The sequence below is a fragment of the Phodopus roborovskii genome, unplaced genomic scaffold (assembly GCF_943737965.1).
Source record: "Phodopus roborovskii unplaced genomic scaffold, PHOROB, whole genome shotgun sequence".
In the NCBI taxonomy this organism is placed as follows: domain Eukaryota; kingdom Metazoa; phylum Chordata; class Mammalia; order Rodentia; family Cricetidae; genus Phodopus; species Phodopus roborovskii.
Window position 1 is genome coordinate 1,056,833 of NW_026125059.1, and position 69,282 is coordinate 1,126,114.

At 51.0% G+C, this 69,282-nt stretch overlaps 3 protein-coding genes across 5 annotated transcripts; 2 read left to right on the plus strand and 1 right to left on the minus strand.

The window, feature by feature from the left end:
* The first annotated feature begins 650 nt into the window (after positions 1–650).
* On the plus strand, positions 651–18,508 carry Nkain4 (sodium/potassium transporting ATPase interacting 4). 2 transcript variants are annotated; one of them, XM_051184704.1, is made up of 7 exons: positions 651–829; positions 8,056–8,193; positions 8,464–8,544; positions 9,378–9,575; positions 16,252–16,312; positions 17,363–17,447; positions 18,361–18,504. In XM_051184704.1, exons 1-7 carry the CDS (start codon positions 776–778, stop codon positions 18,368–18,370), a joined length of 627 nt encoding a protein of 208 aa, XP_051040661.1. In that variant the 5' UTR covers positions 651–775; the 3' UTR covers positions 18,371–18,504. The 2 variants fall into 2 exon arrangements, with proteins under 2 accessions (XP_051040661.1, XP_051040668.1); XM_051184711.1 differs by lacking the exon at positions 17,363–17,447 and having other exon boundaries at positions 18,361–18,508.
* Positions 18,509–19,910: 1,402 nt separating this feature from the next.
* On the minus strand, positions 19,911–23,921 carry Birc7 (baculoviral IAP repeat containing 7). Its single transcript, XM_051184721.1, has 6 exons — positions 23,503–23,921; positions 22,096–22,195; positions 21,657–21,735; positions 21,530–21,575; positions 20,268–20,339; positions 19,911–20,104 (listed from the first exon to the last, which is right to left on the minus strand). The coding sequence occupies exons 1-6, from the start codon at positions 23,867–23,869 to the stop codon at positions 19,911–19,913; spliced, it is 858 nt and encodes a 285-aa protein (XP_051040678.1). The 5' UTR covers positions 23,870–23,921.
* An 8,098-nt stretch (positions 23,922–32,019) lies between these two features.
* Positions 32,020–48,548, plus strand: Ythdf1 (YTH N6-methyladenosine RNA binding protein F1). Of its 2 annotated transcripts, none has more exons than XM_051184733.1 (5): positions 32,020–32,200; positions 32,575–32,599; positions 33,710–33,789; positions 40,425–41,945; positions 47,259–48,548. In XM_051184733.1, the coding sequence occupies exons 1-5, from the start codon at positions 32,174–32,176 to the stop codon at positions 47,283–47,285; spliced, it is 1,680 nt and encodes a 559-aa protein (XP_051040690.1). In that variant the 5' UTR covers positions 32,020–32,173; the 3' UTR covers positions 47,286–48,548. The 2 variants fall into 2 exon arrangements, with proteins under 2 accessions (XP_051040690.1, XP_051040695.1); XM_051184738.1 differs by lacking the exon at positions 32,020–32,200 and adding an exon at positions 39,202–39,299 and having other exon boundaries at positions 32,569–32,599.
* The last annotated feature ends 20,734 nt before the right edge of the window (positions 48,549–69,282 follow it).

Genomic DNA, 69,282 nt, shown 5'->3' on the forward strand with positions numbered 1-69,282 from the left:
TGAGCAAACCTGGACTGGATCTTCTAGACAGGTGATGTATGTATTGATGGGCTCACCCATCATTCCTCCTGCTCCCGAGTCCTCACTCTCAGAATAGACATAGAGCTCTGGACCAGGTCAGGACTTCTGGAAGCTGAGGAGTCTTGGAGACTTCCACACCGAAAACGCCTCGTGGATGGGATGAGCCTGAATTCCCACAAGAAAGGAGTTTTGTGGCAACACTGCAGAGGTGTCTGTCCCACCAGAGGATCCGGAGCAGGGACAGGAGCCAGGCCGAAAGCTATTGGAGGCAGACAAGGTTGCTAGTTCTTCTTTTAAGAGCTGCGCAGGACAGACTTCTTGGCAGGTCCAGTTAGTCCTGTAGCCACCGCGCAGTCCCTCCCTGCTCTTTACTGCCAGAAAGCCTGTCATCGCCCCTTTAAGAAGGGATCCCGCGCCCCTTCTCAGAGCGGCCTGAAGCCCCTAAGGACTGCAAGTATAGGGGTGTGTAAATGTGGAGACAGACCCGGCGCAGCTGTTACCCTGAGAAGGGAGGGGATAAGGGAGGGCGGGGTCTAAAGAGCGGGTGAGCAGGGGCGGGATCTAAAAGGGGGGGCGCGGACAGGGCTGGGGTCTGCTAGGCTTTCCCAAGGCTAGCTGGGTCGGAATCTGCAAGCTGGAAAGAGGCGGTGTCCTCAAGGCAAGGAGGGCGGGGCGCGGTGGACAGAAGCATTCGCAGGCGGCGGGCTTCGGCCCACTCTGGCAAGCAAAGACGCCCGCGGGAGGCGTGAATACCATGGGCTCTTGCTCCGGCCGCTGCACGCTTCTTGCGCTCTGTACTCTGCAGCTGGTGAGTCCTAGTGTCCTTCGTGGCTTTCCGGACCCTCACCAACCTCGGGAGGCTCCTGAGATGACGGCTTGGACCCAGCTGCTGCGGCTGATTTACCCGGCGGATAGGCATGCAAGGGGAGCTGCCACCGTGTGGGATCTCGGCTGTGCCCCGCTGCGTTTGCTCTGGAAGCAGTGTCCGGGCTGACGGGGACAGGTGCTGGGGAGCTCCTGGGGACCCGGGCTGATAGGAACAAAAGCCTTCGGGCGGGGCTGCCTCCGGAGCAGCGCTCAGGTCCAAAATGCGCGGCCCGTGGTCCCCTTGATGCGCACATGTTCCGAAGGCGCCTATGGTCAAGTGTGCGCATGTTACCGCCATGGCACCAGTGACGGAGTTCGCGGCAAAGTTCAATGCCTGAGTGTAGACATTAAAATCGGGTGTGCCGGAGAGTGTGATCGCCAGGCACTCCCAGCTTATGCGTGAGCACTAACTACTTGGGGTCTCCCAATCTTCCTGGCCTGTGGAGGCTCTCAGGTCCGGTTGCCCAGGGTTGAGTTGAAGAGCTTTGTCAGAGAACTTGGAGGACACCAAACAACTTTGCAGCTCTCCCTGAGCTTGGAGCCTGGAATTTGGGTTCTGCCGCTACTGGAGGAAGGGGCTAAAACAAAGGTCGCTGGGGAAACCCCTTTGCATAGATGCTAATGAGCCCTGGGGTCTATGGTCTTGAAAAGGAAAATTAGCTTTGTTGTCTCTGGGCTGGGTGTGGGCCTAGGCCCAGCTGGACAGGGTCCCTCCTCCAAGGGCTGAAGCTGGAGGTCCTGAGGAAGAAGAGGTTGTTTGAAAGATGCTTTAAGGCTGTTTGGTGTCTTGTCCTCCCCACAGCATAGGCAGCGTCCAGGGGCTGCCAGGCACACTGTGGGATTGCACGCGGGAGTCCATGGTCCAAGTATTTACTGTTCTGCAGGTTTCTACTGGGCAAATCAGGCTTTAGAGTGCTGCTTCCAGCCTTGGAGCAGTGTTGAGTTGCTGTCTTTCTGTGAGGGGCTCCCTTAGGGGGCTCCTGGGAAGATAGAAGGCAGCCCGGCAGAATGACCAGGTAAAGGACAGGGATGAGCTTGGCTGGCTCTGAAGTTTAGAGTCTGCCCAATATGGGAGTCAAAACACACAACAGCTTCGGGGGGCGGGGGCGGGGGTGGGAGTTGGGGGGTAGGGGATGACTTTGCTTTGTTTGACAGTGTTCTCTGTGGCTGAGAGAAGCAGGTGCTCTTCACACCTCCAATTCAGGGATGTAGTCCCACCCTGGATGCAAGAGTTTGATAAGGTCGGGGCCTGTTCCTGCATGTTTGACTTCTGGTGGATACAGGTGTCGGTCTAGGGCATCCTTTAGAAATTTAGCTGCAAGTAAGAGGAGTGGTATAATTTTGGTGTTTGGGTTGTAGAGCTTCCCTGAACAGGGCTTCTCCAAGACTCAGTCCCAGCCAAGACAAGCCCCCAAGGACTTTGTGAGGCTGTACTGAGCCATGTACCCTTGCTTTGTCCAGCAGGGCCACAGTTGAAATGCCCCAGGGAGCTGTCAAGGGTCTTTTGTCCTACCCTGGCTGGCAGTTGGAGGCGGGCCACCCTCCTCGGCCTCTGGGAAGAACAGGCCCAATGCCACCCACTGCTCTGCACAGAGTCGAGAGCAGAGGAAGCTGGGAGTAGCATAGGGGTCCTGAGGCTTTCCCTTTTTTGACAAGCGTGAGAGTTTTCTTGTTACCAAGTTACTGGACAAAGGACCTAAACAACTCTCCCTAAAGAACAGCGGGAACATTGTCGGCTCTGAGCCAGCGCTATGCTGAGACCGTTCCCAGACCTTCACTGTGATGACAAGATGGGACTCTGGGCCCATGAAGGGGTCTGCAACTAGCTTTGGCAGGGCCACTGGCTCTAAATTACCAATGCAGTGAGGGACTCATAGAGTTTCTGGGCATGCTAGCTCTTGAGATAACCAGGGGCTACTCTTCAGACTGGGGGCCTCTAGCAGACATGTGCAGCTGGAGCCTCACAGGACAGTGCCTTGGGTTTCTTAGTGGATGAAGGGGGCCATCTTCACCTCCCCTTTCTTTTTCTCCCTGGGTGGGATGAAGACCAGTCAGGCCTAATCATTCATGAAGAGGCTGACCTCGTCCCCTGGTGCTGGTCCCCCCCCATAAAAAAAAAAAAAAAAAATAAACTTGTAATTTTGTGTGCAGGCTCAGGCTCCTCCAGGAACCAGGGTTCTGTTGGGATGGGGACATCTGAGCTCTAATGCTTGAGATCCATTCTGGATCATGCGTTTTCATGTTGTATGTAGAAAGGCTGTGCCTTTGGTTACTGCCTCTAACAGATGGATAGAACAAGTACTCACACAGACCACCATGTGACTCCTTAGCACAAGTGCATTGTGGGGGAGGGGAAGTGCTACCACTGGCTGCCTGGGCCCAGGGTAGGAGCTTCAGGTTGCCTGTGAGCATGCAGGCATGGGGACCCTGAGTCCTGCTTAAAGGAGGAATATTCCTGTCACAGATGAGAGAAAGCACCAGGGTCCGAGCTGGTGGATGGAGGCAGGAGGGGTGGAGATGGATGGTCACCTGAGTGAGGGGCTGGTCTCAAAGGCTGGGTGCTATTAGAGCCTCATCCTATGGGTCAAGAGCAGTCTGTGGATGGGTCTCCATCCACAGTCCCAATCCTGAACATTCAAACAGGTCTCTGCTGTCATCTGTTTTATGGAGTTGGGATGGGCAGCCGTTTGGTGCCTCCTTAAGGAGGATTTTCATTGTTAACAGACAGGGTTTGTCATGGCAGATCTGTGTGCTGAGAGCCCTACATGCCTTCCCAACCGTCATGTGAATTCAGCAGTGAGCTAGGGGTGCAGATCAGTGATTGAGGGCTCTCCTAGCATGTGTGAAGTCCTGTGTTTGATTCCAGTACTGGGAACATTCACACACACATACTGCACACCACACACCACACCACACACACACACACACACACACACACACACCACAGAGAGCTTGGAAGACTTGGAAACATCCCATTCCTTCTGTTTCCTGTCCCCACTGACCCTCAGAGACTATCTTCTGAGCGGTGTCACAGATGTGTGCTGCTTTCTGTGGCCTTCCAGGGAGCTGAAGGTAGAAAGGGGATGCACAGTGAGGGACTGCAATCCCCAGGCCATTTCTTACCCATGCAGGTGACCCCTCCATCATTCTGACACAACCTCAAACTGAAGTTTAGATCTGAATGTGTCCTGAACACAGATCCAGAACCCAACAGCTCCTGAGATCTCCGATAGAGGAAGTGGAGAGGGCAGGAATTTCCATGGTGGCAGAGTCAGACACCAGAGACATCCTTTAGGATTGCTGGGGCTGTCTCTTTCCTGGGGCCATTGCAGCTCTGTAGGCTCTCTTGTGGTGCGAGGCACTGGCTAGGCAGTGGACAGAGGGCATATGGGAGGGGTAGCATGACGGCATCTTCAGAAGGTGGTGCTGGTGGGCATCAGCCATTCTGCAAGTTTACTGTGGCCTCCGTGTGTTGCGCTTGGCTGCTGTGCTGGTTTGTATCCCACATCAGGAGCATAGCAGGGAGGGTGAGCAGAGGCTGGGCGTGCATCAGAAAGGAGCTGGCTGGGATCTAAATGGCCAGGGCGGAGAGGAGGATCAACAGAGGAGATGGGGCTCTGCCTGCCAGGCAAACTCTGGTTGGAAGACTTGGGGAAGCAGGCAGCTATGGTCAGGGCCATCCTAGCAGGACGCTGGGCCCACTGGCCCAGGGCAGCTTGTGATAGCCCAGAGAGTGAGAGTTAGTCTTAGATAACAGAGGGAGAAACTGATGAGGGGTTGACCCTGACTGAGACACTAGGTGGATAATATCTCGGGTTCTGGGCATAAGGGTTGCAGAGGCATGAAGTACAGGTACGCTCGCTCCCAACCATGGGCTCTAAGGTCTTATACTCAACCTGACCACTGAGAGCTCTTCTTGCATGGACTCTGGGTGGAGGCGAGGCTTGAACAACTCCTGCCTCCTCAAGAAGGACTTCCAGAGCCTGCTCTCCTCCTGTGGCATGCTGGGTAACTCCCTTCTTGAATACCCCTCCTCACTCCCTGCTCAGGGAACAGGCTGTAACTGACAGTCCGGGTATTGCCTAGCACCCCACCCCCTACCCTGGATCAAGCTCTCTGAGTCCCAATGACCCCACATTCCAGGCCTAGAGCCACCAGGGTGCGTCTGAGATGGAGGAGGGGCAGGTTCTGAAGGAATTTGGCAGATTACAGAAAGAAACTCCCTCAAAAAAAAAAAAAAAAAAAAAAAAAGTTACAAAATCACCCTCATAGGACAGCAAGTCTGGTAATAACAGGGCAAGAAGCACTGTGGACTTCGGTTCTGACTGGACCTGTCTTTTTGTCCTCTTCCTGCCAGCCACTGTGCATACACAAACGAGCACACACACACACACACACACACACACACACACACACATGCGCGCACAAACACACACACACACACACACACACACGGGCATTGCACACAACTGCATGCAGACATAGGCCACTTGACTCTATATTTTGTACAGCTGTATGACCCATATGTGGCCCAACTTGCCTGCCTGCATCCCAGGCGTTCTCTGGTTACTTCTAGGAACAGAGCATCCTTGGAGAAATGGCCTGGACTGGTACCATTGGAATGGACCCTGGGGCACTGTGTCTGCCATATATTGGAAGTCTAGGGAGCTTGAGGAGGTGGGGCCTCATCCCTTCTACCTGACTTCCTTGTTGTTCCTTTGGTGACCATGGGGTGCATACAGGCTCTGATGGCCTTAGGTATCTTGGGAAGGTACAAGCGTCCTAGGTAGTGTGACTTCCTCGTGTCTTTTCACCCTCCACTCAAGGGGAATCAGTTTATGTTTGAAAGGGGGATTTTAGGGTGGTGCTCACCTATTTTTTGGAGGGAACAGAAGCCCCACTTGTTTCTTCTGCCTGCTACGCCAATCCCTCATCTTAATGAGGTTTTAAAGAAGGATGCAGATGGCTTGACGAAGAGGCCAGACTGTGAAGATGCAAGCCAGGCCAGGCCATACTTACCTGGGGTATTAGTTATTTTTCTCGTGGCTGTGACAAAATACTTGATATGAACAACTTGAGGGGATAATGGTTTTATTTTGGTTCACGGCTTCAGAGTTAAGGTCATAGCTGGTAAGTTATGGAACACGAGTGGCTCCCTTTGGTGGCAAGAGCATGTCACCATAGCTGTTCACATGGCTGTGACCAGGGCTGAGCACAGCCTTCAAAGGCCCTGCCTCTGGTGACCTCCCGAAGGTTCCCACTGCCTCCTAAAATGGTATCACCAACTGGGGAGCAAATATTATAACATGAGCCTGTGAGGGACCTCCACATTCATCCCTATCACCTAGGTCACACAGATGGGTTTCTTTACTCTTCCATGTGGATTTCTCTTATGCAGTCTGAGCACTGTTCAGCATTAAGACTGTCTAATGCCTTCCTACGGGGCTCTGATGAGAGCGTAGCTGCTCTTGAGCTGTCCTTCAGCCTCTAAGACTGGCGGCTGCTGCGGTTTCTGCTGTAGACAGTGTGGTGGCTACAGCATCTGACATGCCTATGTGGGGCTGGCACCTATGAGCTCCTGCTGTATATACTTCATAGGCACCACTCTGAGTGAGGGGAATGCCCAACTTATATCCATGGTCAGGAAAGGACTAGCCAGGGTGCGCATTACTCATCCCAGGCAAAGTCCTCAGCGGCTCAGGGAAATCCTGAGACCAGCCATCTTTGTATGACTCAATACCAGCCGCCTGCTTGTTGCTGCCAGGCAGAGCAGACTCCTAACCAACCCTGGAAGGATTCTTGGCATATTCCAGTGAGGATAGTGTCCTGGTTGAGACACCAACTCCCAATTCCTTAGAGATGATGTAGCTCTGGGGAAGATGAATGATTCCTTGTAAAAACAAGCAAAGCTCTTGCAGAGCCCTCCATGCACGCCTTCCATGTGAAAGGCATGTCAATGAAGAGGCAGGAGTCATCAGCTAGATCAACTGTGTCTGCCCATCCTCTTCCTCAGTGTAAACGGCCTGTCAGGACCGACCAGGAGTCAAGAGTTTGTCAGAGCAGCTTTCTGTCTACACTGTGAAAGGCCAGAGATAAGAGCTGATCCTTGAGAATTTACAGCCCATAAGGAACTGCTCTAACCTCTATATGCATCATTAAGAGATTTACTCCTAATTAGGCAGTCACCTCCAGGAGGCTAGCTAGCATCTCGAAGGACTAGCAGTAGGAGGTGGGAACTTGGCTAGCCCAGGCTTCCTCCACCATCATTTGCAATCATGAGACAGACCCACTAAGGGCCAGCAGGTGTGAGTGCTTCTTGACAGGAAGAGAAGACAGTATATGTTAACACTTTGACAGAAGAGGAGCACTGAGTGACCGGAAGGCGCAGCAGTGGATCTGTGAAAGGAGGGGCATTGGGTATGAGCGCTCTGACAGGAGGTAGGGACAACTGGTGTGAGCCTGATGATGAGAGATAGTGCAGAGGGTAGAAACGCTCTGTTCAGCTTACAACTCTCAGGCCATACTCCATCACTGAGGGAAGTCAGAGCAATAATTAAAGCAGCACAGGAACCTGGAGGCCAGAGAAGGCTTGTGGCTCGCTGACTTGCTCACCCTGCTTTTTTTACAGCTCCTAAGCCCACAAGTCCAGGGTGACCGCCCACAGTGAGGTTAATGCATGGGGATATGCCAGCCAGGAGAGCCCTGTAATAGGTAGAGACTGAGGGATGAGGGGAGAATCAGGTGGCCAGGTCTGCTTTGATATGTTAAATAGGCACCTCAGTCTTTTGGCCAGGGTTTGAAACCTAACAAGTTCGAGGATACCCAGGACTATGTAGAGACTCTGCCCCAAAACAAACAAACAAACAACAACAAAAACTCCCAGTGTTTTGGTCTCCAGATGAGGGGGGGGGGGACTGGAGACAAGGGGGCAGTCTGGCTCAAGAGAGGAACACTCCAGTGGTGACATTTGGGCTTGTCAGACTTGATGATTCTGCCGGAAAGGCCACATCATAGGCACACAATCCCTACTCAGGCTTATGGCCAAGAAGGAGGTTCCTACCAGCTGGTACAGATGTTAAACCAGATGTGAGAGTTACTTAGGAGGGGAGCAAGACCTGGAGGGGGCTCCTTGGGGTCCACTGCTCCTCATGGACCCTCTGTCCTTAGGTCACTGCTCTGGAACGGCAGGTGTTTGACTTCCTGGGCTACCAGTGGGCACCCATCCTGGCCAACTTCGTCCACATCGTCGTGGTCATCTTGGGGCTCTTCGGCACCCTTCAGTATCGGTCACGCTACATCGTGGTGGTGAGTCCACTGTGTTTGGCTGCCTCTACACAAGAAGTAGGAGCCCTGCTACTCCCGGTGGCAGCCTGGGCAGAATGTCTTAGGTTGACACCTGCCCAGGGCGGGCTTAGGTAACCCTTTCCAAGCTCAGCTATGGGAAGGCCAGACTCAGGGGGTCCTGGCTTTGCCATGAGTTCAAGGGCTTTCTCCTAAGGCGCTGCAGAAAATCAGATATCTCATCTCTGAAGATGATGGGTTCAACTTCTGCCCTGTTCTTTCTGGCCTCCCTAGTATGCTGTGTGGGCAGCTGTCTGGGTTACCTGGAACGTCTTCATTATCTGCTTCTACCTGGAAGTGGGGGGCCTTTCAAAGGTGAGTAAAGATGGGAAGGGGTTCATCCACTGGTTCTTGGCCAGATCACCATGTGATACTCGATGCCGTTTGTTGCATGATTCCTAATGATGGTGGGAGAGTGATGTGTAGTGCTGACCCCAGCGCCAGGATTGTTTGGGCTGTGATCAGTGCCTCAATAAAGCCTGGGGAGGCTGGTTTGTGGGTGGTAAGGGTTGTTGGTCAGGCTTTGTGGGTACCAGTGGGCCAGAGCTGGGTAACTACACAGGGCAGGTTTCCTGGAAGAGGCCTTAGAACCAGACAATACAAGGGAGGAGTGGGGACTCCGTAGACATCTGGCCAAGGTGTGTAAGTGTGTCCTTGGGGACGGTGAGATTGGGGCACAAGTAGAAACCTTCCTCTTGTGGCCACATGGAGTCTTCTGCCCTTGCCAACTGAATGTATTTCCCGAGGAAGCTCTGGACTGGTGTAGTTTTGTTCTCCTACTCTAGTGGTGTGATGGACTAACCTAGCCCTGACTGGGATTATGCCAGTCACTGACGTGAGGCCCAAGATCCACTGTGGCAGTTTGGCCAGGGACACGAGTAAAGGTTTTGAGGAACCTGCATACCATAATAGTGAGTCCCGAAGGGGCAAGGGACCTTCTGGAGGAAGGGGTCTCAGGGCTGAAGGCCAACAAACTCAGGCTTCCCCATGGATGAACAGTCTGAGGATACTTGTTCCTGCCCCACACATCTAGAGTCCGAGGGAAGGGTAGAGGGAGACTAGCCATCTTCATCCTTCCCTACTCCAGGCTGTGGTTTTAGAAGGTAGCTGCCTCCTGATACAAATGTGTCCTGTTTCTTTGTCCCCAGGACAGTGAGCTCTTAACCTTCAATCTCTCCCGGCATCGCTCCTGGTGGGTAGAGCATGGGCTAGGCTGTCTCCAGGAAGAGGCAGCCGCAGTTGGCCTGGGGGCAATGCACGGCCAGTCCTTGGTGGCAGATGCTGGCTGTGCCATGACGTACAGCTATATGGAAGTCCTGCACAGTGGACTACAGATCCTGCTGGCGGTGAGTGTGGGGATAGACACCCAGGCTGGGGGCTTGTTCTTCCTGGGGCAGTCAGAACCTTTCCGTTACACAGAGACACCATCTTTCCTTGTTGAGCAGGATTGCCTCCATATCCTGCAAGTAGAGTGGGCTTCTACCCTTGAGCTTGTCGTAGTCACTGCTCTATGGCTGTGGTGAGACACCATGGCCAATGCAACTCTTATAAAAGAACGTACTTAAGTGGGAATTTGCTTACAGTTTCAGAGGTTTAGTCCATTATCATCATGGTGGGGGAGCATGGCAGCGTGGAGGAAGGCATGGTGCTGGAGAAGGGGCTGAGGGTGCTACATCCTGATCCACAGAGAGAAAGAGAGAGAGAGAGAGAGAGATGGAGCCTGTCATAGGCTTTTGGAACCCATGCCTCCTCCAGGATCACAACTCCTAATTCTTACAATCCTTTCAAATAGTGCCACTTCCTAGCGACTAAGCATTCAAATATGTGAGCCTGGAGGATGGGGGCATTCTTATTCAGACCACCAAAGAGCATTGTTGTTCTTTTTTGTAAGACAGGCTCAAAACCAGCATCAAACTTCAGCCTCCCATGATGCTGTGGAGTACCAGGCAACCAAGAACAACAGGGAAGGTGCAGGCAGGAGTGACCGAGATGGATGCTCTTATATCTCCCCAGCACAGGGGTAGTACAGGCAAAGGAGAGATGTAAAGACCGCGAGGCTGGCCTCGGTGGGACAACGATAGGGAGATAGAGGCCCCAGACTAGCCAATAAAGATGTCATCGTTTAATCTCAACGGACCTGGTGCATTAAGGTAGCATTTCAGTGCTTTTCCCTGAGTCTCAGGGCCCTTGGGGGATATTTCACAAGTTCTCACCTCCCTGGAGAGAAAGCAGGATAAGGTGCATACTTCCTGGCACACAGTGGGCTGACTGGGCTGGCTGTGAGCCCACAGCTCTGAGAAGTCTGCCACAGAACAGATCCTGTGAGACAGGGAACAGTTTGTGGAGATCTAGCTACTTTCCTAGCACTGTGAGACACCCCTGATCTCCCGGAGTCCTGCTCTGTGAGGAGCAGAACAGTCCTGTGCCCAGGCAGCTCCTGTGTTGGTTGTAGGGCTGACTGCTTCTGGGTAACTTTCTCACCACCCTACTAGGCATGTAGAACAGTTCCTCAGCAGTGAATCGCTAACAAGTGTCAGATGCCCCCATCCTGTCGACGGTCATATTCCCTTGGACTCAGGTGTCCACAAAGAGCCTAGAGGAGATAAAGTCTCGTGAATTCAGAGACGTGGAGACGCCATTATTTTCCATGTTTGTCCAAGAAACTTGATTCAAGAAGAAAGATCAGAGAAGGCCTGATGGCACTCTACAGTTGATGGGAGAGGGTGGGAGGCAGAATTCAGGAGTGCAGAGCCATGGGGTGCCAGGGGATCTGGAGTTCTGAATCCCAAAAACCTTTCCCCAAGACCTCAGCCCATAAAGCTGGCCAGGGAGCTATGGAGAGTGCAGAGGCCCTGCTGGTGCTGAGGCTGGGCTCTCTGCCACTCTGTCTTATTGCTATGGCAACACAGGTGGCCCAGGCTTGAGGCTCCCTGCAGGACACAGGATCTGAGCTTGGCATGGTCTACCAAGCACAGGAAGTTGTAGCATCTCTGGGGATGGGATATATATGGCCCACACGTTTTTCTCTGAGACCCCACAGCTAATACAAAGACTAAATCCAGGCTGGATTCTTCCTTAGCTGTCGATATAAAGGAAGTATTTAGACAAACCCCAACACCGGAACAGCAGATGGCAAGGAGACCGTGCGGTCCTCAGGCTTCCTATTAATAGCATCACCCATCGAGGACAGAGCTAAAGGCACATAAGCCTTTATAAAGAACCCTTTATGTCCACGGTGGACATCGGGGCATACTAACTCCCATCACAGTCTCTAGCCCCCTCTTTGCTCTTAAGGCCTTTTACACTCTGGTCAGGTGGTCCAGGTGAATTGTCTCTTTCCAGAACACTCAGCTTCAGGGATCACTCTGAGTTCAACGTCCCATCTGGGCTCCCTCACTGCTAGTCACTGGGCCTCTTACCATGTCCCAAGTTCTGTTATTCCAGGACACAGTCTGGTATAGTAAAACATCTTGTCCTGGTGCCCTCAGAGCCAGCCTAGATGTGTGTCTGGATTTGGGTCGGCGTGGGGACTGAAGTCTTGGAAAGACCAAGAAGATATTGACTCATGAACTCTGCCTGGATGGTCATGGAGAAAGATGATGCCTTAAGGGCCTTTGCAAGTGCCAGTCAGGACCTCATCCAGTCACACCTCATCTTGCATAGAAAAGTAAGGGGCTGAAGAAGTTACTACAAATGCCTTGAAGCACACTGAAACTAGATCTCTGTGCTAGATTCTATCAGGAAGGATTGTCTGCTACACCACTATGGATGAGGATAGGGCCCCACACATTTGGATGCTTATAGAAGCCAAATCCTGGCTTTATATCTGTATAAAGTCTGTAATAACAACAGAGCAGATAGGAGAAACCAGACATAGTGACACAAGCCCGCCATCCCAGCATGAGAAGCTGAGGGAGGAGGATCACCGGTTCAAGGCCAGCCTGGGTACATAGAGAGACTCTTTCTGAAAAGTAAAGCTGAGCTGGGATGATAGATCAGTTATAAAGTTGCTTACTTTGGCAAGTGTGGGGACCTGAGTTCAGTCCTCCAGAATCCATGAGGAAAAAAAAAAAAGCTGGACACCTAGAGAGATGTCGAGAGATGGTTCAGTGGGTAGGATCACTTGATACACAAACAAGAGAATCTGAGTTCAGATCCCAACACCCTGTCTCAGGCAATAAGGTGGACAGTACCCAAGCAAGACACTTGACATTCTCTTCTGGCCTCCCCGACATGCACTCACAGGTGCACACACCTGAACAGATATGTGTACATACATCATACATGCCCACATAAATAAATATATATATATTTATGTATATATAAAACAATTTTTGAGATAAAATCTGAACATATAGCCTTGGCTGTCCTGAAACTCTGTGTAGGTCAGGGTCAGTTCAAACTCATTGAGATCTGCCTCCCTCTACTTCCCAAGTGATGGGATTAAAGGCGTGACCCACCACACCCAGTTCATTAAATACAGTAAAGTGTTTTAAAACAGAGGAATGGTGCCGTGCACTTGTAACACCAGTGCTTGGGAGGTGAAGATGAGAGGATCTGTGAGGGTCACTAGCCAGCCAGGCTTGCCTGTTTGGTGAGTATCAGGACAGTGGGAGATGTCTTTAAAAAAATGAAATGATACCTAAGGAATGATGTCAAAGGTCGTTCTTTGGCTTCCAAGTGTACATGCACCCTCACACACACGTACCCATACATATATACACATACGCATGCACATTCACCCATGCATACACCATGCAATAGCACGCACATACACTAACATATCATAAATAAGCCAAGAGGGCTTAGAACAGAAACTTGTTCCCTCACAGCTCCAAGATCAGAGTCTAAGGCCAAGGAGGTAGTGGGGCCTGGGAAATCACCAGCATCCTTACCTGTCAGACCACCTTTCCCCCACATGACTTCCCAGACCCCTCTTTCCTCTGTAAGAATACCAGATCTTGGTTTAAAGTCGCTCTACCCTCTCTAACCTCATGCTGATTGTTTGTGGACCCTATTTGAAAATATGAACGAATTCCAAGGCATCAGAGTTGGACTTTGGGGCATGTGTTTGGCACAGGGTTCCAAATACAACTAAACATAACTCCTCTAGTCCATTGCCTGGGCTCTGTCCCCTGAGGACTGATGTGGAGTGGTAAGCTGTAAGGAGTAAGGTTTTTCCTCCCGCTGCCTGGTCTTGTCCCGCCACCGCGCCAGCCCCAAATAACGCACAGAGACTCTGTATTTGATACAATGCTATTGCCCAGGTGCTAGTTTCTTATCGGCTAGCTCTGTCTTAAGTATTAACCCATTTCTATGTATTTCCACGTGGTCTTACCGAAAGCGGAGGAATGGTGGTTCTCTTCTCTCCAGGCTCTCCATCCTGACTCCTCCTATCTACTTCCTCTTTCCTCCTCGTCTCCTAGTCCTGCCTATCTTGCTTTCCTATTGGCCAACAGTGCTTTATTCATTAACCAGTATGAGAAACATATGTACAGAATGACATCTCTCATCAAAGCCTGGTCACATCTCGAGGCTCCCCAACCTTCCCAGTGCACACGATGTTTGGTGGAGGCCAAGTTCACAAGACAATCAGAAACTGATGACAGGAATTGAATTCTACATCTGAGGAAATCCCAGATGTGAGGAAACATGCAGTAGGCAGTGCAGTTAGCTTTGTGGTCCTCACTGCATCTCCACCTCTAACATAGGCATCCTGCTTAAGGTCAGCCTACACAGTGGGGAACTGAAGTTACCTTTATCTTCCACTGTCACTCATGCAGAGGCAAAGGAGGACCCCTGTTGCCCCAAAACATGAGGGAACCCAGGTACGGTCCACAGAAGAGAAAGAAACGATTAGTCAAGGGTCTCTGTCAAGAATTCTTAAATTGCAGACTCTGAGAAGACAACGGCTGGAAACTAGAAAGACAAGTGGAGTTCTCGTTGTAGAGTACAGAGTGGTTTTGGTGGGGCTGGTGCAGGAGGAAGGAAACTTGGCATGCCAGTGGGGAGACAGCCTTCTGCCATACTTTCTCGGGTGGGATGCCAGCTCACAAACCAGGTCTGCTCATGCTTGTCTTCTCCTGGAAAAAAAAAAAAGCACTCTCTGCTGTCCAGTTTGGATAGCATAAGAGAGAAAGTATCAGGCTTAGCTCTTCCCAGACCACTGGTGAGGAAAGGCCAAGGAGAGAGAAAGCTTCCAGAAGAGGCAGAGTGGATGGATGTTCAGGGACGATCTGTGTGAGCAGAGCGGAGATTGGAAGTGGTGGGGAAAGAAGGCAAAGGCAAGAGTGTGCATGTAGGATGCTGTGGACCACCAGGGATGACCTGAGGCAGACTAGATGCCAGATTGGACAGAGCCTCTTCCCCAGGAGAGCCTGTCTATGTTTCAGCACCGTGGCCAGCTCTCCGTGGGCGCCCACCCTGGAGTGTGACCTTCTACCTCAGGCTGTCCTATGGAATCTCAAAAGGCTGTGCGAGAGACTTCTCAGGCCATCTTCAGGGTGAGGAAAATGACTTCCAGGCTCAACTCTAGACTCATTGCTGGAATGCTGGAATCCCCAGGGAGACTGTGGCCTGCACCTTAGCTGGGTAGGATATCACCGGCATTGAGTTAACGCATCCCCAGCTTCAGCCTGGTAAGAGCTGTCTCCTTTGACAGGAGGGTTTGGTGGCCTCTTGGAAAGCTGCTTGGCCAGGTCAGTGCAGAACCACGCCTTAGATGATAAGTGTGTCCCTCAAGGCTGGCTGTTGCTTTGCAGAGTGTACTGCTGCATATCCAGAAAGTCTTGCTTCCTTCCAGTCACACTCACAACCACTGTGACAACTTCCTGTCACCTCTATAGAAGCCTCCGGTGCCCTGAGACACCTCCTCTGTAGTTCTCTAAGATCACACTATAGCTCCTGTTCAGCTGGTACCTTTTGAAATATTTGTGTGCACCAAATTATCCAGGGTCCCAGCAAGACAGAGACAGTTCTCCCAGACCAAGCTGATACCAGGTGGTGGTATGTGGAATGGGTATACGAAATATAGGTGTTATGTTAGGGCCCACAGAGGACAGTGCGCTCTCCTGAGATTCACGACAGCTTCTTGGGTCCCGAAATAATACACAAAGAGTGAGTTGTCAGCATCAGGGCAGGGAGGCAGCTTTGCAGGTAAGTGGCTGGCTGTGGGACCTTATTTTCCTTCTGTCTGATCTGCTGGGTTCTCCACTAGCCAACCTAGTCAAAAACCATCCTGTCTGCAGAGTCAGCCTTGCATGCCAGGAACAGAGGCCAGATGTGGAGGGAGGGCCTGTACCTTGGAACTCTCCTGGAACTGAGTAGAGTGGCTTGCAGGACATTGTATGACGGCATGGAGAGTACAGGCCTGATCATCGGGGTTCAGAGGACACAGTGTTGTAATTTTAAGAAAGCAGCTTGAGAGAGAAAGACACCATGGGACAGAGTTTTATGCAGAGGGGCTTTTTATTAAGGGAAAGGGGATTATAAAAAAGGGGAAGGGGGGTGGGGGAGACCGGCCTCCAGGGACAGCAGGAGGAGAGAAGAGAGGAAGGAGAGAGAGAGAGAGAGAGGGACAAAGGAGAGAGAGAGAGAGAGGAGCAGGCAGAGCGAATGAGAGGTGGGCAGGCCCCTCTCATTCAGCTGAGGGCGTGGCCTGTCGAAACTCCAAAGGCAGGCCAGTACAGATGCCTAAACTCTAACAAGCTGCTTCTCAGGTTTCATGTCCCATGGGAAAGTCCAGCTCTTTGTCTGCATGTCTGGCATTCCAAGCCCTGAAATGGGAAATGGCTAGCATCCTTCAGACTGGGTTGCCCACTGAGTGTGTCAAGGGAAAACTGAGATATCGGGAATGAGGGAGTGTGGGAAGCCATGTAGGTAGTGTCCAGAGGAGCTCCGTTTCCAGAGAAGTCAAGGCTTCTTGCAGGGTTTCCATGACATCCACATGGGGTCATCCACACCATCCTCATGCTGCTGCTGCATGAGATGGCTTGGCATGTCCGGCCTCTTGGTGTCTTTCAGCTCCTGGGTTTCGTCTATGGCTGCTATGTGGTCAGCGTGCTTACGGAAGAAGAGGACAGTTGTAAGTGTACAGCTAATGCGAGTGACATCTCTGAGTGCTGCACTATCTGGGGTGGGACCTGAAGGTGGCTCTCAGTTATGCCCCATACCCATTGGGTCTTCACTTCCTGCCACAGGCCTGACCATAGAGGTGCCAGTCCAAAGATCTGAGAATAGGGGGAGTCTGAATCCTCAGTAGCACGGGCCGCTCTGCCTGCCTGGCACACATGTTGATTGGCATTTAATACTAGGCAGGACCTATTTGGACAGATTATCCCACTCTCTCTGCATGTAGACCCTTTTCAACTTAACTTTGATTTGCAACATAACACAGTAATGCTTCAAAGCTATCCCTTTGGGGACTCCTAGACCTGACATAGTCTCATGGGAAGTTCCTTCAGAGAAAGTGTTGACAGGGAGGGTGGGCAGTCAGTGCTCCTGTGGATAGAACCTTCCCCAGAGTCAGAACTGAAATTCAAAGCCGTCTACCCCTGAGAGTCAGGCCATGAAGTCAGCTGTCGCCATGTTCAAGAGACTTGGGCTTGATTCTGAAGGCTAGTGAGGGGTGGTCCCTGAGCCTGGGATCAAGCCCCTGGTGCTGTCCCATCACTGAGACCTCAGCAAGCTGCTAAGGATGAAGCAGGAGCTCCACCTGCTCTTTGAATTCAGAACTACAGCCAGCCCTGAACTTCGAAAATGTGTTCATTTTGCCCAACAAGCCTAGCAACCACTAGGGGCAGGTGCTTGATGTTAGTCACAGGGATGATTGGGAGAGTCTGGCAGAGTGGGGTGTAGCCCCATCCAGGCTGGAGGGCCCTTGTTGACCTCCCCACCTGACCTCCTTCTGGGAAGGTCCATTTAGCCCACAGATCCAGGAAACTGCACAGTGCCCCAGAGATATCCCAGCAAGGTATGAGATACAACAGGGGGCTGATTTAGGGATGTGCCTGTACCCCTTCACAAGCCCTGGCAATGCCCCTCTTGCTGGGAATCTGCCTCTGGGAATGTTTCCATTCTGCCAATTTTTTTCCGTCATTTGGGTTTTATTTTATTTGGGCTTGATTTCTTTCAGTTGATTTCATTGGTGGATTTGACCCATTCCCCCTGTACCATGTCAATGAAAAGCCGTCCAGCCTCTTGTCCAAGCAGGCATATTTGTAAGTATGGCCCACTGAGCCTGCGCTAGGGTGCTCATGACACAAGGCTCTTCTCCTTGGAGACTTTATCCGGCATCTGTATGTCAACCCATCTGTTCATCTATTGCCCCCTAAGATCATGCTCTAGTTAGATGTCAGGGTGAGGGGCTGTAGACTTCAGCCCCACACAATTAAGCTCAAAGCTCAGCAGGGGTAGGTTCTGTGATAACCAGGACCCAAGTCAGCACTGCAGTCTGGAGTCTCCAGAATGGGAGGGTTACCACCAGGCCACTCCCCAGGGGCTTCGGGGTTTCAGGAAGTGGAGAGGTTGTGGGTGTCTGTGTTTTATATTTGGCAGATCACGTTTCCTTCTCAAGCCACAGCCCTACAGATGCCATGGCTGTGTGGGCTTCCTGGAAGTCCTGAAATTGAGGTCAGAAGGGGGCATCGAGGGGTTTTCTGGGTGAGGCTGCCTTCAGCTGACCTGGTCCTAATGCCTGACCTCAGAGTGTGCCAGACTATCATGGATAATGGATATCAGAAATAGCATGACGTTAGCTCCTAGAATGAATGAAGGAGGAAATACAGGTTTAGGAAGGGGAGGAGCCTCTGCAGGCGGGCTGCTGCAACTCCTAAGACAAGCCTGGGCTCAATAGATCTCCATAAATAGTGGCAGTCCTGGGGAGATTTCTCTTCAGTGGGAAGTCTGAGTGGACAAAAGAAATTCCAGCCCCATAGGAATGGGCCAGGGTCATCAGAGGATAAGATCAGCACCTGCCCTGGGCGTGAAGAAGCCTAGTTCCTGGCATATTTTTGCTATAGCCTGCGCAACTATCCCTTTATTGGTTTTTGCATCTTTTGCATTTGAAATTCCCCAAGGGAAGGGCGCTGCCCTCCTTCTCTCGGGCTTCTCTGATTTCTGCCTTCTCCACAGGCCTGCATAAGTGAGGGAAAGGCTGACCCTGCTCCTACAACCCAGCTTCAGCCACTGGAACAAAGAAGAGACTCCAGGCCCAGCTGCCCTGCCTGCCTCGCATTTTTTCCAAATTCCCCTTGGATACCAGTGAGGGGCGGGGGACACTGCAGGCCGGGGTGGCTGCAACTGTGAGTTTGTAATTTCTTTTCTTTTTTCTTTTTTTCTAAAAAAAAAAAAAAAAAAAAATAGTAAGAAAAGACATGAAAGAATATGGAAACAAAGTGTCCCTGGTCTTCTTGGGCAGCTGGCAGTAAACCTAGGCAGTTCCCCCAGGTGTCTCCTAAGTGCTCTGTCCTGGGTTACAGGACCTGAGAGCACATTCTGCTGTCAAGGGAAAGGCTCATCAGAGGGCAATAAGAAGGTTTGGTCCCATCAGGAAGTCCCTATGAGCCACCAGGCTAGCCGAAGGTCTTATCCAGGCAAAGGCCCTTGCCCCACAGAGCCAGTGGAATTCCCTGGAGCAGGAGCAGGAGCCCTGCCACTCCCAAGCTAGGAGACAACCATGGGTGAGACATGGGATACCACATAGACTCTTCTCTGTAGAAAGAAGGGCCTTGGGCAAGTATCCTGAGAACACCAGCCGCATTAGGAAATACACAAAGTTGGTGGGCAATTAGAAGTGGGGTCTCAAGAGGCCCCTGAGGCCAGTCTATCCTGAAAGTGTAGAATGCAGTACAAGATCAGAAGGAGTGCTATTTCTTTTTCCAAAGTGGGGAGGAGTTTGTGAAGTGATTAGAGGTGTTTGGACCCCTGATGGGCACTGCTCTGTTGGCTCCGCATGGACTGCAGAGCTGGTAGTGGGTATCTGAGACAGAGCAGAGCTGAGCAGTAGGTGAGAACTTCTACTTTATTATCTTCAAATAGATCCCCTTCCTCGCACCAGCCAGGAGCTCTCCCCTTATGCTATACTATGTTTGTGGTAGACACTGAGTGTCCCCCACTATATGGCTGGGCGCCCATCCTGCAGGGGAGAACCTGGAGGGAGAAAAAGAAACGCGTATGAGTTCTGTTCTCATTAAATTTTTCTGAGCCAGGGGCCATTGGCCTCAGGGACTTCCTTAACCTACCACTTTGTTCTACCAGAAAATTTATCAGACACATCTTGGGGACACACTGACCTCTGAGAGTATAAGAAGGCCATGGCTCCTGTCTCTCCCTAGGACAGGGGTGTGACACATTTATGTAACAACTGAGGTTCATGTGCCCTCCCCTGCATGACCACCAAGCCCCAACCTAACCCATGTGCCTCTGAAGCTGGACTCTCCAACCCTATCTGAGGTCCTTGATGACCAGCCAGACAAGAGGTGTCCCCCCCCCCCCCCAGCCATCTTTCCCTCTGACTCCACCCCTGAAGGATTCAAAACACTGGGATTGCCTGGTGCAGGGAGTGAGAAGTATGGCCTGGCCATCTCTAGAATGCCATTGCTAGCCTTAGGAAGCAGGACGCTCAGGTTACACCCAGGCTGCAGGAAGGAAGAATGCACGAGGTACCCTGGACCTCACCTGGTTTAGGACAGGAAAGTTCGTACGCAGCTACCGATAGGCACCCTGCAGATAGGGCACACCCGCAGGTTGGGGGCACACTCAGCACAGACTAAGTGGCCACAGGGCACGAAGACCACAGATACGACTCGATCCAGGCACACCTTGCATGTTCTCTCCTCCTGCAGTTGCTGCAGCTGTTCCCGTGCATCCCCAGCTCCTGGGGACTCAAGAATTCCCCAGCATCCTCAGGGCCCAGGAGACTGACTCCTCAAGGGGGATGAACTTGCTACATGGACCCACCCTCTTATCCCCCATGTTCCCTTTGCATTCCCACCCTGAAAGAGGATGGTCCATCCACCTCCGGTGGATTCCAACTATACCTGGCTCACTGGCATCTTCAGGCTGCATCTCTCTTCTGGATGTGAGCAAATCAGGGCATCCACGGGCAGGAGCTGCAGACAGTTAGTGGGGATGGATTCAGGGCCTAGCTTCTGTGGGGGAAGGGAGGCCTAGCTCAAAGAAGATCTATCAGCTACCAAGTTCCAGTTCTGTCCTAGAGAACAGAAGGGTTTGTATGGCACTCAGCTGTTCATGAGCTCAAGAACAACCATAGGCTCCCTGGTGGCCACCAAAGAGCCTGCCTTCCAGCAGGGTACTCTGTGTGTCCAGCCCCTCAGACTAGATGGTCATACATTGTATGTACTTGGCACTTTGGGAGGGATAGGAAACAAAGGGTGATGGATGCCCAGGGGAGTGAGACAAGGAAGGCAGGCAGTGCCTAGAATGGATGGAGGTACCTCTGGCCCTTGCTGCCTGACCTTCATCCTCCTGGAGCAAGTCAGCTGTCAGTTGTGAAGTAGGTGTGCTGGACATGCCTGAGCTCTGGCTCCTTTCCCGGTTGCCCCTGGTATCTTTAAGGTTGGAAGGGGAAGGGAGGAAGATAAGGAAGGAGGGAGAGAGGTCCCAAGGTCTACAGGTTGTAGAAAAAGGCTGGTGGTCTGTGGCATGCTCCATCTATACACACATGCATCTGTGTATTCCCAGAAGGCGCTGGGAAAGCTTCCACCCTCTTAGACAAGAATGCTGCATTTTCAGAGCCTCTATCTAGAGGTGCTACCATCATTGGGGAGGACAGCAGACAAAGCCCTGCCAAGCACCAGAGTCCTGTGCATTTAAAATGGGTTAGGGTTGTCATATCACATCTCACAGCATTGAGGTTCTGGGAGATAAGCCATTTGCCTGTGGCCACAAAGCTGGCAAACAGATCAGGTGGTCCCTGAAGTCAGAAGAACCTCAGATCCCTGTCCCATAAGGCCCAGGGAAGAGATTTGGAAAGTTGTGTCCTCCGTGACTCTGTTAAGCAGGCTTCTGGTTACAGCCCAGTTGGCTTTCAGAAGCTGAGGCCAGTGCCCAGCCGAACCAGCCCAGTGTGCAGATACATCCCCAGGTTTGGCTGGCGTCTTTAGCAGCATGCTCAGTGGGAACAAGAGGATGCAGTGGTCTGACCTATGCCTTGAACACACAACACGTGTGCACAGTCCCTTCTTGCTGACCGGCAGGTGCATACGCTCAGCAGTGTTACCTGTGTACAGGCTGCAAATGCCAATAAAACAGCAAGGGCTTTTGTATCAGGCTATCTCACCTGAGGGGGTGGCAGGGACAGTATCTTCTGGCTCTTCCCATTGGTCCTGTTGGAAAGCCATCAATGCCATAAGCAAATAAAGCAGAGACTGCCAACCCACCTGAATCCTGAGGACAGATGGACTTACCCAGGAGCCAAGCAAGGGAGTGCAAGCCTGGATTCTTTCCACAAAGTCCCTTCCTTTTGACCATAGCAGGAACCGGCACCTGGAGAAGAGATCTTAGAAGGCAGGACTGGACTCATAGAGCCCCACTGTTATTCAAGTTTTCTAAGTCATGCCTTCTGTTCCCATGCAACCCATTATACCCTATGGCAGATAGCCAGGGCTATATCCCTCAGGGAGACCTGCTGGGAAAGCTATCAGACTCTGAGTACCTAGAAAAGGATAGCAACAGGAGAATGCCCACCATAGTGGCCCTTCCAGAGAGAGCTCCATGAAGACTGGGGTTCTCTGCTACCCTAGAGAGAGTCTGATGTTCCGGGGCTGTGGGGGATGGGGAGGATGGACAGAGTTGTTTAGGGCTCTTTTCACTAATCAGACCTGCATCAGTCCACATGGCCCTTACCTGGGGAACCATCGGGCATGCTCTGTCCAGGGGTCATCCCCATGCTCCCAACTCTGCAGACCCCCGTAGCAGAAGAAACATCTCACCTTGTCCTGCTGGCCTGGGTATGGCAGAGACACATGGTTGGTAACCCCACCTAGCTGGCAACCACAGGGTGTCCCTCCACGACCATCAGAGCTTGGGCAAGCAGGGCTGGGATCTGCCAGCAGGTTAGCAAGAAGGGACCAAGGCACATGGGCATCTCTCTTGTCTCAAAGGCAAATAAAGACAATGCCGGGGGCATGCGTCAGGAGGGCCCTAGAATATTCTGGAAAGGCTGAGCTAGCATTTATGTTGTCCTCAGGGCATGGGGGTAGGGTAGGGCCAAAGGCTTGGAGCATCTGTAGCCTGGGAGATTCAGGGCATTCCAAGGACTCCTAGTGACAGGGTAAGGAGGTGAGCTCTCCCATACTGGTTCATAGCCAGGTTTGGTTTTAGTGGCTCAGGCCTTCCTCATCTCTGTTCTCTGCCCCTCCTCCAATCATGGGAATATGTGTCCTTCATGACCTTGTATAGAAGTTATAAACAGAACTTACAGGCATATCCTATACAGCAGACATCCATGGTCCACAAAATCCCCCTAACATGTGTTGGCCTCAGGAACACTTCTTTTCAAGGAGACTCTAATTGTCCCAGCCATTAAACCTTCATGACCAGTGTCCAGCTTCCCTATATCATTTTGGACTCTTGCCTGACCAGTACAGGGAAAATAACTAATTCCTCCCCTGCTGTCCCCATTACTGACAGTTTTTCTGGCTATGCTCATACTTACAAAGCCCCTCTGTGGGTCTCGCTGCCTCTTTTTCCTCAACCTTGAAGAGAAAAAGCCAGAACCTGACCCCTACCGTGAGTGGGGAGCAGTCCAAGCTAAAGGAGTTGTCTGTTTATAACTAGAACAGGTTCTTGAAGGATTTGTCTGGAGTTGGTACCTGCACTAGCATGGTACATGGGAAGCCTAGAGGATTACGTACAAGATGGACACAGATCAGGGGATGCTTAAGCTGACCACTGCATCTATAGGATATATGTCCCTCCATTTGTCCTGTAATGAAAGGGACTAATTACCTCTATAACCAAGCCTGCAAGGCTCGCAGATAGCAGTGGGGATCCCTGAGTGGTGGTGGTGGGGGACCCACAGAACCATCTAATCCAGGTGAAACCACCTGCTGAGGGGCCCTCAGGACAAGGCCAGCACAAGCCCAAGATCTCATAGTGACTCTGATTGTGGTAGACCCCAAGCCCTGGCCAGGCAGAAATGACTGGACTACCTTTCATCAGTTCCTCCCTTGGGCAGGAATGGACAGAGCTCTCGGTCTGGAAGAGTGCTAAATAGTGTCCAGACCACAGCAGAAAGACTCCAAGAGTTACCTGTGTGGAAGAAGCCAGCAGCAGCCAATGACTCAGGCTGAATCCCAGCCGTGGATGGCCAGTCCAAGAAGGAAGCCAGGCGGAGATCCTCTGAATCCATCTCAGGGAAGGCAGGCTCCCCAAGGAAGGTAGCTCCAGAGGATTCTTCCTCTTCAGACAGGGGGCGCAACTGGCCCAAGATCTGCCCATCTAGGCAGTCCTGTCCCGAGACATGGCCACGTGCACCGTGGAGTGTGCACTGTGCCTGTGTGGGGCTGATGCTATCTTCCCTGTGACTAAGTTCTGGGATACAGAACAAGTCCCTGGTCCTACCCTCAGGCCCCATGGAGAGAACAGCAGCTCTGAGCAAGTCTGCAGGAGAGAACATCAGGAAGCCTAGGATATGCCTGATGGCTTACCTCCCGCTCCTGACTCTAGCAGCCCCTTCTAGAAGCTGTGGTGAAACCTGCTTCTAACCACAGGCAGACACCACTGGATGCTCAGATGTTGTAGTGTGTCCAGGGATGTGCTACTTTGTGAAAGAGGCCAGAGTGGCAGCCACGTGCTCTCTGCAGTGAATGTGTCATGGGGCCCCCTGGCAGGCGCCTAACAAAGGCAGTACTCCACTGTGCAGAAAGCATCTCTAAATAGGGGGAGGGGCCAAGCTTGGGGACTCCCTCCAACAGCATCCTCTAAGCCTCTGGAAGCAAATCGTAGACACTGACAAAAGTATGTGGAAAGGAAGACTCTAGACATTCGGGGTTCAGTTCTGGGTGGAGATAGATAGATCCAGATAGAAGCCTGGAAGGTAGAAAGCTAGATTGTCTAGGACAGCGTGCAACCCCAACCACATTCCTTCTATACTAAGCCTGTTTCGATGTTCGTGAATGACATCACCTGCTTATTTCCTCCCTACCACTTAGAAGACCCCTTCTTGGCTCAGCCCCGTGTCAACGTCAGCCCCCCTATCCTAACTGGTCTCAGGTTGCCCTCTTTAAGTCTGAACAGGCTAGAGTCAAATCAAGTGTGGAACATGTCCTGGGCCTCGGTCTGGGAGAAGCTCAAGGGTTAGGCTGTGTTTGTTCCAGGCCAGATGTCACAGGGGATACCGCCTCCCTAAATGAGCTCTGCCTCAGGACTGGTCCCAGGCACCTGGTCTCCAGCCTCAGGTGAGGGATTCCATTGCCACAGACCTAACAGAACAGAGAGGAGGGTCATAACCCAGAAAGGACATAGCTACAGGTTAGCAAAACAAAAGTCCTCAGAACCACCAGAGGGGGCGGAGAAGAAGACCAGGGGGCCAGCTCTGCCCCACCTGGCACTGTACCCAAATAACTGCCCAAACCCAGAGGCCAGCCTCATCTAGAGTGAGTTCCAGGACATCCAGGGCTACACAGAGAGACCCAGTTTCAAGAAAGGAAGGAAGGAAGAAACAAAGAAAGAGAGAGAAGGAGGGAGGGAGAGAGAGGGAGGGCAGGTGGGAGGGATGGATAGAGGGAGGGAGGGCAGGTGGGAGGGAGGGAGGGCAGGTGAAGGGGGGAGGCAGACTCCAGACAGTTCATTTTGGTCATACCTCTACTTCCCCCTCCCCCTCTGTCCATGTCCATTCCCATCTCTCCATTCCCATCTTCATCTCCTCTAATTTGTGCTGTCCATATATTTGTGGGTGTGGCAACTGGAATATGGTCAACCTAGCAGGAGCCACCACCAACCATAAAGAAAACTGGCTTTCCTTCTCCCAGAAGCTGCTAACTGTCAATAGTCCCTCAGTCAGGGGAAGATACTGAGAGACACTAGGGCTTGTGAGGTGGGCATGGCAATCCGTGTATGCAATCCTAGCACTCATGGGGCTAAGGCAGGAATTTAAGGCCAACCTGGACTACATATCAAGTTCTATGCTGGCCTCAACTAGAGTGAGACACTGTTTCAAAAAATAAATAAACAAGAGTAACAGTTTGTAAGACAAAAAGAACAGATCAAATCGGTCAGGAGGCCTCCCTTCTCAGGTGTAGGGGATACCATCCTGGGGCTCTGCTTCACAGGGCCTGGCCTGCCAGTAGGGGCCTAAAGAGGAACCTGGCTTGGAAAGGAGATCTGGGTCCCAACGCTGTCTATGTGTCTCCTCTGCTCACTTGCCACCGCAGAGCCCCAGTGGCACACAGAGCCCACAGGCAAATTTCCAGTGCTACTTGGCTTTAGAATGCCCTGGAAGTACTGTGCTTCACAGACACACCCCCCCCCCATTGCCCTTTGAAAAAGACACGGGTTTTTTTTTTTTACCATTTCAGAGATGCGGAGACCGAGGCAAAGGAAGGGAACGCAGGTTCGCCGAGAGCCAAGGCATGGGAGATCGGCCTAGGAAATGGTGGCCTAGCCTACCCCGTTCCATACCAGCTCACACAGGGCTGGAGTCCCTGGGGTATCCACCATCTCAGCAGATGTATCCCCACATGGCCCTGCAAGGATTTGGGACCCTGTCTCATTTCCTGCTGGGCCTACAGCCTATACTTCTATCTGTGGCAACAGAACCTTCTAGGATACCCCCCCCCAGGACCTCACAACCTTTGCCTTCCTCTCTACTTGCAAAAGGACAGCATCACTGCTTTGACATTTGAACTCGGAGCCCTGCCTTTCCAGGCTTCTTGCTGGACTAGGTTCCCTGGGATTGAGGCCAAAGGGGCTAATATAGGAGAACAGAGGCAGCGTCACCAAACTCTTCCTCTGTGCAGGCTCAGGCCTGGGCCCCTGGGGCCTTAAGCACCGGAGTCTGGACTTGCTGGGCCTGGGGATCTGTGACAAAGGACCACAAGCATTCCTGTTGCCCCTGACGAAAGCAGCTGAGCCAGCTATGTTAAGGTTAAAACCCTTCTTTTTATTTTAGACAGAAAAGAGGAGATGATGGGAGATGTCATTCTGTATATGTTTCTCATACTGGTTAATAAATAAAGCACTGTTGGCCAATAGGAAAGGAAGATAGAAGGGACTAGGAGACAAGGAGGAAAGAGGAAGTAGTAAGGAGGAGCCAAGATGGAGAGTCTGGAGAAAGCAGAACCGCCATTCCTCCGCTCTCGGTAAGACCACATAAAAATACATAGAAATGGGTTAATAATTAAGACAGAGCTAGCCGATAAGAAACTAGCACCTGGCCAACAGCACAATATCAAATACAGAGTCTCTTGTGTGTTATTTGGGGCTGGCAGGACAAGACCGGCGGCGGGAGGAAAAACCCTACTCCTGACAAACCCCTCTCTACAGTTTGAGAGCCCTCCTGAAGGATAGGAACATACTCTACCCATGACCACAGAATGGAGCTCTCAGAGCTCTCGCTGGTGCATGAGTCCTATGAGATAGCATAGGCGTGTGGTGAAGGGGCTGGTAACAGAGCACCCAGGTGGCTGTGCCAGCTGTACCCACGCCGGGACTTCATAGAAACAGCACTAGTCCGGACAACGCTTTGCCTGGTGCCTAAATCCCTGCCATGAGCTCACACTGCAAGCTGAATCCCTTGCTAAGGTACACAGTTCCTAGGTGGTGACAAGTTGTGGTTGACAAGGCCCTGTAGCTCATGGCACAGCCATGATGTGATTTGGGTCAGCTAAGGCCCAGTGTGAGAGTGTGGGGCTGCCTGTGCCATCCTGTGTGTGGTCAAAGCCTGAGGGGAGGCCTGAGGCTCCCTGGGTGTGGTGGAAGGGATGAGAAAAAGGGAAGGAAGACAGAGGAAGGGCCAACGCCGCTACCCACCCCTACAGACTGAAAGAATTCTTTCTGTATGGTTCTGTAGATCCTGTGTCCTACCCTGGACTCTACAGAGCAGACCCCAAACAGGCTGAAGCATGAGTGTCGTGCAATCTGCTGTTGACATTGGACTTGTTCCTGAAGGTCACTCCCCTGGGCTCTCCAATTGTATTTCTCAGAGCCCAGAGACCCTGAGGAGAACACTGAGGCATTGTGGGCCAGCTGAGATGGCAGCAGTCTTCTGTTCCCAAAGTCCAGTGGGACCCAAATGTCGTACAGGTCAGCCCTTCAGACTTCTGGACCCAGACTTCAGCCAAGGAGGAATCTAGGGTAAAGTTGGGTCCTAGTTCAGGGAGATCCCGGGCCTCAGGAAGAGCTGCAGGGAAGGAAATGGGAACTATAGCCTGCAAAGGATAAGCTTGACATTACTTCCTCCAATTCATTTTAATCAGAGTTGCTGGAAGGATTGTGGATAACCGTGTCAATGGAACTGAGTGTCAGGCTCATCTGTGAACCTACTATACATGCAGGTCCCCAACTTTTCCTAGGGATTTGGACTTCGTTTGAGTGCCCCGTGCTCTGTACCCTAGCTGAGAGCAGCCATTTGAATTTTGTTAGAATGAAATAAAATGTAAAATACAGTCCTTAAATTTCAAGTACTCAGTAGATGCACACGGTCAGAGGTTATGCTGTGGGACAGAGCAGCCCAGAAGGTCACAACACTCACCTACTGCCCCTGGGATGAATTTCTGTTTCCCAGAGTTGGAAGGTGAGGGAGCCTGAGTTCATAAGGCCTGATTCAGAGCACACCCTATTGGACATGAAGGGGATGACAACACAGGGTCAGAGACCAGGTCCTGGAGAGTTGTGGAATTAGCCATTCACAGGAGGGCCAAGCTCTTCAGAAATGCTGTGAGATGGATGAATCCCCAGTGTCATCTGATTCTGAGGATCCAAATGCCTGGAACATAGCTGAGGGACTTTGGAGGGGGGGCACATGTAACCAGTGTCTGGGAACTGTAAGAACATGAGGGAGCCTGGAAACCCAGAGACCAGCTAATAGGTGCTGGAGGAATGGGGTGGGTATCTAGGCAGACACCTTCCCCTGTGGAACTCAGGTTGAGTTAGGATTGCTATCGTACATTGTCATCGTCGTGCCATAAGTACAAAGCTTCAGCAACAGTGAAATGCATTAGCGCACAGGATCAAAGCCCAGGGTGGGCCGCCTCAGGCTTAGCTTGATCCATATGTTCAGATAATGCCATCATTTGCATAACTTTCCCCATCAGGGATGGCATCACTTTTCGATCAAGATGGCCACGGATGGCCCCTTTGCTCACTCAGCAAAGTGAGGGGAAACATGTCTCGTTTCCCCAAAGGCACAAGCTTAGGACTGAGAAGGACTTCCTGAACTGATATTGGCACGCAGTCACCAGACTGAAGTGTTGTTGGGCACAATGGGGGCATGGACGAGATATGTGGGAGACTCTCCAAAGTCTTCCTATTCCCTGGACAGTTCACTCCCATTCCTTGGGGAAGGGTGATGCTTGCATGTCTGGCCAGGCCTCCGTTCCAGGTTAACGGCTTCAGCAGTGCTCAACACTCCTCCAGCTGCCATACACATCTCCACATACTCCTTGTCCCAACCAGGCCCCAAGCCCCTCTCCCGGGTTGGCTCTGCTTACTCTCTACTCTGCTTACCGTGTTGACCCTTGCCAACCCCACCTGGATCTGTGCATCCCTGATTGCTCACCACAGACCACTTGACCACTATGATGCCAGCTCTGTGAATCTCCAAGAGGGCCTCGGAGCCCCTGTGGGTCCCAGGACCTGCATAGGCACCTTTTGTATGAGAATATTCTTACCTAAACTGCTGCTGTAGACACTTACTGTACAGTCTTAGAAACTCTTAAGTACCACCTGCTGAGATGATTAGGCCTAGGCAAGACTTGGGGACTCAGGCCAGCCTCCATTTCCCCCAGAATCAGTTTCTGAAGCAGAGACCTCTGCCGCCCTTTGTCCCAACAAGAGCCTGGGTGTGGGCACAGTATACTCAAGGTCCATGTATGAATGTTGCAGGGCGGCTTAGGAGACTGAAGGTCAGCACCATTTTACTTGAGGAAGCAAGAGATTTAATATCAAGTCGGTTGAAAACCAAAAGTCAAATAAAAACCCACCGTGACAGGCCTAGAGGGAGCTGGTGAAGCAAGAGGAGGAAGCCTTTCTTGCTTATTGGACCAGGGTTCCTGGCTTTCCATCTTGCCCTGGCTGAGTGCCAGACTCGATTGCCACATGAGTTGAAGGAAGATGCCTCTTACAGGAGCCTGTGTTGTTTCATGACTTAAGGTCAAGGTTGAGGCTTACATGACCCTAGATTGCCACATAGCCTGCTTGTTATTACTCAGCCTTGAAGCTAATATCGGGAGATGGCTGGATCCAAGTACAACCATGGTAGCAGAAGCTAGCTACAATTCCTGGAAACACAGAGGCATCCAATAGGCCATGGTACTCTCGGTGAACTGCAGGTTTCTGGTCCGAGTTAGACTGCTGGTCCTTGGGTACTGTGTGGAGGGAAAAGAGACAAGGGGTTGGATAGGGGCCAAGGTTCATGACGAAGTTTAAGTTCAGATTGGCTGGCTGTGCCCTGGCATCTGCTCTAACTTCTTGGAGGCTTGCATTCTGGTCCAGGACCACAGAACTGCTTAGCTTTTGAGAGGCGAGTTGCTTGATGCATCTGCCACATGCTGGCCCACACACCTGCATCAGCCCTGGATGCAAGACTGTCCCCTGCTACAGGGAGCTGACTTTGGGGTACATATCTATGTTCTGCTTTGTGCTGTTCCAGAGCATCCTGAGCCAGTCAGCACCCACTCACCTGGGTTGAAGCACTGGTCACAGCACTGCCTGTGAAATTCTGGTGAGTAGTCAGTGTACAAGGAGGCTGAGCAGACCTATGTTCGCATCCCTCCACAGGAAGCTACCAGGACAGGGGCCACCGGTACCCCCAGCACTCTGTCTATCCCAGGCACGAAGTAAGGGCTTTTGGATGAGTGACTAATGGACATTTAGAGAGAGGAGCTGTGATTCACAGGAGGGGCAGAGGACAGAAGGAGCCCCAAGAACACAAGCTGGTTTCCTGGAAGACAAGCTAGACACCCCAGAAAGTTTGGAAGGACAGGACATTCAGAAGGAGGTCTGCTACAGGATGTTCCTTCCCAAGAGGGCGGGGGTGTTCATGGAGAAGGGGTGAGGGGTGCTACCGAGGGTTTCTTCACCACTAGCCCTCCTAGTGAGCTAAACCCAGCACACAACAAAGGCTTGTTCTAGCCAGGTATTGTTTGAATGCAGGGCTTATAGCCTCTGGCCTCCATTCTTCAGCTCTTCTAGCTGGAGACTTCAACGCGGACTCCTTGGGGGACATCTAACTTCTACAAAACGGCCAACAGATGTGCCCTTCAACACAGTGATTCACCCGCAGGTGCCTCCCTCTGTACCCTTCTACTGATGACATGTAACAGAGGCAAGATCATTTACACAGCAGTCCCTGGAAGGGGTGGGTAGGTACATCTGAGTGTTGGTGCCTAGCAATGTGTTTGGCTCCCAACACTCACATGATTGCCTGTTACTCCAGTTCCAGGTGATAAGACAGCTTTTCTTACCTTCACAGGCACCAGGCACACACACAGTGCACATATATACATGCAAAAACAAAACAAAACAAAACAAAAACCCTCACAAACATAATTTTTTTTTTTTTAAAGGGGCTGGAGAGATGGCTCAGGGCTTAAGAGCACTTGCTGCTCTTTCAGAGAATTCAGGTTCAATTCTCAGCACACATTTGAGAGGTCAGAACCATCTGTAAGTCTAGTTCCAGGGCACCTGGCACCCTCTTCTGACTTCCCTGAGCATCAGGCACACATATGGTGCATTTACATGCGAGCAGTCAACGCACTCATACACAGAAAAAGTAAAAGTTAATATATCTTTTAACAATTACATTTAAAATATTTGTTTTATTTTATATGCGTGTGTGCCTGCTTGTCTGTATGTGAACCATGTGCACATCCAACGCCAGAAGAGGGTTTTGGAACCCCTGGGACTGGAGATACAGGCAATTGTGAGCCACCATGTGGGTGTTGGGAACCAATCCAGCCCTCAAATAAACCTTTTTAATTAATAATTATGATACCTGCTGTGGAGTAGGTAAGAAGGAGGAGCGTGTGTGTGGAAACAGGTTCACTGAGCAAGGAGCCTGCCTAAAAGTGAATGTCTAGTGGGCTGAGTTCTTTACTGGGGACTGAGAGGGGTGAAAAATGAACGGGGCTTCCCCACGAATTTGGAGCTCAAAGCGGCGGGCTGTCTAGCTTTTTCCTCTTAGGTGACAGAACGCCAACGCCGGTTACGTACTGGTACTCCTCTCTCAGGCCCCGATTGTCGCGGGGCAACCAAGGAGGCTTGCACAGCACCAGCAAAACTCTCGGCGCCGCTGGGACAGGTATAGTTTAGCCACATCCACCCTCCTCCTCCTCCTCCAATAGGCGCCGCCCCGGGAGTCCCACGTGACCCCCGACTCTTCCCTCCGCCCCGTCCCGCCCGGCCCCGCCCCTCCAGCGCCAGACTGAGTCCCAAGCGCGAAATCCTGGCCGAGGAGCGGCTGCGCGCAGGCGCAATGGTGGCGGCTCGACGGCGCTCCCGGCCTGCCCCGCGCGCTGACGTCGCGCAGCCTCGTCCCCGCCGCCGCGGCCGCCATTGGAGTTGGCTACCCCCTCAGCCTGTCCGCTTCCTCCCGCTGCCGCCCGCTGTTCCGGCCCGCGTGCCCACAGCTGCCGCCGCGCCCGGCCGCTCCCGCAGGATTGGCGGCGGGGCCCGGGGCCGCGCGCGGCGTGACAGGCCCGGCCTCGCGGGAGTCCCGAGCCGGCGGCGGCGCCCCGGTCCCGCGCCGCGCTGTTCATGAAGCATGTCGGCCACCAGCGTGGACCCCCAGGTAGGGGCGTCTCGGGACCACGGCCGCGAGGCCCCGGCCACGAACTGAGGTCGCGGTCTGGGCCGCGCCGGGGACCTGGAAGCTGGGCTGGGGGTGCGGGGTCCGGGCCGGGAGCCGAGAGGCCGGGTCAGGGCTTGGGTCTCCGGGCCGAGGACCTGGAGACCAGGCCCGGCCGGAGTTAGGGGTTCCGACGGCGGGGTCCGCCGGGCCGGGCCGGGCCGGGCCGGGCCGGGCCGGGGTCAGAGTCCGGGAGAGCTGGAGGCCGGGCCGGGTTCGTATCGCCTCGGCGGAGCTTTCTCTGGATAGTAACTTTTGTGTTTCCTTTCCCGGGCTGGGTGGTGTCCACCCGCACATCCTGACCTGCGGCGACGCAGAGAACAAAAGGACAAGATAATAAAGGTGAGTGGAGAGTTCCGGGAAGTCGACTTTGGAGGAGAACCGGGCGGCGTCAGTCCGCGTGGACTAGAGAAAGTCCGTCATCCTTGCCTGGAATCCGAAAACTTAAGTTTCCTCCGTCAGTTCGGACACGAAACTTTCCATTTCCGGGATGTTTGACAGATTAGGGGTGGGGGGGACGACGAGAAAATAAAGGCGTACCCGGAGTACTTCATCCCTCCCTTCTTCACTCTGCGAGAACAGTTACCTGGTTGGGAAGGAAATGGTGATAAGACACCGCCGCAGAGGCTACGGGGCTGAATGATGATGGTTCTCTGTTGCTAGGTAGTGGATGGTTCTTTGGGAGAGTCAGCAAGCCTATGGGCCTCTGGGGCTCTGCCCTCTACCCTAAGTTACAGTCATTCTAAGTTTATTTGTCATCTGTGATATCCTGACTTGTAATAAACCCCCAAAATTCAGCCTTGGAAAGTGACACTAAAACGTTTGCTTGGAAGACTTTTTAGCCACTGCATGTTGTTGTTACTTGGACGTAACCAAATATGGTTCATCGTGTTTTAAGGTTGGAAAAGGCCCAACACTTTATTTACCATTCCTTTCCTTTCCTTTACTGGCTGTGCACTGTAACAGTGGAAAGTAAGTGGAGAGTCAGATGATAGTGAGCTTGGGTTACAGCCCTTTCCAACTGAGCATCCTGCCCTCTTCAGATCTCCATGCATATCTGGGCTCTTAGAGCGTGTGTACTCTGTTTTCCTGGCATAGATCTTCTGAGACCCTGTCGATTTCCTCAGCTGGGGGTCAGTGATAGAGAGCACTTGCAAACATATGGGGCTCTGGGGTGGGGGCAGGGCATCACAACACCCTCAAAAGTCTGGCTGTAAGTTTCTTGCCATTCATTTTTATCTGCAACAAAATGACCTGACCAAATTATGATTATGTCTTTATAAAAATGTAATTTATAGAAAGTTGTGCAGTGCTAGTCTAATTAGGCATGTAAACATCAGCTCTAGAGAGTGTACCTATTTTGAAGTAAGATTGTAGACTTCACTAAGGTTCCCATGCTTAAGAGGATTTTTTTAGAGCCTGGAAATAATATTTTGCAACTTCTTGTTCTAGTGCAAAATGGTTCTTTACATCAAAAGGACACAGTTCATGACAATGACTTTGAGCCCTACCTTTCTGGACAGTCCAATCCGGTGAGTTCATTTTATTAGCTTGTTGTTGTTTTTAAATGATTTTGTTTGTAACACCTTTACTATTATATTTCTATTTTCCCACCCTAAACATGAAAGAAGCAGGCTAGGAAGTAGTAAAATGATAGAATGGTCTTGAAAAGTTGATTTAAGCAGGTCTTCCTGCTTGGCCTGAGGCCAGGGTGATGATAGTTTCTCCCTGAAGAATAGGACCCCACTGAGATTGGGTACAGGTAGACTTCTTGTTGACCCTCAGCATATGTGGGCTGGGGATAGAGTGTTTTTTTATGGTGTAAAGGAGTGCTGGTTCTCTGAAGCTTTGTACCATGTTCATTTTGTTTCTGGGGGTTTGGAGTTAGGATCTAGGAGAGTAGCTAAGCACTGGGCAGTGCAGCAGATCCCTTTTCTGTGCATCAGGTGACTTGCCTTCCTAGAACCTTAGATTCCTTTTACATGAAAAAATTATTAGAACTGCTCTTAGGCTTTTTGGGAGATTGGTCTTTAGAGAGAATGTGCGTATATTGTCCAGCAAGCTTCAAGGGCCTATGTTCTCAGGTAATTCAGGATTCTTACCTTTGGGGCCATGAAGCACTTCTCCCCTTCCCGTTTCCATGGGTATGTTTGTGGGTACAGGTATGTGTCTATCAAGGTGGGGGGGTGTCGAATGCATGGATAGGCCTGATGTTGATGTGGGGACTCCTGTCCTGTCACCTTTCTACCTTATTCAGTGATGCAGGGTTGCTTAAACCTAGAATTTGCCAGTGTGGCTAAGTTTCAATTGCTTTGGGAATCCCCTGTCTTTACAAGTAGGCCACCATACTTACCTGGCAATTATGTGGGTTTGGGGGTACTCAAACTCTGGTCCTAAAGCTTGGGCGGCAGTCATTTTAAACTGAGCCATCTCCCCAAGACTTTCATTGTTTAAGTGTTTATATGGCCTTGGGCACTGGAACGTGTACATGCACAAGTAACCTTGGAATCTAGAAGAGGTTGTTAGATCCTCTGGAGCTGAAGGTGAACATACAGGTGAACTGCCTACAGGGTGCTGGGAACTGAACTGTAGTCTTCTGTAAGAGCAGCAAGTCTCAACTTCGGAGCCATCTCTCTAGCCCCAGACAATTAAAAACATTTTTGTATTTACCTTTTGAAAATCTCATATGTTCATACAGTATATGTTGATCATAACAGCTTCACACTTCCCCATCGTGCACCGGTTCCCCCATGTCCTCTCTTCCACCTAACTTACTGGGCCATGGGCATTTTGTGCCAAAGCATTGTTTTGGCTGTTCCTGCCTGTAGGATCAATTATATCCTCATAATCATAGCTCCACCCACTAGATTCTCTGATTAGCTTCCCACAAAAATTGTCTGCAAGAAGCCTTCTGGCAGTTTAATTGCCATGGTTAAAAGCCATAGGCAAGCTGGGCATGATGTACCTTTGATCCCAATACTCAAAGGTAAAGGCAGTTGGGTCTCTGAGTTCAAACAAAAAGCAATAGGCAATTGAAATTTAGGTTTAACCATAGTGACTATTACTTTTAAATGCATGTTGCATATTTAGAGTAAAGTAAGGTTTTGCCTGGTCCTTGTACTGGAAGGAAATGGATTTTTCCTTCCAGCCTTTGTTTTTGTTTTTGCTTCTCTGCCCCTCCTAGATCATCTTAGAGCATTTTACAACTTTTCTCCATCTTCTTTCCCACTACTTTCAGCATCTCAGAAGCATTAACCTATAAGGTTGCATGGTTGCCTCTGATGAGCAGTGTATAGTGTTGCAGAACTGACTTGGCTTTAGTCATGAGCTGTTGGCCATGGCAAGAACAAAAAGTTAAACCTGTTCTTTGGAATATTGTATTTCTTGGTTTTCTTATAAGTGGTGTGTACTAAATATTAACCAAAAACAAGGAACAAGGATTGCATTAATATATTTGAATTGTGTCTTTATAAATTAGGGGTTCATGGAATATTTGGGAGGAGGATTTTTTTTTTTTATATTGGAGTCAAGCACCCTCCCCCCTTCCTTCCCTGCTGTCAATTGCACGCCACTGCGGTCTTCCCTTGTGGAAGCCATGAGAAGGGATATTCTTCAAGGTAGCAAGCACTCCCAGTGAATAGCTTTAAAGAAGCTCCTTCATGTCAGATGTGTACTTTTAGCAAAGTACTTAACAAATGTGTGCTCCTGATGGTAGATTTTCTAGAAATGCCTAGTTTGGTTAAGAGATAGGTAGAAAGTAGCAACACAGGAAGCTTTCAGGCTTTTGCTTAAGAATGAAACTGCTGAGGACCAGCATGGCCCTTCACCTGTCTGGAGAAGCTGGAGTCTTTGGTCATTGCTCTGCTGGCTTGTCTTTGTGTTGCTTGTCTCTTCATGTGGAGCCAGAAGGCCATCTGCTTCCCTGCTTTTCTATAGTACATCCTAGTGCCCAAAGACTGCTCAGAATGCTTGATGGACACTGTCACTGTGTTGTTTCATGTGGCCACATTGAAGTTTGCACCTCTGTACTCCCTTGTGAGGAACTGCTGGCCTTGGAGCTCTTAGTTTATCTTGAAAATTGAGTCTACTTAGTCACCCAAGGTTTTATCAGGCTTTGTGCTTTTTGTTTTGTTTTGTTTGTTTGTTTATTTGCACCTGTAGCCCAGAGTTAAGTTAAATAATGCTGTGCCTTGTTAGGGCATATGCAGCCTCTGTTTGTGAAAATCTGGGAGAAACTTGATACTTGAGTCACTGCCATGTCTAGGCATTTCTGGTAGGCTCAGGATTAGCACATATGTGCTTGGCTAGCCTGTGTCTGGCTTGGATTTTTTTGTGGCTGTGTGTACATAAGCTTCCTTAAAGGCCCAGTGGTGGTACCCAGTAAGGAGGGATTTGCTACCACTACAGCTTCCCAGAAGGGCAATGAAAAGGTACAGTGGGTCTTTACTTACTCCTTAGTGAATCGCTTAAACAGATATAGCAATTCCTTGTCAGAAACTGCTGTATCAGCCAGATAAGGGACTGACATTACAGTCTGAGAAGGTTCAGCCTTGAAGACCAAGAAGGTGCCTGATGAGTCAATGTGTAGTGGTCAGGTTTTTCTCTAACGTCTCCTGAAACAAATGTAGTAGCACTGATTGACAGAGCAGTTCCCAGGAATCCTAGTCACATGGTCACTTTTGAGCCTTGCACCCTCTGTCTCCTTTCACATAATTGACTTGATTCAATGACGTGCATGTGTCTTAGCACAATCCAGAGATGATCTGTCAGTCACTCTGATGTCCACTTACCTTATTGTTCAAGTGGTCTCAGGAAAAAAGGGCAGAGGAAGTGTTGTAGCCATTCAGAATTGTCCTGTCTGTCTGTCTTGTCCCCATCCCCCATCCTTGTCAGTTAAGGTAATTGAAGTTCGATTGAATTTTCTTTTTTTTTTCTTAATTCTAAAAGACATTTATGGCTTTATTATACTTTACTGTTTTCAGATAACCTGGGGATACAGCCATGATCATTTAAATTTTCTTTAATTCTTTGGAGTATCTATTTTGTTCATTTAATTTTCAAGTTAGGAGGAAGAAGAGACCTAAGAGTTCTGAGTTGTATTTTCATCTGTCAGTGAGCTCTGGCTTTGCCAGGAAGATGTGTTTGCCTCCCTTGTGTGGTCCTGTTGTACCCAGGCTTTGATTAGAAATCTTAGATATGGTACTACCCAGCAGTCTGATAATTGCTGTGGGAACCCAAGCGTTCCAACTCAGAGGTTTCATGTGTGAAGAGCAACTTGTGAGTTTGCTTGTGTAACTTAGTTTATTCAGCTGTGTCTCTGATAACCACTTCTTAGTGGTAGCTTAGACTACCCTGTGGAGCTACCAAGCCAGAAGGACTGCCTTGCCTGAGGCTTTTTACAAGTGAGTATAAACCCAAGCTTGTGCCTGGCTATACAGAGAGAGGTGGAGGGTTTGGATGGGCTTTGCATGCTTTACCGGTAGCCTTGGTGTATTTATTTCCGGAGTGTATTTGAAGTAAGTTACCACACATGTAAACAAAGCAGACAGCATATACTGCAGACTGATGGAAAGCACTCCCCCCAGGAAAGGTGTACACCCGGACTAGCATTCAGGCTGACTTACAGAGACAGGAGCAGCAGCTGCAGGTTTCCTCTGCATAAAATGGCCTGGTTGAGGTAGCTTCACACAGTAGTCTGATGCTTCACTTGCAGAGATTGAAAGGGAATGTGGTGGAGGTAATGGAAACTGGTAGAAACTGGGATTGGACAATTTTACAGTGGCCTCTCAGGATGAGGAGAATTAGATGTGGGGCTGCTGGTTCACAGGCAGAGGGAGGGTGTGGTTAGGTGTTTGGTCAACCTCCTGGATGCCTGCAGCACTTTACAGGGGACCTTACTAAACTGTGGCCTTTTTATCTGTGATTTTTACCTTTTCCTTGGGGTTTAATTTTATCATTGCTTATTCCTTCTTCTCCATTTGACAACTCAAGGAAGCAGAGGTCTTCCCAAGGCTGTGCCTTCCAGGCTACACTGGCTGCATGTCTTCTCTGCTGCCTCTGTCCTACATGTGTGTTCCTAGTTGAGTCATCACACTCTTGTCTTGAGGTGTGATGACTTTTTGCAGAGGAATTTAGTTACCTAGAACCTTTGTGTAAGGATCTGAAGTACAATTTTAGGATTTGGGGTGGGATGTTAGGGAGGTGTTGTGCTTGAATCTACTGTGTTAGGCAGTATAGGCTGTGGAATAGTGGGGATTACCTGTTGTGTAGTTTGAGTGCATGGTAGGCTGTTCGTGTAGCTCTGTGTGTAACCTGTGTGTTATATGAGTTCTTTGGATGGTAATACTTCAGGTGGGCTTTGAGAGATATGCTGAATGTGATGGGTCTTAAGCCTATATTGTGTTGTTCTCAGTTAAGGCTTAAGTGTAAGTCAGAGTGACTTGAGATCTTTTCTGAATCCTTATTGCTGTTTCTCTGTTGGTTTGTGGCAGGAGGGGAAGTGTGGGGTGGGGGGTAGGAACCACCATCTCCCTTTCCATTTGCCCTTCTCATGCATTAACATGGTTGCTCAGGTGGGCCAGTCTTCCTTTGGAAGTTTTGAATCCATCAAAGGCACCTGTATGATTCCCTCACAAAGGAAGTCTTCTGTCTACCAGACCTCACTGGTTTCTTCCTCCTGTCCTGCTGCTCAGGCTCCTTTGAAGGATGCTGGGAGGGAGATATGACAGGAGGTTGCAATGGAGGACCCAGAATCACTGAAATCCTTTTAGAAAAAGATGGACTTGAGGTTTTTTGTTGTTGTTTTTGTTTTTCATGTTTATGAATATTTATGATGACCTGTTTGTAGATGCTAAAAGTTTTCATTACTAGGGAAACAATTACTAAGTGTTAAATGATAGTTCTGAAATGGTATGGTGCTAAGTGGAGCTTTCTTACTTCGCTAGACATGTCCACCCTGAGCACAGATTGCCACTCTAGGAACGTATCTTCATTTACCTCACTGATGCTTCACTTTCAGAGATTGAAAAGAAATACAATGGAGGTAATAGAAACTAGTCTGTTGGTGGGGTTGAAGTAAAAACTGAAATTGAGCCCAAAGCACCTCTGTTACAGTGCCTGTGGACCAGGTGTGGGGAGCCAAATTCTGACCAAACCTCAGCTCAGTGTCTCCAAAGAGATGTTATCCTAGAGCTGCCAACTTCCAACTCTACCCCTGTAGCCTAGGCAACTTCTTAGAGCTATAGTAAGGCTACTAGAGATCAAGATGGTGAAGCATTCCATCCTCCCCTATATCATTCTGCCCTGTAGCCTATTCCTTAAAGCCCCTCTCAGAAGCTCCTTCTGCAGGTAGAGTTGGGGCTTAGGAAGACTCACAACAGGCCTCTTAAACTCCAGGGACTTGATATTGGCAAAGCCATTAGAACCAGCCAAGGAGTCCATGCTCCACTCTCTCTGAGCACCCATGAGTGTGTTCAGGAACCCATGAAATGGGAAGGACAGACCCTCAAAAACCCAGCTATCAGGAATGTTGTATAGAAGAGAATCTTGAAGGGTGACATGAGTACCAGTGCTCAGGTATGTCAGTAGGCCAGTGAGCTGGAACCTGCTGGTCCTAATTGACTGTAGAGTCATCTCAGAGCATTGTTAAAGCTGTCCTCATGCTTTGCTCCGTTACCAGTGTTCATTTATAAACACTACTGCAGCCTTGGGTTGGATTCCTCTGATGGTGAAGGCAAAAGGCTACTTTGGCTGGGTCATATCACCTGAGTTCAGATACAAAGGAGGCTTTGTATTTTTGTTTTTTATATCTTGCTTTTTTGAGGCAGGGTTTCTATGTGTGGCCCTGGCTGTCCCAAAACACACTGTGTACACCAGGCTGGCCTCGAACTCAGATCTGCCTGCGTCTGTCTCCTGAGTGCTGGGATTGGAGGCATTTGCTATCGCTACCCATAGAGGATTTGTATTTTGAGGCAGTAGCTTGAGTTACATTTGTTACTAATTTCTCTGAATCTCTACTTTTGTTTTGACATTGGCAACTCATAGCTTTCATTTAGGAAAAAATAATTCTGTGTTATAAGGCTTGTTTCTGCTCTGCCTGTGTATGAGGTGGTTGGCATGATGGACTATATGACAGGAATCTAACTTATCACCTGTTTTGTTTTCACAGAGTAACAGTTACCCCTCGATGAGTGATCCTTATCTGTCCAGCTACTACCCACCATCCATTGGATTTCCTTATTCCCTCAGTGAGGCACCATGGTCCACTGCAGGGGACCCTCCCATCCCATACCTCACAACCTATGGACAACTTAGTAATGGAGACCATCACTTCATGCATGATGCTGTTTTTGGGCAGCCGGGAGGTCTGGGAAACAACATTTACCAGCACAGATTTAATTTTTTCCCTGAAAACCCTGCATTCTCAGCATGGGGGACAAGTGGTTCTCAGGGGCAGCAGACTCAGAACTCAGCCTATGGGAACAGTTACACTTACCCACCAAGCTCCCTTGGTGGCACAGTTGTTGATGGGCAGACAGGGTTTCACAGTGATGCCCTTAACAAGGCCCCTGGGATGAACAGTCTGGAGCAGGGCATGGTTGGCCTGAAGATTGGGGATGTTACCACCTCTGCAGTTAAGACGGTGGGTTCAGTTGTCAACAGTGTGGCACTGACTGGTGTCCTTTCTGGCAATGGTGGGACAAATGTAAACATGCCAGTTTCAAAACCAACTTCATGGGCAGCCATTGCCAGCAAGCCTGCAAAACCGCAGCCTAAGATGAAAACAAAGAGTGGTCCGATAGTGGGGGGTGCTTTGCCTCCTCCACCTATAAAGCATAACATGGACATTGGTACTTGGGATAACAAGGGCCCTGTTTCAAAGGCCTCGGCCCCCCAGCAGACACCATCTCCCCAGGCTGCCCCGCAGCCCCAGCAGGTAGCTCAGCCTCTCCCTGTTCAGCCCTCACCCTTGGTCCAGCCACAGTATCAGAGCCCTCAGCAACCAATTCAACCCCGCTGGGTGGCTCCTCGAAACAGAAATGCAGCATTTGGGCAGAGTGGAGTGTCCAACAGTGACAGTAACTCTGTTGGAAATGCCCAACCTACTTCTACCCCAAGTGTAGAATCCCACCCTGTCCTGGAGAAACTGAAAGCTGCCCACAGTTATAATCCTAAAGAGTTCGACTGGAATCTTAAGAGTGGGCGGGTGTTCATCATCAAGAGCTATTCTGAGGACGACATCCACCGCTCCATCAAGTACTCCATCTGGTGTAGCACTGAACATGGCAACAAGCGCCTGGATGGCGCCTTCCGCTCCATGAGCAGCAAGGGGCCTGTTTACTTACTCTTCAGTGTCAATGGGAGTGGACATTTCTGTGGGGTAGCAGAGATGAAGTCCCCTGTGGACTACGGCACCAGTGCTGGGGTCTGGTCCCAGGACAAATGGAAGGGGAAGTTTGATGTGAAGTGGATTTTTGTCAAGGATGTGCCCAATAACCAACTGCGGCACATCAGACTTGAGAATAATGACAACAAACCTGTCACAAACTCCCGTGATACACAGGAAGTACCCTTAGAAAAAGCAAAACAAGTGCTGAAAATTATTGCTTCATACAAGCACACAACCTCCATCTTTGACGACTTTTCTCATTATGAGAAGCGCCAGGAGGAAGAGGAGGTGGTGCGCAAGGTGAGTCGCCCTTAGGCGCCTGTTAGATGTGTCTTGTGTCTGCATGCCAGATGACCGCCCAGTAAGTAATGGGCAGTTTGTCCATGGTCCGGTGACATGTTCCAGGCCGGCCTTAGAGCAGTCTCAGCACAAGTGTCATCTCTTACTCTTAACTTAGCTATCACATCATTGGATGAGCCAGTAGTGTGATATTTGAGTGGATGTCAATAAAAATCTGTTACTTCCACATCATGAGACAGGGTCATCTGGACTGTTGTGTACCTACTTAAGAACAAAGAATATAGGGAAGCTACTTTCTGGATCATGATCTTGGTTCTTTCTAGCTTTTGTCCAGTAAGCATTCTTAGAAGTTGGCATTCATGTGGCACCAGGGAGGCCAAGGAGACTGCCCATGTAGTAGACATTGGCTATGCCTTAATGTCCCCCCACCCAAGCATTCATGTCTGAACAATGCTACATAGCAGTTAGAAGCTCTGGGCTTAAGGTCATTTTCTGTTTTCCTTTTAGGAACTCAAAAGGCCCGCAGTTTGGGAAACCTTAAACCCACATCATTTAAGTACTAAGAAGAATTGGGGGGGGGGGGTGAATAGGAAGCAGATTTGGAATCCAGATGATTTATAATTAATGGTTATGGTTATATTGCTAGGTCCATTTGCTCTTTAGAACAAAAGGTTTTCAAAAATGAGACAGCTGGGCTGTGGTGGCACACGCCTTTAATCCCAGCACTCGGGAATCAGGGGCAGGTGGGTCTCTGAGTTAAGGCCAACTTGGTCTGCATAATTAGTTCCTGGACAAGTCAGAGTTACATAGAGAGATCCTGTCTCAAAACAAGACAATATAAAACCATTAAAAAACATGAAAAACAACAACAAAAAAATGAAGATTAAAAAAAACCCTTACATTTCCAGGACAGCCTCCAAAGCCACAGAAGAAACCCTGTCTCTTGAACCCTTCCCCCGCCAAAAAAGTTACCCTCATCACAATCAAGTAGTGATAAAAAGTAGTGATAAAGCATTAAGAAAAGGATGACATTTATTTCAAAACTGAAGTTATGTAGGCTTACCTTTTTTTTTTTTTTTTTTTTTGGTCCTTCAAGACAGGGTTTTTCTGTAGGCCATGCTGGCCTCAAACTCAGATCTGCCTACCTCTGCCTCCCCAAGTGCTGGGATTAAAGGCATGGGCCACCACCTCCTGGCTTATAGGTTTAGCTTTTTAGGTATAAAATAACAGGCATTCCTTAACAGTGATATATGTTCTTAGAAATGGGTTGTTAGTGACTTTGTTTTACTAGCATCACTAGTAAAACCAAACCAAAGATGACTGGGACATCTATAATCAGACCATCTGGGACCACTGTCTTAGCACAGTATTGTTAGTGCTGCATCTGCCTTCATTAAAACAGGAATAGTGAATGAAATTTAGGTCCTCTTTTATCTATCTAGTAGATAGCTATTTTGGTCCCTTTATCTGGTGGCTAGCTGTTTGTGTGCACATGTGTTTTTATGCTCTGTTTTAAAATACTGAATCATTAAAGTGCCATTAAAATGTACTGGGTGGGGATGGAGAGATGGTTCCTCGAATAAGAGTGTAGGCTGTTATTCTAGACTGCTTAGGTTCAGTTGCTACCACCCATGTGGCAGCTAACAACTGTAACCCCTGTCCCATAGGATCTGATGCCATCTTCTGACCTTTGAAGGCACTGTACTCAATACAGTCCATAGACCTATACATTCAGGCAAAATACTCATATACATAAAAGTAAATAAAATCTCAAAAAACAAAACAAGAACATTCAGTTCTTTTAAAAATGTTTTAGGTCTCAGAGATTGGTGATAGGCTTAGGGATAAAATTCTGCCCCTCAACTGGCTGTATCTTAAAATTTGTTTTTCGTTTGTTTTTAAACTGTTCAACTGAATTTTCAAAAGTTTTTATGTATGTATATCTTCATAAGTTTATAAGCATCACATGTGCAGTTGCTTGCAGAAGTGAGAAAAGGGCGTCAGATCCAATGGAACTGCACTTAGAGATGGATGTGGGTGCTGGGAACCAAACCCATCTCCGTAATTCTGCCATCTTAAAACTTAAATTATAAACTGGATTCTTAGACAGCATTGTCTGTCAGATCTCGGCTAGCTCTGATCTTATTATGATAAGCCTTTTGAGTGACCTGCAGGGGGTTGCAACCATTGGCATGTTATGGTCAGGGTCCCTGATATACACCTCCTGAAGTATACTGGAGGTCATCATGAAGAGCATCCTAGGGAGGACTGGTGGCCTAAACTGTGACAGCCCAGCCATAACACTTTTCATCCGTGCAATTTAATGCTAAGTTGTTGTATTGAAGAAAACAAATGAATACTTTTTTTTTTTTTTTTTAAAGTGGTCCTGGTGGAATTTCAAGCATCTCTTTACCCCTTTGTGGGACAGTCCTTAGATGAGTTATACCTTTGCTGTGCCTTATGCCAGCTGCCTACCAGATACTCCATTTTTCTCCCAGGAGGCAGGGCTATAGGTTCATCTAGGAGTTGGCATCCTAGGTGGCTTGCGATTGAGTCTGGGATGCTGAGGAATCAAGTGGTAAACCAGGCATGGTAGCATATACCTGTAATCCCAGCACTCAGGGGACAGAGGTAAGTGGACTTCTGTGAGTTCCCTGTCTCAAAAGAGTGAAGAGCTGCTCCATTCTCTGTACTCAAATGTGCTTGCAAAATGCTTGAGCCCCTGGAGAATTTCCCAAGGGGCAGACCTGAGGACAGACCCATTTTATATTCATCATTAACAGACCTTTCAGAGTTCTCCCCTCAGAGTTTTCCTGTCCAGCTATAAATTGAAAATATGCTCATTTCCTTCCTCCTTCCCTCCCTCTCTCCCATCCATCCATGCTTACTTCCTTTCTCCCTTTCTTTGATTCGTTCTTTCCTTCCTTCGTTCATTCTTTGAGACAAGTTTCTTTATGTAGCCCTGGCTGTCCTGGAACTCACTTTGTAGACCGGGCTGGCCTTGGTTCTAATAACTTGTTTCCCCAGACAGGGTCTCACTATGTAGCTCTGGCTAGTCTTGGACGCACAGAGATCTACCTGCCCCTGTCCCCTCAGCACTGGGTGCTGGGCACACTGTTTTTGTTGTTTTACTTTTGAGACTCAGATACCTTTTCTTTTTTTTTTTTTTTTAATTTATATTTACTTACTACATTTTACTTATTTGTGTGGGGTATGTGTAAAAGGATGGGGATCGGTTCACTCCTTTTGTCATGTGGGTCCTGGGGATAAAACCCAGGTTGTCAGGCTTGGCAGCACATGCCCTAGCCTGCTGAGCCAGCCACCTTGCCATCCCTATACAGTTTTGTTTTGTTTAATTTATATAGAGACAGGCCTGCCTGCCTTAGGGTCTTAGGGTATTTACAATAGTGATAGTTTAGTGTTGGCAACAGTGCCTGTTGGCTGGAAATAGCTACAGTATTCTGACCCTAGTCTGACAGCCTCAGGGGTGTGTTACATACACACTCTTTAGCTGAGCAGCCTTTGACTTAGAGACGGAATAGACAACTTAAGGGACATACTCAAGCATGTTTGCTGGGCCTCTAAGGGCTCTTCTTTCTGCAGTGCCCTCCCCCCCCCCAAAAAAAAAGAAATTCTGAGTAATGTTGCTTCTTTAAAGAGCAGGTGGCAGACTCTACATCTGTTGGTGGGGCTGAAGGAGCCAGATGCTGTCCCTCCTCCCGATGCTTTACTAGCCACTGTTGCACTCAGGGGAGACAGGCTTCTGCTTGAGCAGGATTACACTTCAGGGTAGAGGTTATGAATTCTTAGTAGTTATCTGCCTATTCATTGACCCTGGTGCTTTGCTACTTCCTTGAGATTGGAGCCACACAAAGGTGTGAGAGGAACACTCACAGTGGTGAGGCCTCCCTTTGGACTAGATGGTAGTCGTCTCTGTGCCTGGTATCTATTTAGTTCAGCTTAGTCCCAAAGACAAGTATAGATGCTACTCAGATGCATTGAATGTAGTTAGGTATGGTGACACATACCTATGGATTCCAATGCTTAGAAGATATGAGCAGGAGGATCAGCAGCAGGTGAAGGCCAGCCTTAGGTATGTGAAACCCTGTCTCAAACAATCCAAACTGAACAACTGTGGATACTCTGCAAGCAGCTTTCTCTTGGTTCACTCCTAGGACGACCATGTTAGGGACCCAACCTTTAACCTCTAGGTGCAGTATCTATGCTCTTTCTCAATAGTATGACAGTGGCACATGAGGGAGAATAGGGATGAGGGGTGTGAGAGAGCAAGGCAGGTAGGCAGGCAGGTATGTGATTGCTATACAGAGGGTCTTAGGAAGGGTTAGGACAGAACGTGGTGCTTGGTGTGGGGATGGTAGTGCATGCTCCTTGCATCAGAGACCCTGTTAAGGGCTGAATTTAGATGCTGCATTGTCAGGAAAGACAAGGTGGCTTATAGATCCACTTGATCAGAAACCAGGCAGACAAACAGCCGGAGTGGGTTTGGATGTAAGTCCCAGATTGGTGTGTCATGAATATGGGGGTGGGAAGCTGTCTGTGCAAGGAGGAGGTCAGCAAGTTGACAAGCTGCGCCACTGTTCGGTCAGTACTGCTTGAGGCCACAGAGGGAACTTGAGCTGGTGGAAAGGGCTTAAACTAGATGGATCTATCTTAATGTCCTACTTAGCTCTGACTTCAGAGCTTTCTTTTTAGTTGGATAGAGTGGCGTTTTCCAAGTCATTGGTTTGTTAAAATGAGAGAAAGATTTAGGAAAACTGTTCTGTGTGCCAGGCGTGCTGGAGTGTCCTTTGCATGCTAGTTGTTTCCTTGAGTGCAGGTGCCTTCATAGTTCTACCATGTTTCTTTTTGTTTTTCAAGACAGGGTTTCTCTGTGTAGCTTTAGAGTCTGTCCTGAAACTATTTGTAGACCAGGCTGGCCTTGAACTCACAGAGATCCACCTTCCTCTGCCTCCCGAGTTCTGTGGTTAAAGGTATGCACCCACCACCACCCTGCTCTACTCTGTTTCTTTAGTAACATGATTGGCACATGAGGGACAGCTGGCTGGGTTGAGCGAGGGGAGACATGGGATGAGTGGGTAGGGGACACATGATTGGACAGAGCCCCATGCCTGCTGTGCATGGAATGTAGATGGTGGCCCCTACCTGGTCTGTGGAACCAGGCTTCTTGTAGTTCAGAACCAGGTCCACACATCCCCGTCTTTGGCTGTAGCCCATGAAATGGCCTCAGATCTCACCTTGTTCATCCTCACCTGCAAATCGTGAGCTAACCTCATCTCCTCTTCTTTTTTGCAGGAAAGGCAGAATCGAAACAAACAATAAGGACAAACCAGTTTGGTTTTGGTTAATGGTTGACTTTGAAAACAGAGTTTTAAAGCTGTATGCTTGGTGCTGTCTCCGAGTCAGCTCCAGTGTCGTCCTCGTGCGGGGTTGATTGTTGCATCTTTATCTTTGTAGTTCATTTTTGCCAGATGGATCTGCATTCATTTGTATTTTTCTATGTATTATAATATTGTAGAACTCACTAATAAAGGAGTATTTTGTTTGTCAGCTTATCAGTCAGATTGACCTAATACAAAATATAAATATTCTTCAAAACAAAACACCTAATACATCCCAAAGATTTTTATTTTGGCAGAAATTATGTTCTTACTCTTATATCCAGTCATTTAATATCCCTATAGGATACTTCATATTTCTTGCCCTCTACTGCTTTTCAGTAAACAAAGAGCCCATTCAGCATGTGCTGTTGACGTCTCCTCACAGTACTGAAGCGGCTTGCCATTTTACTTCTGTGGAACCCATCAGAATGCTAACCTGCCCTTTTGAGTTTCCTACTAGACAGATAACTTTTAGTTTTCAAGTGTGACCACAGCTATCTATGGAGAAGCTGTCCATAGTTCAGTGCCCGCACAGGGCAGTGCTCTGGCTCTCCTTGCCGCCATCTGCCACTGCATGAGGTTGGGGCTGTGTGGCAAGGAAATAGAAGGTGTTTAAGTCTGGTTCAGCCTTGTGACATTCTTAGTTGTTCGCAGATCATTTTTAGTTGCCCTCTTTCTTCACTTGAGAATCCTGATGCTGTCCAAGTTTTTATACCAGTAATGCTAAGCTTTAAATGTAGGATCTGATAGTACAGGCAGTGTGATGGATGCTGCTGCCACTGTAAATTTCACTGTGTGTCTAATTTTTTTTTTTTTTTTCCTGTTGAATGGGTGAAAAAAGCAAAAAATTCTTTAGGAAACAAATTTGCTATCATGTTTTGTGGAATGAGGAGCCGAGGAGGAGCTCACTGCCACCTGGAGTTGGAGTTAGCATGAAAGTGGTGCTCATGCCCGACGCCCTCGCATACTGAATCTGCACGCGCCCACTGTAGAGGATCCTTACTGTCTTAGAGAGCAGATACCTTCTGAAACTATTTACTCCAAAAGACCCTCTCAGTTACCATTTAAACTGTATTATTTAGACTTGTATTTAGAACGTGTCACTTCCTCGAGCTGTTACTGCCTGTACGGAGTCGTGGACAACATCGGATACCTGTCCTCTAGGAGAATACAAGCCTTAATAAACACCTGTTGAGCAAATTTATGTGTTCTTGTCTTCCCTGCTGTGTTTCTTGTTTCTGTTACAGCTGTAATTCTATGGAGTCTGCCCTAAGCAGTGGAAGCCAGAGGCTGCAGTTTTGCTCACCCCTGGGTACTGAAGTACAGAGGGGCTTTCGTAGTTCCATCAATAGGACTTAAGATTCAATCCCTCAACCTCATGAGAATTTGCAGATACTACCGTAGATAGAAGAACTCTGTTTAGCAACCATATGTCACCTAGCTTGCACACCTGTCCCCAGAGTGATACTTCTTGATCTGTCCCTTACCATCTTCATTTTTTTTTTTTTTTTTTTGGAGGGGGCTGGTTCAAGTCAGGGTTTCTCTGTAGTCCTGACTGTCCTGGAACTCAACTGGGTAGACCAGGCTTGCAACAGTTCTAACTCACAGAGATCCCCCTGCTCCTGCCTCCCCAGTGCTAGGGTTAAAGGTGTGTGCTGCCACCACACCTGGCACATTCTTAAATTTTCAAATTACACTCCCAATAGTAACTAAATCTCGAATACTAAAACATTTCTTAAAGATTGTGGAGGTCAAAGGACAACTTGTGGGTGATTCATTCCTTGTACCACCTGGGTTCCAGGGGGTCAAATTGAGTTCATCAGGCTTGGCAGTTAGCACCTTGCCCTCTGAGCCATTGTACTGGCCTCTTAGTGTTTTAATGCTTGTTCACGGCATTTTTTCTTGCAGGGGAGAATTCCAAATGAAATCCACAAATTCAAGCTTTAATATGGTGACACACCCACCTTTCTCTTTTTTCTTTCTTTCTTTTTTTTTTTTTTTTGTAGAAACGGGAAACGGTCTCATGTTATCCAGATTGGTGTTGAATTCCTAGTCTGATCTCTACCTCCTAGCTGCTGGGATTGCAGACTGTGCCTTCGTGCCAGCCTATAGCTGTTCAGTTTGACATTGGAGGTTCAGGTAGAGAACCTGGGCTCTCTTCATGCTTGCACAAACACTTGCTTCCTCTACCTGGAAGGTAACGGTTGATACGGAAAGAGCGAGCACAGGGGTCTGGCTTTGACTTACACTGCAACTCCAAAGCACTGCCTGTATTTTGGGAAGCAGCTTTTAAAACTGTGTTTTATGCTCTCACTGTGTCACTTGAGTGTTGGAGGTCCTTGAGTTCCAAAGATGAGGAATTCTTGGTTTTGAGAGCAGTTTTCTGAGAAGTACACAGAGACATGTGCTAAGAACAGGACACCCTCTGTAGGAGGCCTGGAGGACTCTTCCCACGGGTGTGGTAAGCACCAGTGGTCACCATAGAATTGGAGGTGGTGACAGGGACCCTGGCTAATGGTGTTGACTGGTTTTGTGTCATGAACGGACAGTGCCCTTGCCCCCTTACCACCTTGTCACCTTATGCCCTTGTGTGGAGTCGGGATGTTGTAGGCCTTGGGGAAGGGAGCCTGAAGGCCCAGATTTGTTCGGTAAACTTCAGTAATTAACACCGGCACTTTGTCAGAGGCTGTGTTGGCATTAAGGATGCTCTTATTTGCCTTCCTGAAGCCGGATTTAACACGACTGTCCCCAAAGCACATAAAACTTTAGTAAGGTTGTTGGTTGAGATCTGTCTCTAGAAGCTTCATAGAGGGCCTGTGGTGCTGGTGATCACACCTGCTGCTCTTCATTGGGTAAGCTGGAGGACACTGATGGACATCCTTGATGAATACATTTTTGGACTCCAGTTGGTAGCTATCTCTTGTCCCTCTCGATTCCTCCTTCTCCTACCTCCTCCTCCTTCTCCTTCTTTCTTCTTCATGTACATTGGTGTGAAGGTGTTAGATCCCCTGGGACTGGAGCTACAGACAGTTGTGAGCCTCCATCGGGGTGCTGGGAATCGAACCTGGGTCCTCTGGAAAAATCAGTCAGTGTTCCTAACCATTCAGCCATCTCTCCAGCCCCCTTGGATTCTTGACATCCAGAATTGGTGTACTCTTCCTTTGCTTAGGACAGAAATCTCTCTTGACAAAGACAGGCGAGAAAGGAATTAGTTGTGCCTTCATAGGTCACTGGACCTTGCCACATAACTCTAAAGAAACAGTTTCTCTTTGACCTCCTTTGTTCTACCTGTAGGAAATGATTTGGATGTGGAGTATCCCCAGAATCTGGAGCAATGTAAGCAAATAAAAGTGGGATTTCCCCCCTTACTTTGTAGCCCTATGACTGACAGTTTTCTATAGCTTTTAGGAAAGGAATTTGAACAGTTAACCTTCATGCTATTTTAAGCATCATCCTGTCAACACAGGAAATTTTGTTTAAGCCAATTCAAAGTTTATTTAAAGCCACCCAGGCTTCCTTTAGCTATGGATCTTCCTTCTGCTCATAACCATCCACTCAAGAGTATTGCCAAGAAGAACCAGGAGGGGGCATAGAAGAGCCTCCCCCCCCCAAAGGCCACAACTTATCTCTCAGATGGGGTATAGTAGTCTTAATTCCCTTCCTAGTTGTGAGGTGTGGGGCTAGGTGCCTGAGTTGAGAACAAAATAAGCTTGTTTCCTATGTTGTATCTAGAACCTGAAGGAGCCAGGCTTGCCAAATCACCAGGCTGCCCATCTCCATGAAAGGAGTATTAAATCCAGGCTTCCAGTGGCCATGCTGAAGAGCAGCTTGAAGTGAGAAGGTTCTCACTGGACTTGCTTGCTTTCTGTGGTATAGTCTCAGTGTCTGTTAGCATTCTCTTTTCCCGAGGGTCCAGGCCACCCTGAATAAAAGAGTGACCGACAGTCACCAACACTGGTGTGGAACTCTGATGCCAGGTGTGCTGTGGATGAGCTATGTGTCTGTCACACCCCATCCCCTTCTGCTCCAAGACCTAGAGGAGGCTGAGCCTTGTGAGCTCTGCTGTGTGGCAGGTAATCAGGAACTCTTTGGGGGTGCAAACGGCTGGGGACACAGTGCAAGGCTGGCCCTTTGTGTCTGGACTTAAGGAAGAGTAAGGGCATGAGATCTGGGTGGGACTTTACACTCTGCAGGAAGAATAGGGCATGGCAGGTCTTAAACAGCCCTGAGACATGTGAAGCCCATCTCTGCTCAGTGGGGCATCCTTAGGCTAGTCCCTCTGTTGGTCTCATCCCTATCCCAAACTGTGTCTCTTCCTTGCCTCTCTGGGAGCCAGAGCTGGACAACCCAGCCTTCTGGGGGACTTCCTGACACTGCACAGGCCCAAGAGAGTAAGTGTGAATGTTGCCCACAAGACAAATTGCCCCACCAGCCTTCCTAAATTAGTCTATCGGGGATGCTTTGCTCCAGGGTATCGTGGGGGAACAGTCTTAGCTGCTGTTTACTCTGAACTTCTCTGTTATCCACAGCGGGTTATTAGAGCAGCAGCTTGCCCATACAATGGGTGGGAGCACTAGGTGATTTGTGTGGCACCAGCTTGCTTTAGCCTCTCTCCATGTTTTTCTACCCCCTAGATAGGTATGGCAAGAAGAGACCCTGTCTACCTTGGAAAAGTAGAGTGGCTGGACGGAGGTTAGACCACCAGGGCACTAGGTAAGGATCCTAGAGAAGCTTTCCTCCTGGTCACCACCCTTGGTGGGCGTGTTTGGGGAGTGGGCACCCGGGAATGAAGAAGCTCTAAGAAGAACCTGGTCAATTTGGGACCAGGCAGTGGTGGCACACCTTTAATCCTAGCATTTGGGAGCAGAGCCAGGCATATCTCTGTGAATTCAAGGCCAACTTGGTCTACAGAGTGAGTTCCATGACAGGCAGGGCCACACAGTGAAACCCTGTCTTGAAAACCAAACCAAACAAACAAAATGTCAATGCAGGTAAAGGCTGCCAGTGTCCCAATCCACTAGGCTGGAGGATGGAAGGTCTTCTTACTTTGAAGCCTCCCTGTGCAATACACACACACACACACACACACACACACACACACACACACACACACGCGCACACACATGCATGCACACAGGCACACACGCATGCACGCACCCATGCAGCACACACACGCATGCACGCATGCACACACACACCTGGAAGTGGGCCTTTCCGTGGGCTATCGGGTCCTTGGGTTCTTGGGACAGCTCTCATATTTAGGCAGGAGGGCTATGAGGGGTCAGGGAGAGCAGTGCCCCGGGTACTCTGTGCTTCTCTGGGTGTGTGTGGAGTAGTGGGAAATGGCTTTGCAGTCTTCCCCGACCCACTGTGGCCCAGGGTCTCCTGCTGTGAAGAGAGGTCTCCTGATGTGGGGTTGGGACCTGTGTGCCGCGAGCGCGAGCTCGCTTCACCGCACTGTCGCCATTCCTATTGTCCTTACTACGTTGTCACCTAGGTTAATCAGCTTTCAGTTACTGTAACAAAATTCCTGAGACAATTAGCTTTCAAAGAACAAAAGTTTATTGGGCTCACAGTTTTTGAGGGGTTGCAATCCATGATTGGAGGGACCCCAGGCTTTTAGGCTTCTTACAGGGGTGTGGATGGCTATGGCAGACAGTGCTTGGTGGAGCAAAACTCCTCGCCCCATGACCAGGAAGCCGAGGGGAGAAGCAGGAAGGGTCCAAGACTCCCCCATCCCCTTCACGAATACATCTCCAATGACCCGAGCCCTTCCTACTTGGGTCTACCTCCTAAAGGTTCCCCACCTTTCAGTGATCCCACCCCAAAGACAAAGACTTTTAGCATCTGTGGGATATTTATCTGAAGCCCGGCATCTTTCTAATCTAAGAGGCCCCCCCCCCCAGGGTAACCTTTGGTGGCCACAGTTCCATATCTTCATTCTGCTGCTCTGAAGAACTGGAAACAGAGATGATGATGGCGGTGATTACGATGGAGATGGTGATGGTAGAGGTGATTGTGATTATGACATCATGATGATGGTGGTGGTGGTGGTGGTGGAAGTCATGCTTGGGTAGCAGTGACAGTCCTGATGACAGTGACGATGATGGCTGAGACTAATGATAACGGGCTTGAGGAAGATGGTAATGATGGTGTTGATTATAGCCATGCTAAGGTCTCATTTACTCGCTGGATTATGTCTTAACTTACCACCCAACCACAGATGGGAAAACTGAAGCACAGTGGGGCGAGGAAACTGGGGAAGTCCTGGCTCCATGGGTCTGAAAGCACATCCTTGGACCCTTGGTCGCTGAGGGATCCACTTTCCTGCTCACTGTCACCCTGCCTCTCCTGTCTCAGTTCTATCTAGCAGGTGCCAGGTGGAGTACGTGTCGCTCGCTCAACGTGTACGCCTGTCCCCTGTAGACCTGCCTAGACCTTGGCAGCACTTGTGGCCTGGTCCCTAGAAGAGACTCAGGAATACTCCAGTGACGGAAAGAACAGGGAACGAGAGGTGCAAAGGCCTCGCGGTACACGTCGAGGCGGGGCTGGTCTGCACCGTCACTGATCATGGTGACTGAGTTTAGCCTCTGCTGTCTGGGCGATGCTCAAGGTCACTCTGGGGCCTGGTTCTCCATGGCGCCATTCACCATCCCTGTCCAGGTGCAGAATCCTGAAGCATCTCTGTGGTTCCACCTGCGGTGGACCTTGCCACACACGTGCATGCGACCGTAGGTGTGTGCTGGGGTATTCTGTGTGCCTCAAACATGTGGTGCTCTGTTTGCACTTTCGACTGCCTGATCTTGGTCTGTGTGCTCTATCCATAGTCCCACCCCATACCAGCAGAGACCATGCCCACTGGGGACCATTGGCTCCCAGTACCATGTGGACCAACCGTGTGGACCAGATACAGCCTGGAACCGAGAAGCTTCCCAAACCTGGTCTAATTGGCCATCCATCCCTGTGGGTTCACACAGTGCTTACAGAGCTGGGCCTTATTTGGGGTAGTTTAAGAATCTTGATTCTGGCTCTCTGGAGTGGATATACATGGGAAATAGCCCTGATCTCTTACTGAGTATCTGGAGCTCCTGGTATAAACTCATAGTGGTGTGGCCCAAGGAACAAGCATACTAGAATGTCCAGCCCACTAGTTTCTAGGATGCATCCAACCTCTGCCCGTGATCAGTGGTAATTTGGGTGGCAAGTCAGAGAAGGGGAAGGACTACATAGGGTCCACAGACATCTCTGGGACAGCCTGACAAGACCTGCTTAATGTGACTGAGAAACAAAGACGGAATCTAGCTCTTGGGAGAGCGCTGTCAGCTGTCAGAGTATGGTGTGTTCCTACCCTGCTGTGTCTACACTAAAAAGGCCTATCCCTTCCGTCAGAGCCTCAATGGGAAGGGTGTGTATGCGTATAGAAGGGTCACATCTAAGCCATGCCTTACATCTCCAGCACAGATGACAGACAACTCTATCTCATCTCCCTGCTGAAGGGTTTCTGGGTAATGGTACTGCCTTGAGATCAGCCGGTGGCAGACAGGAAGGAAGTGCAGAACTTGGAAGAGCAGCTAAGTTGCTATAATTATTGTTAACCTCTGCTGATGCCGTATACCTAAAGAGAGTTAGGGAGCATGTACCTAAGCTCTGAAGGAATGGGAACATCTGTGAGGCTTTAGGGTGGCAAGAGAGGTGCCTGGCTGTGCAAATGGGTCCTTTTATCATTCTCCCTTTGGAGTAAGTCCTGCCTGGGCAGCACTACCATGGTTCAGCTTCCAAGGAAGTCCGGGACTGCCCATTTGACCCACCAGGAAGTCTCAGGTAGCCACTGGGACACTGGTTTATCCTTCTGGTCAAGCTGAGGAGAGAACATGCTATCCAGTGGTCTGATGATAAGGAGCAGCCCAGGCCTCTGTTGATGACAACAGGTGGAGACAGAATTCAGGTGAGATTAAGGTAGGAGTAGGCAAGCCCAGGCAGGGTAGAGGCAGAGGCTCCTACATCCTGAACTCCTCTAACTCTTTGATGACACCCACGGGAGCAGATGAAGCTCCGTTAAGGAAAGTTGGCCTTGTGTGCCATGTGGAATGGGCATATACTGGGCCTGGGAAGCATGGAGGGTGTGTGTGTGTGTGTGTGTGTGTGTGTGTGTGTGTGTGTGTGTATGCACTTGGGATCATACCCCAGCCTTGCTTCCTCTTGGATGGGGGTCACCATGATAAATCAGACCCTTTCCTCCTTCCTGCCAATTGAAGTTCTCGCATCTTTCATAACAAGCTATGGCAATAGCACTTCGCCATCTTAATTTTCTTTCCGAAGCATCTCTGCCTGCCCTGCACCCCGCCCCCACTCCCCACACCAAGAGAGTAACGGTTGGAGCGCTAAGGGACAGAGAGGCTAGAGCCTGTTTTTCACTCAGCACTGGATAGAGAATCCTGGACTTCAAGGAGAGAAGTGTAAGGTTCCTGGATACTGCCCCACGAGGTGGGGCTAGGAGATGAGACCAGGAAGAGCCCAGGTAATGTAAGTATGGAGAAAGGATGCTGTATTCTGAAGCATCTCCAATCTCAATAGGCCAAAAGAGGCCAGACGTAACATTGTGGCCTCTGGGGAGAATTATGATTTTCCATGGAAGCTGTGAGGTGGTTGCTCCAGCTGTCCAGCTGTGCTGAGCTTCACTTGGAGTGGAGATATGCTCATATTGGATGCTTCAGCCATGTATCTCCTTTATCTAGTTCCTATACCGAAGAGAGCCCAGGACTCATGGGGGGTGGTAAGGGGAATGTTATGAGACCCTCTGTCCAAGCTTGTTGACCAGGTGGGCACCTAACAAGCCATATGTTGAGCCCTGGCTTCTGAGTGGGTCAGGCAGTCTGTGTGTAGGGATGAGTGTGTTCTAGGATGAGCAGGAGGATGCACATCTGAGCTTGGCCACAAAAGACTGGGTACAAAGCACAATGGGAATGAGCTACAGGCCCTGAGAGTCTGGGAGTGATGCTGGCACTCAACCGCTACGAATAGCTCTGGGTTGGTTCCTAAGTCACTCGTGTGGGGCCTGCCCACACCTCAGCAGACAGTGCTGAATCCTGGACATGGTGAAGCCTGAAAGATGACCTTACTACTAAATGTCCTACATCTGCTGTACATGCCCCCTTCAGTTCTGTGCCCCTGAACCGGAGCCCCTAGCCTCCACTGAACGGAATGCAAAGAAGGTGATGCTCTTTGAGCTTCAAGTCAGTGCCCAGGGCAGCTTGCCATGGGCTTTACCATCTATTTACTCTCCAGCCCTCCCTCCCTCCCCCCTCCCCACCCCAGCCTCTGCTCACAGCCCATATCACTGTGGTCAGGATACCAGTCTCCAGGAAGGGCAGCGGCACAAAGATGGAGCTTCAGCCCCAAGGGAGAGGCAAAGGAAAACCCTCCGAGGAAATATCCAGGCTGCAGAGTTTAGTGCAGCATCAGCACAGATCAGGCTGTGCCCACCAGGAACCCCTACACTAGGGGACTGCTGACTACCAATTCTTTCATTCACCTTGGGGCCCTACTCCTCTGAAGCCATAAGTGGCCAGTCTCCACCCACTTCTGAGGGAGAAAGAGGCATGGAGCTCATCAAGGTCAGCGCTGTGATCAGACCAAAGCTTGCTGGGGCCCCTTCCCCGCCCCCTAAAGGGCAGAGGTTCTGCAGAGGCTCTGCTTTGAGGGTGGTATGCAAAGGCACCAGTGGCCTATGATTGATTGGCAGTGGGCATCTTTCCATAGAGTACCGAGTTAGGTTCTCTGCAGCATCTCTTTGTGTTCTCATGTGGGCCCTTTTGTCATGCTTTTCTGCTACCTGCGCTGGGAGAACCTGGGGTGACCAGTGCTGGCTCAGAGTCAAAGCCAGTAATGGGGCTCATACTCACCCAGTGATGATGAAAAGCAGGTCCGCAGATTGCCCGAGGGGATGTGGGTGCAGAGGTTGTGACCTCCTCTACTAACAGTCACCCTAGGTCAGCAGTTCTCAACCCAAGCATCGCATCCCCTTTGGCAAATCTCCATCTCCAAAAATATTTACATTACAATTCATAACAATAACAAAATTACAGTTATGAAGTAGCAACGAAAATAATTTTGTGGTGTGTGTGGGGGTGTCACCACAACACGAAGAACTGTATTAAAGGGTCTCAGCATTAGGGAGGTTGAGAACCACTGCCCTAGGTAATAAACAGGGTCTGTAACCTTGGGGACTGGGACCGTGCTGGAAGGAGACATGCCGGTGCAGAGTCTCATACTAGGGCGCCAGCAGGTGGCGCTGGCTACCGAGGACAGGAAAAAAAAAAAATGCCTGCAGCAGACCTGAGTGGGTGTCACTGCGGCTGCAGATGGTGGTGGGGGAGGGAGGGAGGAGGATTTGTCATTTTCTCCCTAGGCTGCAGAGCCTCACGTGCCTCGCGTCCCGCATAGCTGGAGAGAGGTTTGGGGGCGGGCTGCGGTCCAGTGTATCCACCCAGATTTAGAGCTTGGTGCAGATGCAGATCCCCCACTTCCACAGAGCGAACCTCAGCGGAGGTTGCTTTAGAATCTCAGTGGGGATAGCCTCCACCCTGCGCCTTACCCCCTCCCCCCGCCCCACCGGAGTGTCTAGAGGACAGACTGCAATGACCTCAGACCCTACCCGACTTTTCCCGGGTCGCCGCAGCAACTGTCCAGGGCCCCTGGGTGGGAACAGTGGGTCTCAGGACATCCCTTCGCCCCACGCGCATCAGCGCCCTGTCTCTTTGGGGTGGCTCCACCGCCAGCACCGCGGACAGCGCCCAGGACTACCCGTGGGTAACAGGGCGCGCCAACTCAACCCGGGAGGCTGCACGCTTCCCCTTAGCCCGCCGCTCCCCGGCCCCTCCCTTTGTCTCCTGGCCCTCGTCCCCCTCTTCGGGATCTCGAGCACTCAGAGCTGTGGACACACGTGGTCAGGGGCCGGGTGGCCACAGTCTCCCCCGCGGTCGCCCCCACCCTCCCCGTGACGTCCTAAGCATGCGGGCCCCTTTGTGTCCCGCGGCCAGATCCCCGGCCCGGCAGCTGGGCCGCCCTCTGGGCGGGCGCATTGTTCGCCGGATTTGTCCGCGGAGCGAGGGGCCGCCGGGGGCCGGGGCTCGCCTTTTTCCCGCGGGAGGGGCGCCGCGCCGGCCGGGCTCGCGGGCCATTTCCATGAGAAAGGAGCGGCGGAGGCGCCTCTCTTGGCATTCACCGCGTGCCTTAATTGTATAGACATTAAATCAAGGTCCGCTGTGAACACGCAGAGGGGCCCTCAGGGCTGCGGCGGGCGGCGAGCGGCTGGGTCGGGTCGGGGCCGGGGCTGCGGCTTGCGTGGGGTCCTAGCCTGAGGGGCGCGAATGCTCCAGCTTCTTCGCGGCGGGGCGGGCGGGGCGGGGCTCCGCGCTAAGCTGGCAGTGCAACCCTGGTCCGCCCCCAACTCCGAGGAGCCCGCTCTCCTACCCCTCCCCGAGGTAGAGAAGGGCCTAGGCAAATCCCTTGGGGTGTCCCTGCAGCAGGGACCCCTCGGACCGCGGCGAGAGAGACGCAGGAGCCGGCGGGGTGAGCGCGCGCGTGCTCCGGCCTGCCGGGGTCTTCTGAGGGGTGCAAAGCCCGCTCCACCCCTGCGGCACAAGCCTCTCCGCAGCTGCCCTTCCCCAGCTCATCTTCCCGGCCCCACCAGGAGCGCGTGAATGCGGAGAAAATAAAGAACCTCGATGTTCGAAGATGAAAAGCAGTCTCTTTTTTACAACCCGCTGAGCTCTCTTCCCTTGCGCCTCAGATCGGCGAGAAGCTGCTCGAGGAGAGAAAGACGGGGTGACCCGAGAGGCCGCTTGCCGGCTCGCCCCGGCCGGGGCCGCCAGCGCAGTTACCCGTCCGGGCGCGAGCCGCCGCCGCCTGCTGCTCCTCGGCTGCCGCCGCCTCCGCTCCGCAGCACCGCCCGCGCTGTCGCCCGCTCCCTCCTCCGCCTCCTCCTTGGCGCCCGCAGGACCCGCACGCCACGGTCCCTGGTGGAGGAGAGCGCAGGGACATCGCCAAGGAAGCTAGGCAAATTCCCGAGGGCCGGCTGGGAGCCCAGCGTCCGCAAGGTCGGCACTGCGGGAGTCCGACTCCCACTCTCCTGGCCCAGCCCGAGTGCAACCGTCCCCGCGCTCGCCGCCGCCGCCGCTGCCTCCGCTCGTATCCGCGCTCGGCTCCGGCACCGGGCGATTATCACTGGGGCGCGCGGTGACGTCACCCGGACACCGGCTCCGCCGCCTCCTCTCGGAGGTGTCCTTGAGAACTGAGGGGCACGCGCACCGCGTACACGCGCACTCACGCACCGCGCGACCGGTGCCTCCCGCGCACACGCTCGGCGTCCCGCTCCGCGCGCTCCTCGACTTACACGGACGCAGCCCTCGAACGCCTTCGATTGTGCCCGGCTCCCCGCAGCCACACGTATGCGGAGAAACCGCCTCTCTGACACTCTCGAACCGCTCATACTGTCCTGCCGTACCACCCACGCAAAAGCCTCTCCCGCAGCCCACCGACTGCAGCTCATCGACACGCAGCAGCCACACCCCGCTGTGCAGCGAACACACAAGACTGCGGGTCCTTCCATAATAACCAACCACTCAACACAGTGGCTCTTGCACCCCTTTCTCCTGGGGTAAAGAAAGGGGTCCCAGCCTCCCGCTGACGGCCTTATATGGAGGAGGGAGTTAGACGTCTCCCCTAATCCCCATCAGAGACTGCTCCCCTCTTTCGTCCTTCCCTAGCTGGGTAGGGAGTTCTTGCCTACAGGGATGCGAGCACAGGTCCACACTTCACAGATGACTGCAATCAGATCTACTCCTTCCGGCCTACTGAAGGGTGACTACCCTGATCCGGTCCTCTAGGGCTAGGGATCGGCGACTTTCCCAAAACGCCCCTCCAGGCCTCCTCGGCGGGCCTTTGTTCCTGGTGCAGACTGAAGGATGCAGGCAGGCCTCTGGCCCCCTATTTTTCCTCCTTGGGCCAACCCAGCCCTTGAGCCACCTGCCCTCTAGCAGAAGCTAGGTGACCCAGGGTACAGATTCTGTCCCCTTCCTTTCCAACCTTCTCCAGTACCGTGGGAGCCCCAAAGACAGCCCCCGATCTCCGGAGATTTCATGCCACTCCTGGAAGATTCCCAGAGGGTCAGGTCACCTCTCCGCGTCCATCTGCAACCATTCCTTTTGTGGGTGTCAGTTGCAATTGACGCTGGACAATCCTCACTTTACATGGCTAGCATAGCCTACTTTTGCTTCTGCTCAACCCCAAACCAAGGAAACTGCCCACGGCCTGCCAGCACCGGCAGCCCCAGGGACACTGACTGGGGGCTCCGAGCAGAGGCGGCTGGCTGCTTCTCTCTGCCTGGCCAGAGGTCCCTCACCCTAGAGGGTACTGGGATAGGTCCCCAACACGGTCCAGACTCCAATGCTACCGGGTCTGCTGTCCATGGTGTTGAAGGCAGAGCCTGCAGGAACCCTTTCTCATCCGCGGAACCTTGGTCCTCTCCCACCCAGGCGCTCCAAGGATAGTAGACCCTTACCTTCCCTCAGCCCCACCCTCCGTTTTTTGCAGTGGTCTAAGACATCTTCGCTTCTAGCCTTCCCAGAGCTTGTTTCTATTTGGAGGGCGCACGGGGGATGGGGGTGGCACTCCCAAGAGCCTCGGGTTTAGGAGCACGCTTGCTATGGGGCCGGCTCCGCACCGTGACTCCTCAAAGACCAGTTCCCTTCCCAGACCAAGGATCTCCCTTCGGCCTCCCCTTACTATTTGTGGGAGATATTTATACCAGTCCAGAAAGTGGTGCTTGGGGGCTGCACCCCTTCCAGTTTATTTATTTTTCGCATCTCCGCGGAAACATGCTGGCGCGTTTCCTCCTAGTACTTGTATGCGTTCAGTCCAAAGCACCGGTTAGGATCCCTGGCTCTCTTTTTCCAATTCTCTGCGTCCTGCCTCCTGGCCTGTTGGACTGGGGGAAGGGCTATCCTGGGCGTGGGGGTGGAGCTGGGAGCCAACCCCAAGCTGCCTGTTCTCTTGAGTCCTCCCGGTAGGGACCTTTTTGGTGACCCTGGAACCTTCAGAGGTTCCGTAAGTGTCAACTTACTGATGCTGGGCCTTGGCTCAGGTTTGTTCTCCCCTGGATTCCGTATGACCCAGCCTCACCTCTCCACGCTCCTTCTTTCCGGCGCTGCCGCCTCTCCCCCAGTACACTGCGAAATTGTGTTTGTGGATTTATTTATTTGCTAGCTCCTGGGTACGTGGGGAAGAGGATGGGGCACGAAGGTGGGGCGACATAGTCCAGTTGGCTCAGGCTCCAGGTTCCAGGCTGCTGCTCTGCGCGCACAAAGGCCATGCGCGCCGCAGCCCGGCAACTTTGAGACGGGTCAGGTGGCTCAGGCGGGGTGGGGGCGGGAGAAGGAAGGAAAGGATGCAGGCTACACCCCTTCCTTTTCCCTCTTGCCCTCCATCCGCGAAAGCCTGCAGTAGCGTGGGATTAAACAGATCAACAGAAACCCGTGGAGAGCCCCCTCCCTTTCTGCCTTTCTTCTTCCTCACAGCACCGCTCGCTCTGCAGGAGGCTTGTCATTCCTCCAGAAAGGGGAGGGGCCTTGTCCCACATCTGGGAACCCCTGGCCCGCAGTCTCTTGACCCTTGATCCCACCCTGGCTTTGAGGGGAGGATAAATGGAAGAAGGCCTCCAGGCTGCCACAGCACCCACAGCCCTCTTTGCATGCATGGCCTAAGAGGGGGAGTGGTTAGGACAGATGAAGGGCCCACAGTACAAACGTGGCCAGCAGAGGGAAGAAGGGATCAGCTTTGCAGGACCCTTTGCAGTCTTTAAATAGCCAGCCCATAGCTTCTCAGATCTAGCTTGACGATCGAGGTAGCTTGAAGGCCTTCACCCAGGAATGTCACAGGCCTCAGCTCCTTTATACCCAGTACAGGTGGCCTTAAACCTCTGTTCTGAGGGCAGCATGTCTCCTGATGCAGGGGTTGAGAATGAATCTCTCAAGGCAAGGCATATACTTGATGCCCAAGGAGAGAGGCCCTGAAGGCACCCCCCCCACCCCCAGGTGCCTGGGAACATTTCATTGCTTGCTTTATCCCATGATGAACGTATAAACGTGAGTGGCTCCCATGCAACACTCAGAGGTTATGCTTACCACCGGGAAATTCCTCTAGCCCTGGCTGCCCCTAGGCTGTGGCCTGGGTGAGGCCAAGGGGGACGGAAAGATCTTCTGGCCTTGCTCCTCCTAGCCCTTTGTAAAGGTGGGGGGGGCGGACCCCCACCATGACTGAGTACTGAGGGCGGAGCCAGCCACCACAAAGACTCCAATTGTGAATGAGGCCTGGTGCACAATGGGGCGGAGGGGGGGGCTTGGGCCCTCCACATGGAAATGAGGCCAAAGCCCCCTTTTCTCCCTCTGTGTGGCTTCCTCCTCCTCCTCCTCCTCCTCCTCAGCCTTAGAAAGCACCGTGGACAGAGCTCAAATGAAAAGCCCTGGGAGTGAAACTCAGCTTGGTCCAGGGCCCTCAGAAACTCCACCAAGGCCTTCAACACTGCTTAGACTTGGAAAGGCCAGGTAACAGCAGGCTGGGCTGGGGTTGGGAATCAATGAGAAGGGCAAACAGGGCTGACCAGGGAGGGATCCCGGCTGATCTTCTGGCCTGTGGCGGCGGCGGGAACAGGCCTTTTGTTCCTCAGGGTCCAGCCTTTTGGCTAGTGGAGTATCCTTGGCTGCACTCTAAGACGCCTGTGAATCCTGTGTTTCCAGGTGACCCCCCCCCACACACACACCAAGGCAGAGATGATAAAATCTGCTCCCTTCAACATTGTCCTTTTCAGAGTGGGGCTTGTTTCTTATGAAGAAATTTCTCTTTACCTCCAGGGCAAGCCTAAGACACCAGGCAGAATGCTGTGGGAGGCTGGCTCTACCCTAGGGGTCTTTTAATTTTTTTTTTTTTTAGAAAAATTTCATTTTCGTTTATTTATTTATTGCTTGCATGTATGTACCGGGGGACTGGAGATAGTGTGGGAACTTGTGGGAGTCAATCTTCTTCTTCCATTATGTAGTATCAAACTCAGGCTTGGCAGCACCTGGTGAGCCATCTTCCCTCCACCTAGGAACCTTGATGTCAACAAAATCATCTGGGAGCTAGGATCCAGTACTGCTCCAATGCCAGACAGAAGAATAGGCCAAGAATCCGGGCAGGAACTTGGGAATGATGCTTTCTGGTGTCCTTGGAGTCTTCTGATGGGTTTCATAGGCCCACTTCAGGCATGGAAAACTCCTGGCAGGGTTACCCCGTTACAGGCTCCTTCTTTCAGAACTTTACAGCCAGAACAGACCCCTGAAGATCAAAGGCAGGGATTCCTGGGGCCTGAGGAGACTTCTCCAATGGGATCCTACCCCCAACTAACTGCTCATCTTAGGGCCAGGCACAAGAAATGTGGAATGAAGACATCCTAGGCCCAGAGCCCTTTACCCCCTTTCCCCTTGCTGAATATGCCCAGGGCAAAGTGTGCTCCTGCTGCCTCCACCATTTATAGTCTGATCTCTGTTAGGGAGCAAGAAGTATCTGATTTCCATGTGCTCCCATGGACCCTCCAGGGGCAGTCTCCCCAGGAAAACACCCTCCCGAGTGTTAGAGGGAGCTCCTGCTCTGCACAGGAAACGCTCTGATTCCTGCTGGCTAGTCCCTTCCCTTCAGTTCTCTGAGGGCCCCAGACCTCAGGCCCCACCAGAGGGAGCCCCATTACATGACACCTGAAATACTCATCTGGCTTCATCTGGAGTCTCAGACTGAGGTTTCTGAGCTGTGTCTTGGCTCAGGGGTAGTGGGGACACAGCAGAAAGAAGTCCTTGCTTGGGCTACAGGGCTGTCTTGTCAAGGTGTGCTGTGAAAGGGCTTACTGCAGCTGGTGCTTCTGTAACACATCTGGCTGCATTCTCCCTCCCAGACAGCCCGCTACCCTCCCAAAGGATGCCTGTCCCCTTTGGTCTCTATGCACCTGCATAGACTCAGCTAGCTGTGCTGTTGGTCCACTGTCCTCACTGCAAAGGGCTCCTTGGAAGGTCCATGTCTGCCAATAGGACAGTAGTAGGAAGGTCCATGGTTTACTGTCTGCCAATAGGACAGTAGCCCTTCCTTCCTTCTCTTTGGGTCTGCCGACCCTGTAAATCACCCACCTCAGGGTTGCCCATGCTGGGTTACCACAGCTCCTTGTGTTTCTCTGGGCTGGGCCCCTGGAACGGGAGGGAAGATGGCAGGGAAAGCCCTGGATAGCAGGATTGACTGTGAAGTGAACAAATGCCTTGGCCCCACCTTCGCCAATTACAAGGAGGGGGTTCAAGAGTCCAGGCCGGTGGTGCAGAGGTATGGGCCACAAGTTACAATCATTGACTGCAAGGGAGGTAGAGTTAGTGCCCAGTCCTCTTATGCGGGCAATCTAGAAAGGTCAGTCTTGCCTAGCTTAGGCAGGGTTGCATAAAGACTGAGCCCTGGGCAGGTGTGTGCAGAGAAAGGCTTTCATCAAGTCTGACACCCCATGATCAGGCTGGGATGTGGGTACAGGCCATCTGGCCCATTTGTTCATAATTGTGTTCATTTTAAGATATTGCTCATTTAGGGCAAGTGGTAGTGGTAGTTCGCTAATGGCAGAAATTAGCTCTCTTTAAACACAGGCACTTAATAAAAAGTGGGCGGAAGAGATGTGAGGTCAAGGGAACAGGAGGTGGGTGGCTGTGGGTCAGGGACCCAGTGGTGCAGGAACAGCTTGCAAGGGGCTTCTGTGTCCCCCAGAAGGTCTCTCTACATCTACACAAAGGCTCCCATTAGCTGTAGTATCTCACATTCTGATTTGTGACTTTTTTTTGTACCATTGTTTCCTGGAGGGTACTTGGAGTTGACCTTGTTACATCTGGAATAGGTGTGGAGGGGTGGAGATTGATCCTGGAGTTCCCCAGGGCACTGGCCTTGTTATTGGAGGCTCCTCAGGCTAGACAGGGGTGGGGTGCACAGAAGATGCCCTTCTTGGCAGAGTCTAGTGGTCCTTCCTAACTCTACAGAGGCTGGCTTCGAGAGACTGGAGAACAAGAGCCACTATAGGATGGACGACGGGCTACATGATTCCTCAAGGGCCTAGAACCTGTAGGGTGGAGAGGCTGCCCTGAGAAGTACAGGCAGGTGAGATGGGCAAAGATCTATGGACTGAGGGACACGATTTAGCGTGCCTTAGCTCAGGAGAAGAATAGGAGAATGCGTGCAGGGAATATCCCAGAGGAGGATGGTGCAGGGTTGAGCTCTGCAACCCCTGAGGATGCTACCCGAGAGTGGGTGAGGCCTGGCCAGGTCCTTGACTCCGGGAGCCAGAAGCCCAGGGTCCCTTCTTCCCATCGCTCTTTTCTGGGTGCCTGCTTAGGTCTCCTAAGGCCTGGAAAGGAACCAACCCACCTGTCTGTCCTGTGCTTGGAATCAACTTTTTCTAACCGTGGGAACAGATGTGACCCCCACATGCTGAACAGGCATAATTTGCACAAGGGTTTTGTGGGGACTCTTAGACCCCATTTCTGCCTTTAGGGCCGCTGACCTTGAGCCCTAGAAATACACCTTCTACCGGGTCAGCCTCAGTGCCGGGTGCTGCAGCCAGGGGAATCTTGAGTCTCTGAAGGCGCAGCAGGATTTTATCTTCTGCAGGAAGCAGACACTAGCCACCCTTCTTTAGGAGTGCATGCCCTTGGCTCTGAAGAGGGAGTGGGATGGTTAGAGCAGGATGCAGAGTTTAGAGCCGGGAAGAGAGGTGCCAGGTGACATGAGTGTGCCAGACCTCTGGCACACACTGTCCCTGAGTTCCCTGCTAGAATCTGCAGCTGCCCTATGGCCCTGCCTAGCAGCCTCCTGTTTTCCCTCAAGGCTTCCTGCTCTCCCTGCCAGACCCCAACCCTCTCCATGAGCAGATGGCTGCTGGTTCTAGACACTCACAGGTGAAAGGCTTTCTCTGGGGACTGTGGGTCTCATGAGGCTGGAGCAGGAAGTGCTTGCTACCTTGGAGCTGGTGTCGTCCCCCCTCTCACTGTAGGGTCTTACAGTACTGTGGGCTTCCTCTATAAGTCTTGCCTTGTAGAGGCCTCGTTGTGGCTCTCTGTAAATAGCTCAGAAGTGAAAAATACATCTTCCTCCATATTTCAGGAGACTCATGTAAACCTGACCGGCAAGGGCTCTTTCCAGACTTCTAAACCGTCCTCCAGCCCCCTCTCTACCCCTACACATTGCCCCCTTTGTCTCCCCTGCCCCACCCTGGCCTCTCTGCCCCTGGATCTCTATGTTCTTACGCTCTTCAACACCCATTATTACTTAAAGGCCCAAGGTACACCAACTGGACATTGGACTCCAGGGCTTTCCTTAGTCTCTTAGAGGGGTATGTGTGATCCCCAAGGCAGTTCAGTATCCTGCTGACTGTCCCCTGCCATAATGTCAGACAGGCTGGGAATGTTCCCACCTTATTATCTGACCAGTTCTGACCCACTGGAGACAATAAAGCCTGCCTCCTGGGGCTTAGGCGGCACAAAGGGAGGGTGAGGGAAAGGGACATCTGTCCCACATTTGTGAAAGAAGATCTCACAGGAGAAGAGGCTTATGACAGTGCTGGTGTCGAGGGTCTTAGCTTGCCGAGAATCCATCTCGCCCATATTGAGGGGTTAGGTCTCCCGGTGAACCCTGGCTTCAACCAGTCTTGAAAGAGGAGACTCCAGATGGGGCTTGTGGCTCGTCCTCAGTGCTAAACGCCAAGGGCCCCACATTTCCAGGAGAAGGGCCCAAGACAGTGGAAGCTGAGAAAGGGGCTGCTTTTTCCTCGGGCTGGGCCACTCCTGAGGACGCTGACTGGCCTTGACTCCTTGAGTCAGCCAGGACTGGGTGGGTGCTGTCCAGGGTGCTGCCCAAGGTACTGTTCAAACTAGAGAACTCTGTACCTGATTAAAGACGATAGATAGCTGCAAGGCAGATACTTTGAAAGTACCAGCAACACACCAAGGGCCAGTCACAGGTATAGAGATAACACTTACAGGGTGTCCTGACCCAGCTCTGGATTCCCGAGAGGCGCCTCTCTGGATTGTTCTTATACCTGGGCCTGTTAGGGGCCCCCTCCAAATCCTGACTCAGCCATAGTGTTTGCATATTCCTCGGCTCTGCTCTGGGTGGCAGGGAAACTATAGGACAAGGAAGGGACAGGATCTCTACTTCTGTCCTCACTGATGTCAACCTCTCCACCCTGAGGCCTGGCTCAGCCCCGTGCCTCCTCCTGGCCCATACTGCTGGTTGATCTCTCATTTCCCTTGGCTTCCTGAGGACTCGGGGGCCACCCCTGCCAGACAGACACGGGAGGAAGGTGTTGGCAGCCAGGGAAGAGACAGCGCAGGAAGGCACAGACCAGCCTTTCCGTTATCAAAGACCCGGGGTTACGGCAGTGGGGAGAGGAGTATGCCAAGGTTGGAACTTCTGGCACTCAGGTGAGGTTCAGTAAAGACTCTGAGGTCGGGTGAGGCTCAGACATTTGTGGTAACCATTCTCTCTCTCTCCTTCCCTCCCTCCAGTAATGGGAGTCCAACCCAGGGTCTTGAAAACACGAAGCAGGTGCTCTACCTCTGAGATGCATACCCTGTCTTCTTTTTGCTGTAGTTTTGTTTTGTTTTGAGACATGGACTCACCAATCTGCCTAGGCTGGTCTCGAACTTGGAATCCTCCCATCTCAAATTCTGAAGTAGCTGAGATGGGAGGCCCTTGCTACTGAGCATGTTACATTTTTCACATCGTGTTGTCTTTTTTGCTAGTTCAAGGCAGAATAACCTTTATACCACATCATGGAGAAACCCTGACTGTAGAAACTGGGGTCCAGTGGTGGCGGCTGCCCTCAGAGTCTGTGTCTGTCCAGGGTATTGGGACTGAGGCTTAGTGACCAGGACGTTGTCCTTGTTCTTTCCTTCACCACATAGGTCGTGATCCTGTCTATATCTCTTACACCCACCCCTCGTGTGGCTCAAGCAAGAGGTAGAGTTGGAAAAAAACAGAAGGAGCAACCTGGCTGTGCATAACTTCCGCTGCCTGGCACCTATTCCCCACCCTACCAGGCTGGGACTTGGGTGGGTCATGAGGAGGGACAGCTTAGGCAATGAGGAGATTGTTCTGGCATCTTAGGAATGACCATCGCCAACCCTGGTCTCTGTGGGGCCAGGAAAGGCTCTGTCAGACAGTACATTACTCACTGGACAGTGCGCCGAGAAAGTATACAGGATTCAGAATCCAGAAGGGATCAGGAGTGTGACCCATGACCCCCTGGCCAGCTAACCCAGTGAGTCAGGAACAGTGACTGGATCTCTGGGTTCAGCAGCAAGGCTATGGTTTAATCAAAGACTGAGCCCTGGCCACAAACTGGGTCCCATTGTCTCCATTTCACAGACAGGGAAAAAGCGATGTTGCAGGAGCAGCCAATTGGATTCCCGCCTGCCGGGCAAAGGGTGCGGTGAGGCCCTTTTGTGGCCTGCACAGAACCTAGCTCAGGGATGTCATCAAGGGAGGAGCTGGTTGGAGCAGATAAGGTCCCTTCTTCCCCCTCCTGGTCTGTTTCAGTTTGTCTGAGTCTCCCAGGCATGCATTCTCTGCTGGGTGCTGCGTGCCTGGGCCCTCCCCGTCAGTTTGATCAACAGGCACTCATCCAGGGAAGGGTGTTCCCTGAGGCCCAGAGGAAGAGCCACAGTATGGTAGAAGGGATTTTCTTTCCTGACCCTCATGCCCAGTGTGAGCGAGCTGTCACTATCCTTGGCCATCAGTTCTGCTAGGCTAGCTCTGATCAGAGGCCAGGATGATAGGTTAAAGGGGCTGTGCCCCGCGCCCCAGACCTGGTGTTCAGTACACTTTACACT

What these genes read in the sequence shown, in the direction of transcription:
- Ythdf1 (XM_051184733.1), top strand. Translation starts at nt 32,174, where the DNA reads ATGTCGGCCACCAGCGTGGACCCCCAG. An exon ending in TTTCTGGACAGTCCAATCCG is followed by an intron (nt 33,790 to 40,424) that starts GTGAGTTCATTT and finishes TTGTTTTCACAG; the next exon opens with AGTAACAGTTACCCCTCGAT. An exon ending in AAGAGGAGGTGGTGCGCAAG is followed by an intron (nt 41,946 to 47,258) that starts GTGAGTCGCCCT and finishes TCTTTTTTGCAG; the next exon opens with GAAAGGCAGAATCGAAACAA.
- Birc7 (XM_051184721.1), bottom strand. Translation starts at nt 23,869, where the DNA reads ATGTTCTCTCCTGCAGACTTGCTCAGAGCTGCTGTTCTCTCCATGGGG. An exon ending in TGCTGGCTTCTTCCACACAG is followed by an intron (nt 22,196 to 23,502) that starts GTAACTCTTGGA and finishes TGCCATACCCAG; the next exon opens with GCCAGCAGGACAAGGTGAGA. An exon ending in TGAAGATGCCAGTGAGCCAG is followed by an intron (nt 20,105 to 20,267) that starts GTATAGTTGGAA and finishes TTGAGTCCCCAG; the next exon opens with GAGCTGGGGATGCACGGGAA.
- Nkain4 (XM_051184704.1), top strand. Translation starts at nt 776, where the DNA reads ATGGGCTCTTGCTCCGGCCGCTGCACGCTTCTTGCGCTCTGTACTCTG. An exon ending in GGTCACGCTACATCGTGGTG is followed by an intron (nt 8,194 to 8,463) that starts GTGAGTCCACTG and finishes TGGCCTCCCTAG; the next exon opens with TATGCTGTGTGGGCAGCTGT. An exon ending in AAGTGGGGGGCCTTTCAAAG is followed by an intron (nt 8,545 to 9,377) that starts GTGAGTAAAGAT and finishes CTTTGTCCCCAG; the next exon opens with GACAGTGAGCTCTTAACCTT.